Source organism: Blastomyces gilchristii (genome assembly GCF_000003855.2).
Source record: "Blastomyces gilchristii SLH14081 genomic scaffold supercont1.3, whole genome shotgun sequence".
Lineage (NCBI taxonomy): Eukaryota > Fungi > Ascomycota > Eurotiomycetes > Onygenales > Ajellomycetaceae > Blastomyces > Blastomyces gilchristii.
In genome coordinates this window covers 73,135-127,849 of record NW_003101680.1, presented here as the reverse complement: position 1 = coordinate 127,849, position 54,715 = coordinate 73,135, and the positions used below count along the sequence as shown (strand labels likewise).

At 30.3% G+C, this 54,715-nt stretch overlaps 2 protein-coding genes across 2 annotated transcripts; one reads left to right on the top strand and one right to left on the bottom strand.

Annotated features, from left to right (window-relative positions):
- Positions 1 to 14,625: 14,625 nt before the first annotated feature.
- Positions 14,626 to 14,856, bottom strand: BDBG_16447 (uncharacterized protein; the record flags this gene model as incomplete). The annotated part of the gene is made up of 1 exon (XM_031724396.1): positions 14,626 to 14,856. One exon carries the CDS (start codon positions 14,854 to 14,856, stop codon positions 14,626 to 14,628), a length of 231 nt encoding a protein of 76 aa, XP_031576619.1.
- An 18,541-nt stretch (positions 14,857 to 33,397) lies between these two features.
- BDBG_16446 (uncharacterized protein) lies at positions 33,398 to 34,468 on the top strand (the record flags this gene model as incomplete). Its single annotated transcript, XM_031724395.1, has 2 exons — positions 33,398 to 33,668; positions 34,347 to 34,468. The coding sequence occupies exons 1-2, from the start codon at positions 33,401 to 33,403 to the stop codon at positions 34,466 to 34,468; spliced, it is 390 nt and encodes a 129-aa protein (XP_031576618.1). The 5' UTR covers positions 33,398 to 33,400.
- Positions 34,469 to 54,715: the final 20,247 nt, after the last annotated feature.

Sequence of the window (54,715 nt, the reverse complement as noted above, 5' to 3'; positions counted from 1 at the left end):
TCAGCTGTTTTTCTTACTGCTTTGAGTAAACTCTCTGAGAGATTCTGTATATCTTTCAGTTCAGATAGCAGAGAAGAGTGTTGTTTATATTGACTAGAAAAGATATTCATTTCAGTGATTTCTTATTAATCATATGATGTCTATTATTATATTGCTATATTGTTATATTACTATATCATTATATCACTATATTGTTATATAATTTCTGTTATCATTGTATGACTCTGATGATAATCACTTCTTCTTTTTATTCTTCTTTTAGATAGAGAGTGAACTTCTTTGAATCTTATTCACTGCTCTCATTTTCTTTCTCACATCTCATCTGTTCATGTATCATATGTGACATTTGTCTGAGCATGGAGTTTTCTCCTAACAAGTGAAGCAGTATCAATTGAATGCTCTTCTGCTCATCACTCTTCATACACTATCTTTTGAGATGTTCTAGAATCACACTGACATGATATCTACAAATTGCTTTGTAGATAGAATTATTACATTCTGAAGAAGCCTATGCTTCTCATCAGTTTTTAGACATGCTATCAGATGTGATTCAAAGGTTGCTTGAGTCAGTGTACAATTACAGGTGTACACTGGCTTCTTATATACTGTATGCTAAATTAATTGGTGGCCGCTATGGCCCCTTTACATTCGTAAGCAAGTTCGGAAGCGGCCGCGTTATTATCCGACGGTTGTACGTTCTTCCGAACCACAAGTTGAATAGAGTTGTATTCTTCTAATTCATTGTTGAGAAGTAGCATTCCTTCTTCACAGTCAAAAATTTCAACTGGAATATTATGAAGAATGAATTTGTCTCACTTTTCATCTCTCTCAGATGAAATTATTGTGTTTAACAAAGATTCTACTGCTCATTTTCAGAGATTCTCATTCTGAATAAGAAATTCTGCACTGAATTCAGGCATTGTAGTCAGAATGATGAAGTTTTCAAAGAAGAATGACTCAATTGAAGCTATAACTGATTTTTGAACTTTAATATCAGTTATCAACTGAGAAAAGAACTGCTGATTAATTTTATTTCTGATTCTGAAAATGAGATTTGAGTTTAGCTTGTTTCTTTGCAAGATGTTCTGATTTGAGACTTTGAGAATAAGTCTTCTATTTCTGAAGATTTGGAAGTTTTTCTCTTTTTGTATTTTTTTCTTCACTTTTCTATAAATAGAAGTATGAGCAGCATTCTTCTCAGTTTTCTCAGAATTTTAAGCATATTTTGAGGCAGCAGATTTAGAGACAGCAGATTCAGCTGCTTGAGCATATGTTTTCTTCTGATTTAAAGAAGAAGAAGAAGTAGAAAAAGAAGAAGAGTAAAATAAAGAGTCAGTGATTATACTAGGAATTTTCAATGTTTTTTGAACTATGTTTGAAATTCCAAGTTTGAACTTAATCATCTCCTATAGTTATCTAGCCTGAGCATGAAGAATTAACAGAACTTCTTCATTCATCTCACTCAGACACTGCTTTTCAAGAATCTTGCTTACTTTTTCAAGTTTCTGTATTTCAAGAACTTGTTATTTCTCTATTTCTTCTTTCTTTCTTCTCTTCAGAATTTCAATCTCAGAAATAGCATTTGAGAAAGCATCTTTTTCCACATCAACTGAGTGTATTTTTGAACTCATTATTCTCACTCAATGAAAAGTTGGTCAGACTGTTTCAATTAAGATATGTATTAAACTCTTTTGAAAAGTTAGTCAGACGGTTTCAATTAAGAGGTTTCTAAGTCTGTTTTCAATTGAAAAGTTGATCAGACTGTTTCAAAAGAAGAATAAAAGACTTTTATGTATAAAATATCTGATTTTTTTCACACTAGTTCAGTAACTAGATTTGATTTTTAAAGAGAATCTAATAAACTAAAATTGATTTTTAAGATAAATCAATAAAATCTTTACAATCTCTTTCTTGAGATACAGTGAGGAAAAGTATGATATCAATTGATAATAAATCAGATAATATGACAGTTTTTGAGAGAAAAACTGACAAAAAATAAATCAATTTTTTGCAGAGAAATTGATTAAAACTATTCAATTTTATTTTAAATCATTCAATTCTTCTCACATAACAGGTGTGCAACTCAAATCAGTTAATAGAGAGTGTAAAAAAGAATTAAGTATTAATGAAAGCTCTTCAGTCACTGAAAAAGTAATTCTTATTTAAAAGAATATGAATTATGATAGAAAATAGCTCTGTTTTTAATTCTTTGTAAGAATATTATATAAAACTCAGAGAAAAACATCTTACTTTTTCAAGAGAAGTAAAAAACTATTTCTAAGATCTTTTTTTTTTTGCATTAACTGCTGCAGAAGAATGAGATAGAAACTGCTAAGATATGCACTACTATATACTCTCTATCAAGACTTTCCCTCTTCAGAGTCTTGATATTATAGAGAATATAAGTCTGCTTCTATATAATAATATAAATATTGTCAGCAGAATGTAGAGGAACTGGTTATTTATATCTCAAAATAGAAGACTTTGTCAATAATTATATTAATATAGAGTTAATTCTTAAATTCAATAGAAATCTAGTGTTGCTGTTCTCAATCTCTTGCAGAATCTATTGAATATTGAGATATTAAAACTAGATTTAATATATCTCACTGTGCAGGGATCAAAGGCTCAGTCAGACCTTGAAATATACTGATTTTATAGTTGTTGTATCTGTCAATTATGTATTGAATACAGTTGCTGAGGTATGTTTTTGTACTTTTCTGCCAGGGATGGGCCAGATTGGAAGGGGCGGTACAAGGGTGAGACTTGGTGTAAAGACAGAGAGAGTTTTTCATGAGAGATGCACTTCAGATGTGTCTGTTGATTATGTGCTTGATACTATTGCCAAGGTATCTTTTTGTATTTTTCTGCCGGACATGGGCCAGATTGGGAAGGGCGGTATGTGGGTGAGACTTGATGTTGATGTTTTGGAACATCAAAGATAGACAGGGTTTTTGTGGAAGTTGCTTCTCAGATATCTTCACAATTACAGATCAGGGATCTTCCAAAATCAAGAAGATTGGTGCATATGACTAGATCTCTTTGCCTTACAATTTGTATGGCAATTTGGCCCGGGGTTGTGGTGTGATAGGGGTGAACAGGGGATAATCCCACACAGGAGTTTCAAACAACGTCTGGTTCATGTTTGGCTGGGTAACTCCACCACCACACGGGGTATGCGGTCGGCGATGTGGTCAAAATGCTTGTATGATCGAGGGTTTTTCGATGAATCTATCGGCGGGTTCTTATTCGAAAAATTGAGCGAGTTCGTGGTGGAGCGCTTGAATGAAATAAGATAAGACTGAGATAAAAATAGAAGTACTGTAAGAATCTTCAATCTCACTCATTTTATTTGTAATATACACTGTATATCTATTCAAGAATAGAGATATGAAAATAATGCAATCTTTAAGTTATATGAATGATATTAATCTACTCTACAGCTCAAAAACAATCAAAGTAAATTTAGAAGTAATTGAAAAAGTAGTAAAGAAAATCTTTGTTAGAGCAGATATTAATTAAATTCAATTTAATATGAATAAAACTGAGTTAATACATTTCTTTTCTAGATTTAATGAGAAAAAACTGTACTAACTCTTTTAAATACAGAGATTAAACTCAGTTTAAATATCAAATAATTAGAAGTATGATTAAACTTCAAGTGGAATTTTAAATATTATATTCAATAAAGAACTATTAAGACAGAAAGACTATTAAATAGTATAATCAGACTATTAAATACAGAGAGAGATCTATTCTTCCAGACTATGAGACAGTTATATATAGTCTGTATCACCTTAGTAGCTGATTATGAAGTTTAAGTTGAATGAAATAATTAAGAGAATTTCACAGAACTCTTTCAAAGTCTGTGAAACAGAGCTTTGAGAAGAATTCTGAGAGTATTCAAATCATCTTCTATTAAAGTAATGAAAATTGAAGCTTCAATTTCTTCTTCTGCTATTAGATTTGAAAAGACCTGTATGAACTATGCTCTGAGAGTTATAAAGATGAGCTTAAATTATATAATCAGGGAAAGAGTCTCTTCTTCATTTTCATCAATTAACACTGAAAATGAACTGAATTAGAATAGATTTGTTAATTGAAATGAAAGTAATTCTTCAAAGAAAATGCTCTCTTAACTATATAGACTATACTAACTAATTAAAAATCAATTTTCTTCATTAAATGTTGAAAAAGTTGATCATGCAAAGATATCTCTCTAAAGAGAAAACCTTGAATCTCTCATAGACTTATAAATAAGTGAACTATCTAAAGAGAGAGAATATGAACAGCATTTGAAGAGAATTTCTATAATTAATATAAAAGACTCTATTCTGATTTATTCATATGACTCAAAAAATGAGAATTTGAATAGATTAAATGCAGACATTGCTTATACTGAAGATAATATTACTTTTATCTCAGATTTCTGAAATTTAAGCTGTGAATCTGAAGTCTTTGATGCTGAACTATTTTTAATAGTAAAAGCTTTCAAACTCATTGAAATAAAATCTCATAAAAGAGAAAATAGTTTGAAAGAGATATAAATATTCTCTGATAGTCAAGCTACTTTAAAAACACTTAGAAATAGTCAGATTCATAATGATCAAATGAATCTTGAACTGATTTTAAACTCTGTTTTAAAAATTCAAAAGAGAAGAACATCAAAACTGATAATTCATCTACACTGAGTTCCTGCTCATATGAATATTCATGACAATGAATTGCCTGATTCAGCTGCAAAAAAGAGTTCAGAATTAAGCAGATCTATTTAAAAAACAGTGTTCTGATCTTTCATAAAGAGAAAGATAAAAGAATCTTGTTTCAATAAGTGAAATAAAAGCTGGCAGAAATAAAAGAAGAGCATACATTATTCAAGATTTGAGATAAAATCAAAGTGAAAATCTTGTTCAATTAAATGTAAAAAGAAAACATTCTCATCTATAATTCAGCTGAAACTAGAACATAGCTATTTCAAATCTTATATACAAAGATTTGATGATAGATTTAATTCAATAGAATACTCATTCTGCAATGTAAATGAAAATTATAAATATATTGTAATACACTGTGCATTATACAATAGTCTCAGCGTTAGATTGAAAGAGAAGTATGATGTAAATCAATTAAATATAAGATTCTTATTCTCAACTGAGACAGGAATTAAATACTTAATGAACTTTCTATCAGAACCTCAAGCAGCTACAAGAAAATGACTCAATTCAGAAATATCTGAATATGAAGAGGAGAAAATTGATCAGATATAGTCTGTTAAAACAGCTATACACTATCTTTTAATAATTTGTTTTATTATAGTCTTGACTCTCTTTTTACTTTACTTTTTCATTTCTATTCTTTTCTATCTATTTGTTTAATGTGTCTATCTTTAAGACTATGTTATCTTTTCTTTTGTCATGATATTGTCAAATAATTTCAAAGTATCAGAAGATGTTAAAATACCACAATTTGTAAACAGTTTTTATATTCTGAGCTGGAATTTTCTGATGTTGCATATCTGAAATTGATAAATGTATAATAGTTGACTTTATAGATATAGAATAAACCCTGAGAACTAAAAGTTCTCAGGTAGATGTCATAGTCTCTGACTGTATACATCTATAATTGAAGAATAATAATAATAATAATAATAATAATAATAATTAATCAGATCTCAAAGAATATGATATCTTATCTCAATATGATATAATCAATGTGATAGAGATTCTTCTTTTACTAGATTGATTGCACTCTTATTATCAACTCATAGTCTTGAACAGATCTTTGGTTTTTGATTCACTAATTCAGAATTATATAATATATAACTCAGTCAGACAATCTCACAAGCTGCTTCACTAGCTGTAATATATTCAGTCACTGTGATTGATTTAATAATAGATGTTTATCTCTGCAATTATTATAATATTGATGATTCATTTATCAATATAATATAGTCAGTAGTTGATTAGTATTAAGAATTCACCTCTGCTCAATTTGTATTATAATACACAATAGAACTCAAGTTATCACTCTCTTTCTTATATAATATATCATAGTTCTTGATCTTCTTGACATATTATAGAATATGTTTCAATGCTGATTAACATTCTTTATATAACTGTAAGTTGTATCTTGAAAGATAGTTAACTGTAAATACCATGTTCAATCTGCTGCTCAAGATCAGATATTGTAAGAATCTCAATCCTTGTCAATATTATATAACTGTAAAATCATTATCTAGACTACTGCTCTTATCAGGCAAGAATTCAATGCATATTTCAGCAGTCATTGATATACTGACTGAGTTTATCTTATTCAGTTCAAAATCTTCAAGAATCTTCTCTATGTAACAGCTCTGTATCACTTCTATATTCTCATTTTTCAGATGATTGCCTTTCATTCTCAGATATAACTTATTCTCATCAACATTCTTTGTCTCAAATCACTTAGCTATCTCTGTTAATATTCAATTCAGTTACTACACTTGAGAGCCTGTTACCTAGCAGTTATTGACATGTAGTGTCAAATATATCTTTCAAATAGAGTGATATAGAAAGCTGTCATCATAATGTAATATCTTAAATCTCAATATGAGAAGATGTTCTGTTGTAAGAAAGTACTATACTCTTATCACTTATTTCATTTCATATAAGCTCTGTCAAAGTAGTCTCACTAAATTGTCTCTATTGTATCTCACATCTGTTGACAGTTGTATATAGACAATCTCATTTGATGAAAGAGTTTCATTCATTGACAGTCAATATAGTAAATAAGCTATATAATGCAAATTCTGATATTATCACAGTATATGATTTTATATAATGAATATCTTACTTCTGTAGAAACTCTCTAATCACTCAACAGATCTGAAATTAGATAGTGTGTTCTTTATTATTTAGTTTCTGATGAAACACTTATTTCTCTGATAGAATATTCATATCTGATATTTTCTCAATAATAATATATGTTTTCTACTGTTCAAATATCTTGACTTCTCTCTGTATTGTCATATATCAATAATTTCAGTCTGGGCTTCTTTTGACTTCTGTAAGTGAAATTGAACAGTTAGTCAGAGTACTAAGAATAGAATCATCTTTATTAACTGAATCTTCTATCTTCTCATCATTGACAAGCTGTGTATTATTATTCAAGAGATAGACTGAATCAATGGCATTTTTCAGGTTCTCATTGACAATTATCTTCAAAATATCTGACTTCTTCTTAGCTAGATATCTTAATAAGCAGTGTTATCACTTGTTATTAATGTTCAGAATATCAAGTTCTTCTGATAAGTTAATAGACTTCTTGACTATATTGACAGATTCAGTTGATTTTATGTTAAAATTCTCATCAAAGACTACATCTCATACAATTTTCAGACACTGTCTTACAGAATTTTATAGATGATATTGATATAGTCGCTGATAACTGACTAACTATTATTCTCTACTATCTGTTCTATTTCTGAGTTTACTGAACACTTTTAAATTCTTCTTGTAGATCTTACATTCTTATCTATATATTCAGTGAACTGAGAGTTGTATCTCAGTTCATGCTTTAAAAGGCATAAGTGAAGACTCATTAGTATATCTGAATATCTTGATTGATGTTGAAAATGTGTTAATCATTATAATTACAGCTTATATTATCTCTTCTCAAAGATCTCTTTTTACATTACTATTAAGTAGTAGACTTCTTGTCTTTTCAGTAATAATACAATTGATGTGTTTCACAGAATCATTGAATTATGATGTGTTAAAAGTAAATATCTTATATATGATTTCTTTGATCTGATAATAGATCTTAAGATTCTGACTTGTAAATTCTCTTTCTTCATTTCAATGAAGAGTCTTAATTCTTCATTGTGTAGTTATCTCTATATCTATTATAAAATTAATCAGCTTTGCTGTTAATTCCTCTTTTAATATCCTTAAAATTACTCATCAGTAGCATGTAGTATTATTAGTAATTCTCAATCAGTAGCTTACACTCTCTCTAGAGAATATGTCTTTCTTATCAAAGACTGTTTTCTCTTCTTCTACTAGATCAATGAAGAATCTCATTACTAGCTTGATAGCTCTCATTATAGATTGAAAGATTAAATATGTTATCTTGACTTGCAGACAGATCTTGTAAAATGATAGAGCTCATTGTTCAAGAATTCTCATTTCTACATGTGAATTTGCTGTCATTTTGATAATATCAGTTGAATTGAGATGTCTGAGTTTCTGATGTCATTTCATTATTGTATGTTTCACAATCTTTATATTATTTCTCTCTGATAATGCTAATATTGCATCATTATTCATTATTTGTATCAAGTTTACAGATGTGAAACTATCATCAGATGCAGAAAAATGAATCAGATCTCTATATATAACTGACTTCTTCGACTTATAGATATCTCTATCATTTAATCTCACAGGAAAAGAGAACATTCTGTCAGAAGACATAAGTAATATAATATGATTTTTTTCATATATTAATTGCTTAAACATGTAGTCTTGTCATACAAGCTTGTCTAGCCTGATAAGATTCACTTTTAAATTCAGAGTATAGCAGACATTATTTAATATTATATTTATTTCTTCAACTGATATACTTGTGTTCTTAAGTATTACGACAGAGACTTTAGTTTCATTCATTATTATCAATAATAACTTAACATTCTTCTTTTTTCTCATAATAAGATCTTTATAAGATGTGATATGAGCATCTGATTCAGAGTTTAATATCTAAGTATTCTTTATTGAGTTATTACTTGAATAAATCTCATCTCTTAAGTAGAATATTTATTTCACACTACTGTGAATAGAATCAGTTTCAGTACTAATATCATTCTTATCTTTACCTTTTCTGAAAGTATTGAAATTGATAGAATGTTTCTCAGAATATTTCTTTCAACAGTTATTCTGAATATAATTAACTCTGTTACAGTAATAGCAGATTCTTATTATACTCTCTTTATATTCTGATTGGAAGTCTGTACTCTCATTATTGCTTTTTTATTGTCTGAGCTCTTTATATTATCAGCTATATTTATTATCACATTCTTCAGAACTTCTCTTATCATAGAAAGATGTAGTAGAATATCTTAATAAAGACGTATAAAGTCAGCTTTAAGAGATTGACTATCATTGTTATCAATCTGATTCATTCAGTTTCTAGTGAATAATACTCATATCTAACTCACTTCAGTGAGTAAGCAGTTAAAAAACATGTAGTTCTTGTCACGCTCCCGGCCCCGTCAAGGCCCTGTTGCGGTTCCACACGGCTCATCACTTCCATGCGGATGACTTCATCCTGTCTGAACCGGTTTCCAACCACTCTATGATATCATTCAGATATATTATAGAAAGATCTGATTGATGAATATGAGAATCTCACTTCTATACAAGGTTAGCAGATTACTCTTCCTTGACAGTAAGATGCTGCTGAGATATTGCTCCAGCTATTCTTACTCATGAAATGAGAGAAGAGTATTCACTCATTGTCTATATAGAATAGCTAGATGCTGACTTCTTATTAAAGAAGTCAGTAATTCATTTTTCTTCTACTGAAATATATATAAGAGTTACTGCATTTCTCATACAATCTTCTTAGTATACTAAGTATTATATCTGTGATATTCTTACAATAATCCTGTAGCCTATAAGCTTGCTATTTAAGCAAGATAGTTAAGCTTACTCATATAGCTTCTTAAATAACTATCTCTATATAATGCTGCTGACTAGTTACTGTTTCAGTTTCATTATATTATAATTTGAATCACTGATCTAATTACAAGTTTGAATCAGTCAAGCTCTATTAACAGACTGATATAGTGTTATACACTCATGCTAAGACTGATCTGATCTCACTCTCTGAGAGAAACTTCACATTATTTTCTAGAGTGTGTATATCTCTATTCTGACAGAAATCTGAGATTTCTGAATCTGCTGTATATTTTAGTATGAGCTCTTAAATTACTCTGCTATTACTGCAGTCTCTACACACCTACATCTATTATAGAGATAGAGAGATTAAGATTGAAGATTCTCTGAGTTATAAGAAAAATACATTATCTGAATTTCACAGCTTTATCTATATTCTTGAATGAAAAATCCACCTTAACTCAAGTCAGTTTAATACTCATAAGATATAAGCAATATACACTGTCAACCTTCTTGAAGACATCTCTGCAACTACTTGAGCTATTAAGAAGAGAGAGCTTAAGTATATTAATACTGCTATGACTTAGAAAGAATTCAAAGACTTTCTACTGAATCAAATCAAAGATCACTGTAATTACAGCTTCACAGCAGTACAGCAGTTTAACTCATTATATTAACAAGATAATGAGAATTCTTCTGATTTCAATATACAATTTGAAGAATATTGAGAGGATTTAATTGATAATTTAAATCAATTAAAAACACAGCTTTATCTCATGAAACTGACTTATAAGATGCAGATAATGATATCATAGTATCAGAGTTTATCAATCAATTACACTGAGCTTGTCAACTTAGCTTTTCAGATCTATTTGAATAATCAATACTCTGAGAAAAAGATCAATAAGATCTCTTCTAAGTAATTAATAACAGAATTTAAACAGCACTGTGACAGCTTCAGTGTAAAGAAAGTAAAGAAGAATTTCAAGTATTCTGATTCTTCACTCACTGTGAAGAAATATTAAAAGAGATTTGATAAAAATCTCTGTTTTAACTGCAGAGCTGATGATCACTATACTAGTAATTATAAGAAGCTGAAGAAGAGAAGAAATCAAAGAGATATCTTTTCAAAGTCAACTTCTCTTCTAACAAATGTATCTGTGCAAGATAAAGAAGAGACAGAAATAAAGAATTAATAATTCTCATATTTTCAAGTTTATGTTACAATCACAATGAATACTCTGAATGAGAAGATATCAGTGAGATGCCTACTCAACTTCAGAGTAGATACTAACTTCATCTTCTATTTCTTTTCTTTAATGAAGAATTGAAAGAAGATAGATCTATCAGATCATATGAAATTTACTGATGAAATAAAATATCACGGTTTTAACATAATTCAAGTAAAGTATATAGTCACAAACTCAGAAGAAATCTTCAAGAAAAGCAGTCTGCTTCTTCACACAGTTAATATTATAGATGAAAACATCATTCTAGATCTTCTGTAATTGAGAGAAAACAATTCTCTCATTAACTGAGTCACTTAAATATGACAGTATCATCTCACTGATGAAGACACAGTGATAGAGAAATCTGAAGAGTTTCATTGAAAGAATCTTGAGAAAAAGATAGAGTTGATATACTGTATAGCAGGTGACTGAGACTTGAGAATAGATGAAGAAGTCATCACTCTCACTGCAAGATTAGCAGTAGTATCTAGACTGGCCGGCGGGACCATGAATTTCACATTTGATTTCATTTGATCTGGTCTCATACATTTCTTGATGTGAGTCTCACCAGGACCAAGCATTAAAAAAATCTGAAAATGAATCATTTCTGAGAGAAATGGCATGAAAAATGACCAGATTTAATGCAAGAACAGTGAAATGAGAGTAATTTCTCAGAATAAACTGTGAAAGATGATCATTCTTTCAAAATCAGAATAAGACTGAGACTGAAGATTAAATTCAGTCTCATTCAGTTCATTCAGTGATTGCTTATATAATCAGAATTTGATAATAATTATTGATAATACTCATGAAATAACTAAATACATTCTTATACAAGTTTATTCTTCACTTTCTCATGAAAACTACACTTCTCTGATATACTGTGATCAGAGATATTAAACTGTCTGATAATTTCATGTTTTATAATCATGAGTTTTTTAATTATTTCTTCTTGTAATTGTCTCTGATAATAGTGATAAATATCTCAGCTTGAGTTGAACTTTTGCTTCATTCTCATCTCTGTCAATGAAATTATCAGAATATCATATGTCATCAGTGCAACAGTTGAATATATACTCTCAACAATTTTTTATAACTCTAGAATTGATTTGATGTGTAAATTCATCAGATCATCTTGAAGATAGCAGTCAAATTCAGTTTTATAAGTATGTAGTTTTGCCTGATTTTCAGTTGTAATCAATGTTTGTAAGTTCTGTTTCAAAGTTAGTATTATAGTTCTATGTGATATGAAGTGTTATCAAAGATTGTTACTTATTAGAGAATTGTATTTCACTGTCTTCACATCTCTAATATCTACTCATTTAAATCTCTGATAGTTGACATTGTAGTAGTCTCAGACTAATTTAATATATAAGTCTTATTTCTTCTTTGTTCAATCTTGAGAAGTGTAGATATTAACTTGATAGAAGAGATCTAGTAGAGCTGCTACAGTATAGTACTCTGTAAAAGATTGTTCAGTTTTGCTGTAATAATATACTAGTTTATTTCTTACAGTAATAATAGTCTGTACTATAGTATTATCTCAGACTGAATTTCTTTTTAAGTGATTCAACTACTTCATAAGATGAGTAAATAAACTATTATACACTCATTATACTGACTGCAGTATTGATGTATACATGATTGAGACTGTCTTCATTATCTTATAAAACTGAAACAGTAAATCAATCACATATTTCAACTGAGTTCACTTCATATCAGAAAGTTTCAATGTCTGAATCTTTTTCTAATCAGAGTGTTACACTCAATGATCAATTATCTGACATAATTGAAGAGTCTGAACAGTTATCTTATATATTGAACTTCACTGTGTTCTAACATTCTGTATCATATTCAGTGATGTAACTGATTTATTTATTTATTGAATATCATAAAATCATTATTATTGTTTAGAAGAGATACAAATCACATTAACAATGTTTTGAATCTATGATATTTAAATTATTAGTCAATCTATTCAAAATTAATAGTAGTGTTATTAAAAAGCATTATTAAAAAGTAATATTAAAAAGTGTTATCAAAAAACATTATCTTTTGCAAAGTGAATATAAAAGTTACTTAAGTAATCACTTTCATCTCATTCTCATCTCAAGAATCAGTTATCTTATTATTTATTATCTTGATATTAAGATTCTATATCAGTCTTTATATCACAAGTTGAATCATATGAGCAATGCAGAAGATATGACCTTATTTATCATTTCAGAAATGCAAAGTCAATTTTTGCTTCAAGCTCTTCATTATAGTGTAGTTATTCACAGCATTATCAGTTATAATTATAAGAAGACTGAGACTAATATTTTAATAGTTATTTTTAATCACTGTCATTAATATCTCTTTTATATAATTCTCAGTATGACTACTAATCAATGATTTAAATTCAATTAATGTCTCTTAATAAGTTCAGTTCTCATTAATATAATAATATATAACTCTTATAAATATAAGATTGTTTGTACTAGTTCATGCATTTACTGTGAGAGACACTCTTCAATGATTCTTCAACTCTGATTCTAGATATTGCATATTGACTTTGTAGTATGTCTCAAGATTGAACTGAAGACATGATTGATATAGAATATGAAGATTTGAATTAAGTATTTAAAGAAGTGTTTGAAATTCAGAGTTTTCAATTGATTGAAGAGAAAAATTCAGAGATATATATATGTGAAGTAATTATTCACAGAAGTTATTAGATAAGAGTTATGAAATCAGAGTACTGATATATGATCATTTTCATATGATTTTCTTCAAATTAGAAAGTTAGTATTATCAAAAATTATTATCTGATAGAGCAACTTATCAGCTCAGTAGTAATTTTCTGATTATTTTTCTTTTATTATCTGCATTCTAATGACTTCAGATGTTGAGAAATTTTATCAGAGCTATGATCAGTTTATAATAAATGTTTCTAAATAAAGTTGCAGTGATTACAGTAGAGAGATGACTCTTCAGTAATCTATAATATAATCTGTTAATAATTATTTCATAGTTCATCTCAATATTTGTGTTAAGTTTTTCATAAATTTCATGACCTGGAATCAGATGTGAAGAATGAAGTGATTATTTATTATAATTGAAAGAGAGTATTCTGTGTTGAATTATAAACAACATAGACTTTGTGATTCACAGTGATTTCTTAAAGAGTTTATGAATATTCAATAGAAGTAAAAGAAGTGAAAGAAGTGAATTCAGAAAATATGATAAAGATTTAAGAAAGATGATAATTTATTTTTAATAAAGATAATAACTGATCACTGATATGTGTAAGAAGAATTATTATAAGAGAAAATAATCTTCTTTCTTAGCTTAGTTATAATTTTAGTACTAACTCAGGTTGAATATTATCAATATATAAAAGTAAATAAATAATCTTAATTAATCTCTGTTATATTTCTTGAAATATATTAATATTATAAAAGAGAGTGTTATCAAATTGCATTATCAGTTGATATTATTAAAAATATATTAATATTGTGAATATCAATGTTGAAAAAATATTGATTGTTTTATATTATAGTGATTTGTGAATCATAATAGTTAAATATATATATATATATTATTTCTGACATTGATTACAACTTGTACAATAATTTTTGAAAACTCAAAATTAATTTCAATTATTAATAATTATGAACTTATAACTAATTAATATAAAAAGAAAAAAACTTTTTCTACTTATCATCTTTCTTCTCTTTCTCATTCTTCTTATCATTCTTCATAATTTATTTTTTATTCTTATTCTTCTTCTTCTTCTTCTTATTTAAGATAATAATCATCTCAAAATCTCTCTTCACTGTCTTCTTAGAGAAGGGTTTCTGCTGCTTTCTCTCAGTCAGATTAATCTGCATCTTAAAATCCTGCATTTTCTGATTTACTGTCTCAGGTTTTATCTCAGTGATAAGCAGATTGACATACTCAGAGATCAGAGCTGTCTTCTCAATGTTCTGAATCATAGTGTGTATTTGAGATCTGAACAAGGTCTCAATTCTCTCCTTCTCTATCAGCTTCTGCTAATCAATTAGAGAATAGAAGTGTTATTAAAAATCATTATCTCTTAATAAATAAAAAACTTATCAGTTTTGACTTCTTTGTCTTCTACTCTAACACTCTCTTAATCTTCTTCTACTATTACTTATTTACAGTAACACTCTTCTTCTCTCTCTCTCTCTTTATCTTGATCTCAAATCATTCTCAGAACTTCTTCTGATCTTATTACTACTGTATAAGACTCTTCACTATCTTCTTTTTCAATCTCTCACAGACAGTGTCATTCACATTATTTCTATACTTAGTTCAGTCTAAATCTATTAGAAGTATTACTTAAAATTGTTATTATTCTACTTTCTTACAGAGTCTTTTCAAGGCATTATAATATATCTTATAATCTGTCTTCTCTTACTTAAATGCCTTCTTCTTCTCTCTCTTCAATCTGTGATAATGCTTCTATGTCTTGATGGTCTGCAGAACTGCAGAATATTTGAAGAGGAATGACATGATTGATTTCAGTAAGTGTTGAAGAGAGGTGAAGACAGAAGAGATGATCAGAAATAATATAATAATAGTGATAATAATGATAATAATGATGATGATGATAATCATAATAGTGATAGTGATAATAGTAATAATGATAATAATGATAATAATGATGATGATAATAATGATGATGAAAGAAGAAGTGTATTAAAATATATTACTCACTTATCAAATATAGAGAGACTTAAAGAAAATATTAACAGCTTTCAGAGATGTACAGAAACAGTTACAGTGTTGTATAGTAATATTATCTTCATTCAATATATACACTGTTGATATTCTTTACATGTAGTTATCATATAATCTGTATTAGAGATATATGCAGAAAACAGATCTTTATTACTACAGTGAATAATTGCAGCAATTCTCTGTTTTCATATTATAAAGATAAGTTATTCTCATTTCTTTCTTCTCTCTTTTCTCTTCTTCAATCAATCATTAATTCCAAGCTGATATGAAAACTTTTAAAACACTCTCAGAAACTCTCAAATTAAAGAGTATAGACTAATCAAATTTTAAATGTAGAAGAAATCAAATTATCTTCTACAGATTCAATTACTCACTTCTCTCTTAAATAAAACAGCAGTCATATTCCTCTTCCCTCTTCTCAATCAAACAAAACATGGCCTGTGAAAAGTGAGTATCATGCCAGATTATAATGACCAACACAGTCATAGTACACAGAGCTGCATACATGCAGTATATGCTGGACTGAGAGACTGTATGAGTTGCAAACTGACAGCAGCATTTCAGAGAGAGCTGTGCAGTGTGAGAAAGCTATAACTCTCAGTTACATGCATAGAGAGTGAATTATCACAGTAAGTGCATCTGCATTGCATGAAAGTAACACTTTTTGATAACACTCAGTCTCTGATATCATGAAAATAGAGTCTCTTCATGAGATTCATTTTTATCAGAAGTCAGAGAATCTTATATTTCTCAAGATTATCTTCACACATCTTGTCTGTGAAATCAATGAGAAGAATCATTGCTTTTAGTGTTCTATTCTTGATATCATTCAAGTGATAGCAGAGTTCACCCTGACCACACTTTTTAAGTGTATATTTTCTAATTATTCACATTTATACAGATATATACTGATTATTTATTAGATGATGTTAAGACAATGACTCATTGCAGTCATATTACTCTCACTGTGAGAAATACACAGTTGATAATGAACATTGTGAAGACTCTGAAGAGTGAGTATTTTAAGAATACTGTGACTCTGCAATCTTGATTTTTTTTTGTTTTTATTTTTTATTTTTTTCTTTTTCTTTTCTTTTTTTTTTTCTTTCTCTTTTTTTTTTCATTGTGATTTTTTCTTGTTTTTATTTTGTTTTTTGTATTTTATATTTTTTTTATAATTAAAATTATATGAATTATAATCTGTGTTCAGAAAAGTAATGATATTTGATAATACTCTCTATTGAATTTTCAACAAATGAGTACTATGTTATGATATTATGTAAGTGAGAAATGATTTCATGATCTCATTTAATGTCATTCTCAATAATGAGATCAGAATGAAAATGTGACTAAGAATTCAAATATATTCTTTATCTGAGACTAGATTTTTATTTGAAAAGTGAATCTGAGACCTTTAATATTTGAAATAATGTGATTTGAGATCAATGTGATGAACATAAATCATGATCAGAAGTAATGCTTTTAGACAATGTGACAACTGTAAAGTGTGATTCTGGTCTCAGACACGGTCACACGGTCAGTCTAGTAGTATCTGTTATTGAAGATGAACATATATAATGTCTTTTCACACATTATAAGAATGTCTTTTCAGAAAGAGAAGCAGTGAAGTTTTCTGACATCAAGATGTGATATAAGATCTGTCTTGAAGATGATACAACAGTACTGTACAGACCTCTTTACAACTTATCTGTAAAGAAATTGAATATTCTATGCAAATATCTTGAGAAAGTGCAATTGAAGAACTGAATATACTCATCAAAGAGTTCAACAGAGACATCTATACTCTTTATACTCAAGAAGAACAGTAGACTACATCTATGTAAAGACTACAGAGGTCTCAATAAGATGACACTTAAGAATTACTATTTATTACTATTAATTAATGAGATGATTAATTGATTATCTGAAGCAAAGATATTCTCAAAGATTGATATACAGAATATCTATCATAGAATCAGACTTAATGAAGATAATGTTTGAAAAACAGCTTTTTGTACTAAGTACAGTAATTTTGAATATCTTGTTTTATCTTTTAATCTTTATAACACTTCAGCCATCTTTCAGATCTATATAAATGAGGTGCTGCAGGGCCTTGTTGACATCTCCTGCATAGTATACTTGAATGACATTCTAATCTCCTCAAAAACAGAGAAAGAACATGATACTCATGCTTAAGAAGTGTTAAGTTGCTTGAGATAGTATCAACTCTATACAAACACTGAAAAATGCTCATTCTACATGCAGAAGATTGATTTCTTAAGTTATATTATTGAGATGAATGATATTTCAATGAACAGAAGCTGAGTCTTCATCATTGAGAACTGACTGATGCTGTGAATGAATTATAAGATGCAGATGTTTCTAGAATTTGCAAATTTCTACAGATAATTCATCTATGTATATTCACAGATTACTGTCTCTCTTACAGATCTGTTAAAGAGAAGTGTGAAAGACAGAAAAACAGAATCATTTATTCTTACTCAAGACACTGTGCAGGTGTTTACAGAATTAAAACAAGCTTTTATAGATGTCACAATACTGAATCACTTTAATCTCAACTTACACAGTCAGTGTGAGACTGATACATTCAGAAATGAAGTCTGTGAAATCTTTTCACAGTTGACATCAGCGACCTTTCAACATTGAAAGAAGCAGAGAATAATAATCTCTGAGAATACAGACAATGAAATGTCTGTGAGAGAAGGCTTTTTCACAGAGTCTATAAGATACTGTGAATAAAGATCAGTGATCTTCTTCTTCAAGAAATTATCACTCATACAGAGAAGATATGATACTCATAATCAAGAGATATTAGCAATTGTCAAATTCTTTAAGATCTGGTGATATTATCTTCAGAGTAGTAAGTATTCAGTGTAAGTTCTCACTGATTATACAAATCTCTGTTACTTCTTAATAATAAAGAGCTTGACAGAATATCAAGTCAGATGAGTGAAGCTGCTTTTAAAGTATGATTTCTATATCTGATACTGTTCAGATCAGCTTAATCTCACTGATACACTGTCTAAACAGCCTGATTATAATATTATTAATGCAGAGAAGAATTCTATAAAAGAATCTCTGTCATTACTGCAGAAGAAGCTGACTGCAGAGAATTGAGATTCTCTGAAGCTTGAAAACAGTGCTGGTAAGACAGCTGTGTAACTCAGTATAGAAGATGAAAGAAAATTCAGATCTTCACAGAGAACTGACACTGAAGATTATGAGCTTCTTATATTATATCTTACTATCATTGAATTGATAAAGAATAAAATGATCTACAATCTTTTAACTCAACTACTTTTGAAATTCATTAATAAGTTACAGAAGAGAGACATCACTACTGCAGCTTAAATGCAGAAGTTAAAGAAGAAAGAATTCAGTTTAAACTTGAAAGAGACAGACTCTGAGTGAGACAGTATCACTAAGAAATCAAGTCACTGATAACTAGAGAAATGTGAACTTCTACTACTGAATGATTCAGTCTTCATCTCTCATAGCAGAGCAGTGTGTCAGAAGTTATTGAGAATTCATCATAATAATTCTCATATAAAGCACTTCAGATTAGAGAAGACTAAGAAGCTTCTAAAATATAAATATCTTTAAGACAAGCTCTGAACAGATGTCAAAGAGTATATTAAGACTTATAATATCTATCAAAGAATAAAGATTCTGCAGTATAAGTAATACAGTGAGTTGATATCACTGTCTATTTTAAGAAGCTTATGACAGAATCTATCAATGAATTTTATAATTGATCTGCTGAAGTCAATAAGAGTCAAAGAATATAACTTAATTTTGATTATTATCAACTATTTGACAAAGATAGTAAAATATATTTCTATTTATAAAAAGATTAAAGCTGTTGAATTAACTGACCTGTTTTTAGATATTATTATTCATGATCACAGTGCTCTGAAATTGTTGATAATAGATTAAGAATTTCTCTTCATCAGTAAATACTGATCAGCTTTTTACTATTATCTTATAATAAGATGTCTTCTCAGCATTATATTTCATTCACAGACAGATGATCAGACTGAATATTAGAATCAGACATTAGAATAGCATCTTTAAGTATTCTATTTATATTATCAGAATAATTGACTTAAACATCTTCTGATCACTGAATTCATATATAATAATGCAAAACAATGTAATCTTAAAAGTATTTTCTTTCTATACTTATTATGAATATAATTTTTCATTACTCAGTGATATCACAGACAATATTTCAAAGAGAGAAATAGACAGTCAGAATGTTAAACAGATACAGAGAATAGAGTACTTCTCAGTATTAGAAGTAAAAGCAAGATTAGAACTTTTGAATAAAATTCATGAGAAGATGATGAAAAGTATTTGCTGCACTCAGAAATAGCAGATAGAATACTATAATTAAAAATATCTTTCAATAAAGTTCTTGATAGAGAATCAAGTACTACTTTCAGCAAAGAATATTAAGACAATGAGATTATATAAGAAGTACAGTGAGCAGTGACTAGGATCTTTCTCAGTAATAAGAGTGATAAATAAGCAGATATATAAGTTGAAATTAGTCTCAGAATTAAAATCAATTCATTCTATTTTTTACATTTTCTATTTAAAGCTCTATAAGCAATATCTCAGAGCAGAGCTGTCTTAGCTGAATTATATTAAGATTAAGAGTGATACTGAATATCTTATGAAGAAAATATTGAATAAATGAATATATTATAGCAAGCTTTAATATCTTATTAAATAAGAAGATTATTAATTATTAGAGAATTTGTGAGAACTGCTTAAGCATTTGAAAAATACTGAGAAAGAGATTATAAGCTATGAGATAGCTAGTAGAGATCACTCTATTACACATCAGAGACATTAAGTAAGAAATACTGCTTAAGACTTTTTATTTTTCTCAAAGGATTTTTTAAAGATAATCTTGCAGTGATGAGTCAGTGTCTTATGAACTCTGTAACACTCTTCTTCTATTTTCTCTCAAAGGGTTTTTAGAAGTTTAATGAGTCTACATAAGTGTAAAATTCCTGAAGCAGTTAATAAGAAAGAAAGAAATATTTGAAATTAATAAAGATTAATATTATCAATCTACAGACTGCTGCTATTCTAATAAGGCTGCAGCTCACTGAAAAAGTAAAAAGAGAAATCAGAGCCTACTCATTAATAATTATATCTTCATTAAACTTATTCTTCACTGTTGAAGTCTTCAGTATCAGTAGCTTTATCTGCTGAGAAGTTAGTACTGTAATGTCACAGAAGAGTATAAGAGATATATGAAGTTATTAACTTATTAATTTATAAAGTATGTCAGTCATCTACTTCAATTGAAGTGAGATTCTCTTTAATCAGTGATTTATCTCTACAGTGCTTTTAACAGCAGTACTGACTGATCTCTTCTTAGAATCAGCTATTCTGAGATGTTTTTTCATCTCAGAGACTTACACTTTCATCTTCTTTTACAGATAAGCAAGAGAAATCTTCTCAGTCTTGATAAAATCTGTCAATACTTGAAGCTCTGACATTCTTGCTCTGTACTGCTTGAGTATCTGAACTTCTTGTCAGAACTGATATAATGTCTTCTTATAGAATAGATAATACTTACAGAGAGATAGAAGTCATTATTACAGATACAATGAAAATAATGAAAGTAAGAGAAGAGATAAGTACATAAGATTTCTTCTTTCTTCAGCTGCTTAGCACAGTATAGATAAGTGACAGTGCTGATCAGAGACTGCACTGAAGCCTTCTCACAGAGAGAAGATAAAGAAACTGCAGAACTCTGTAAACTCCACTCAGCAGCATTTCAAGTAGAGCTCAGATATGTCACAGAAGAGAAACTACAGATTGAGCTTCTCAGAGCTGCTATTTCTGAAATCAAGCTCTCTCTAAGATTCTCTTCAAATAATCACACAGGATCATACATCACTGTGTTGACTGAGAAAGAGAACAGCATTGCAACAGCAGCAGAGAGGGCAGAAAAAGAACTGAATGCAGACAAACTAATCAGCAGAAGAGACAACATCTCACTGTAAGTCACAGTAACTATCATCACAGCTGTAAGAGAAGCAGGAGAAGAAGAAGAAGAAGATGTGACAACGAGAGCAGTACTCTCACAGCTCATTAATGCTGTTATCTTCATCTTCAATCTGGCTTTCTTGACAGTTACAAAGGCTGCAGCTGCATTATGAAGACATTAGATCACTAGAAAATATCAGCATAAGCTCTTTATTATCTTTCAAGATTGATACTTTCATACACTCACTATTGAAGAAGAGAAGAGGGGGAAAAAATGTGTCACAGAAGAGAAGAATCTTTTCAAAAAAATTCTATTATTACTGTTAGCTTGTCTCTAAAACATATCACTTTTGCAGAGAATTTTATACACAGAACAGAATATAATGAGTGATCTGTAAGTTACTTATTAACTACATTTTTCACATTTTAAATTAATATATAAGAAACTTACTTATTACACAGTTAATTTGAACAGAGATGAGAAAGAAAGATTTATACAGTCAGTAGAAAACTCATCTATTTCTTTATATTATATATGCATGCACTATCAAATCAGTTAATAACTGTTATTATACAACAAAGATAACTTCTAATTTAGTAATCTTGAGAATATCAGAACTATGCTCTTAAAGAGAAGAGTATTGTCACACTCTCAGTTATATCAAGACTCTGTTATAATTTCACACATAGACTGACCGTGTGACTGTGTCTGAGACCAGGATCAAACTTTACAGTTGTCATGTTGCCTAAAAGCATTACTTCTGATCATGGTTTATGTTCATTACATTGATTTCAAATCACATTATTTCAAATATTAAAGGTCTCAGATTCACTTTTCAAATAAAAATCTAGTCTCAGGTAAAGAATATGTTTGAATTCTTAGTCACATTTTCATTCTGATCTCATTATTAAAAATGACATTAAATGAGACTATAAAATCATTTCTCACTTACATAATATCATAACATAGTGCTCATTTGTTGAAAATTCAATAGAGAGTGTTATCAAATATCATTACTTTTCTGAACACAGATCATAATTAATATCATTTTAATTAAAAAAAAAATATAAAACATAAAAAATAATAAAAAAATAAAAAATAAAACAACAAGAAAAAATCACAACAAAAAAAAAAAAAAGAGAAAGAAAAAAAGAAGAGAAAGAAAAAAAGAGAAAGAAAGAGAAAGAAAAAAAAAAAAAAGAAAAGAAAAAGAAAAAAACAAAAAATAAAAATACAAAAAAATCAAGATCACAGAGCTGCAGTATCTTCAAAATACTTACTTTTCAGAGTCTTTATAATATTCATCATCAACTGTGTATCTCTCACAGTGAGAGTAACACAGCTGCAATGAGCTATTGTCTTAACATCATTTAACAAATAATCAGTATATATCTATATAAATGTGAATAATTAGAAAATATACACTTAAAAAGTGTGGTCAGAGTGAACTCTGCTATCACTTGAATGACATTAAGAGCAGAACACTGAAATTGATGATTCTCTTCATCAATTTCATAAATAAGATATGTGAAGATGATCTTGAAAAATATAAGATTCTCTGACTTCTGATAAAAATCAATCTCATGAAGAGACTCTATTTTCATTATATCAGAGACTGAGTATTATTAAAAAGTGTTACTTCAATGCATATGTACTTACTGCAGTGATTCATTCTCTGCACATGTGATCAAGAGTTATGACTTTCTCATACTGCATGACTCTCTCTGAAATACTGCTGCTGATTTGCAACTCATGCAGTCTTTCAGTTCAGTACACACTGCATATATACAGCCCTGTGTGCTGAGGCTGTGTTAATCATTATGGTCTGGCATGATACTCACTTTTCACAGGCCATGTTTTGTTTGATTGAGAAGAAGAGGAAACACAACTGCTGTTTTATTTAAGAGAGAGTGAGTAATTGAATCTGTAGAAGATAATTTGATTTCTTCTGCATTTGAAATTTGATTAGTCTATACTCTTCAATTTGAGAGTTTCTGAGAGTGTTTTAATAGTTTTCATATCAGCTTGAAATTAGTGATTGATTGAAGAAGAGAAAAGAGAGAAGAAAGAAATGAGAATAACTTATCTTTATAATATAAAAATAGAGAATTGCTGCAATCATTTGTTCTAGTAATAAAGATCTGTTTTCTGTATGTATCTCTGATACAGATTATATGATAACTGTATACAAAGAATATCAACAGTGTATATATTGAATGAAGATGATATTGCTATGCAACACTGTAGCTGTTTCTGTACATTGCTGAAAGCTGTTAATATTTTCTTTAAGTCTCTTTATATTTGATAAGTCAGTAATATATTTCAATGCACTCTCTCTTTCATTATTATCATCATCATCATCATTATCATCATCATTATCATCACTATCATCATCATCATTATCATCATTATCATCATTATTATCATTATTATCATATTATTTCTGACTGTCTCTTCTGCGTTCATCTCTCTTCAATACTCATTAAAATCAATCATGTCATTTCTCTTCAAATATTCTGCAGTTCTGTGAATCATCAAGGTGTGTGAGTACTGTCATAGATTGAAGAGAGAGAAGAAGAAGATATTCAAGTAAGAGAAGACAGATTGTAAGACATGTTATGATATCTTGAAGAGACTCTGTAAGAGAGTAGAATGATAACAATTTTAAGTAACACTTCTGATAGATTTAGACTGAACTAAGTATAGAAATAATGTGAATGACATCATCTGTGAAAGATTGAAGAAGAAGACAGTGAAGAGTCTCATGCAGTAGTGATGAGATCAGAAGAAGTTCTGAGAATGATTTAAGATTAAGATAAAGAGAGAGAGAGAGAAGAAGAGTGTTACTATAAATAAGTAATAGCAGAAGAAGATTGAGAGAGTATTAAAATGAGAGATAAAGAAGTTAAAACTGATAAGTTTTTTATTTATTAAGAGATAATAATTTTTAATAATACTTCTGTTCTCTAATTGATTAGCAGGAGCTGATAGAGAAGAAGGAAATTAGAGCCTTATTCAGGTCTTGAATGCACTTCATGATTCAGAATATTGAGAAGACAGCTCTGCTCTCTGAGCATGTTAATCTGCTTACTACTGAGATGGAATCTGAGACAGCAAATCAGAAAATGCAGGATTTTGAGATGCAGATTGACCTGACTGAGAGAAAGCAGTGAGAATCCTCTTCTGAGAAGATAGTGAAGAGAGATTTTAAGATGATTATCATCTCAGATGAGAAGAAGAAGAAGAAGAAGAAGAATAAGAAGTGAATTATAAAGAATGATAAGAAGAATGAGAAAGAGCAGAAAGATGATAAGTAGAAAAAGTTTTTTTCTTTTTATATTAGTTAGTTATAAGTTCATAATTATTAATAATTGAAATTAATTTTGAGTTTTTAAAAACTATTGTACAAGTTGTAATCAAGTCAGGAATAATATATATATATATATATATATTTAACTATCATGATTCACAAATCACTATAATATATAAGTATCAACATTTTTTCAACAATGATATTCACAATATTAATATATTTTTAATGATATTATCTGATAATATAATTTGATAATACTCTCTTTCACAATATTAATATATTTCAAGAAATATGACAGAGATTAATCAAGATTGTTTATTTACTTTTATACATTAATGATATTCAATCTGAGTTAGTACTAAAATTATAACTAAGCTAAGAAATAAGATTATTTTCTCTTATATTAATTCTTCTTACACACATCAGTGATCAGTTATTGAAAATAAATTATCATCTTTCTTAAATTATTATTATATCTTCTGAATTCACTTCTTTCACTTCTTTTACTTCTATTGAAGATCTATAAACTTTTCAAGAAATCACTGTGAATCATAAAGTCTATATTGTTTATAATTCAATACAGAATGCTCTCTTTCAATTATAATGAATGATCACTTCATTCTTCACATCTGATTTCAGGTCATGAAATTTATGAAAAACTCAACACAAACACTGAGATGAACTATGAAATAATTATCAACAGATTGTATTATAGATTACTGAAGAGTTATCTCTCTGTTATAATTACTACAACTTTATTCAGAAATATTCATCATGAACTGATCATGACTCTGGAGAAATTTTCTGACATCTGAAGTCATCAGAATGCAGACAATAAAAGAAAAATAATCAGAAAATTACTACTGAGCTGATAAGTTACTCTGTCAGATAATGATTTTTGATAACACTAACTTTCTAATTTGAAGGAAATCATGTGAAAATGACTATGTATCAGTACTCTGATTTCACAACTCTTATCTGATAACTTCTGTGAATAATTACTTCACATATGTATATCTCTGAATCTTTCTCTTTAATCAATTGAAAATTCTGAATTTCAAACACTTCTTTAAATGCTTAATTCAAATCTTCATATTCCACATTGATTCTGTCTTCAGTTCAATCTTAAGACACACTACAAAGTCAATATATAATATCTAGAATCAGAGTTGAAGAATTATTGAAGAGTGTCTCTCACAGTGAATGCATGAACTAGTACAAACAATCTTTCATTTATAAGAGTTATATGTTATTACATTGATGAGAACTGAACTTATTAAGAGACATTAATTGAATTTGAATCTTTGATCAGTAGTCATACTGAGAATTATATAACAGAGATATTAATAACTGTGATTAAAAATGACTATTGAGATATTAGTCTCAGTCTTCTTACAATTACAACTGATAATACTGTGAATAACTACACTATGATGAAGAGCTTGAAGCAAAAATTGACTTTGCATTTCTGAAATAATAAACAAGGTCATATTCTCTGCATTGCTTATATGATTTAACTTGTGATGCAAACACTGATAAAGAATCTTAACATTAAGATGAAGAATAATGAGATGACTGATTCTTGAGATGAGAATGAGATGAAAGTGATTACTCAAGTAACTTTTACATTTACTTTACAAAAGATAATGTTTTTTGACAACACTTTTTAATATTGCTTTTTAATAATGCTTTTTGATAATACTACTGTTAATTTTGAATAAATTGACTAATAATTTAAATATCACAGATTTAAAACATTGCTAATGTGATTTATACCTTCTCTAAACAATAATAACAATTCTATGATATTCAATAAATAAACAAATCAATCACATCACTGAATATGATACAGAATGTTAGAATATAATGAAGTTCAATATATAAGATGACTGTTCAGACTCTTTGATTGCATCAGATAATTGATCATTGAGTGTAACACTCTGATCAGAAAAAGATTCAGATATTGAAACTTTCTAATATGAAGTGAACTCAGTTGAAATATATAATTGATTTACTATTTCAGTTTTATAAGACAATAAAGACAGTCTTAATTACTTGTACATCAATGCTGCAGTTAGTCTGATGAGTGTATAACAGTTTATTTACTTATCTTAAGAAGTAGTTGAATCACTTAAAAAGAAATTCAGTCTGAGATGATGCTATAGTGCAGGCTATTATTACTGTAAGAAATAAACTGGCATATTACTACAGTAAAACTGAACAATCTTTTACAGAGTACTATACTGTAGCAGCTCTACTAGATCTCTTTCATTGAGTTAATATCTACACTTCTTAAGATTGAACAGAGAAGAAATGAGACTTATATATTAAATTAGTCTGAGACTACTACAATGTCAACTATCAGAGATTTAAATAAGCAGATGTTTAAGATATGAAGACAGTGAAATACAATTCTCTAGTAAGTAACAATCTTTGATAACACTTTATATTACATAGAACTATAATACTAACTTTGAAACAGAACTTACATACATTGATTATAACTGAAAATCAGTCATAACTACATACTTATAAAACTGAATTTAACTGCTATCTTCAAGATGATCTGACAAATTTACATGTCAAATCAATTCTAAAGTTATGAAAAATTGTTAAGAGTATATATTCAACTATTACACTGATGATGTGTGATATTCTGACAATTTCATTGACAGGGATGAGAATGAAGTGAAAGTTCAACTCAAGTTAAGATATTTATCACTATCACTGAGAACAATTACAAGAAGAAACAATCAAGAAACTCATGATTGTAAAACATGAAATTATCAGACAGTTTAATATCTCTAATCACAGTATATCAGAGAAGTGTAGTTTTCATGAGAAAGTGAAGAATAAACTTGCACAAGAATGTATTTAGTTGTTTCATGAGTGTTATCAATAATTGTTATCAAATTCTGATTATATAAGCAATCACTGAATGAACTGAATAAGACTGATTTTGATCTTCAGTCTCAGTCTCATTCTGATTTTGAAAGAATGATCATCTTTCACAGTTTATTCTGAGAAATTACTCTCATTTCACTGTTCTTGAATTAAATCTGGTCATTTTTCATGTTATTTCTCTCAGAAATGGTCCATTTTCAGATTTTTTTGAGACTTGGTCCTGGTGGGACTCACGCCAAGAAATGTATGAGACCAGATCAAATGAGATCAAATGTGAAATTCATGGTCCCGCCGGCCAGTCTATTCACACAGTTTATTACTTTCATATAGATGACTTCATCTCATCTGAACTGATTTTCAATCACTCTATGACATTATTCAGATATATTATAGAAAGATCTAATTAATGAATATAAGAACTCTGCTTCTATACAAGATCAGCAGATTACTCTTTCTTAGTAGTAAGACACTGCTGAGGTATTACTTCAGCTATTCTCACTCATGAAATAAGAGAAGAGTATCTGCTCATTGTCTATATAGAATAGCTAGATGCTGACTTCTCATTAAAGAAGTCAGTGATTTGTTTTTCTTCTAATGAAATATATACAAGAGTTACTGTGTTTCTTATACAATCTTCTTAGTATACTAAGTATCATATCTGTGATATTCTCACAATAACCCTGTAGTCTACAAGCTCACTATTTAAGCAAGACAGTCAAGCTTACTTATACAGCTTCTCAAACAACTATCTCTATATGACATCACTGACTAGTCACTGTTTCGGTTCCGCCATGTTACAGTTCTCAGTCTTAAACTCTAGATATATATATTCAGTTTAAATGATAATTAAATATTTAATAAAGATCTGATCAGAGCTCTTAGTCTTAACAGATAGAGTTATAATTTCTCTATATAGTCTCATTCTTTTAACAGCAGGTCTTTCAGTGAAATTGTTCTCTATAATCTTTTATAAAGTATAGACAGATAGCTTGAATTTATTTAATACTGTAAAATGAGATTTTATCTGTGAAGCAATTATGAATCACATATAATTATACAGTTATATGTTAAATTCTTTTCAAAATCATTGTATATTATTACTTATATTCTTCATAGAACTGATTTACTTGATATTAATAATATTAACTGTGTAGAATTGCTTCACAGTCAGTAAGATCTCTTTCTTTTATATTGAATAGTTCTCAGAGTCTGTAAGAGTAACTGATTTTCTGATATACTTAATCTGATCTTGAAGTTCTCTCAGAATCTTCATCAGGGTAGATATTCTTTCTTATTTCTATAGAAACTGTATCAGATCTGTACTGACAGTGTTATCAGTATCAGTCAGAGTCTCACTCACTCTGCTAGTTTTTATCTGTTTAATTTTCTGTTGAAGTTTTATTATTTTCAACTTCATACAAGTTATCTCACTTACAGAACTTGAATTATATAGATTATTCTTGTAAGAAGCCTACGCCGAATAGATCAGTGTAATATATAGGTCTTATAATCCAAAGTGAACAACATTAGAAAAGGAAAGAAAGAGAAGATGCAGAAATCAGCAATTAAAGTGAATATTTATATGCATATGCAGTGAAGCTTTGAGGCGGAAGAATAGAAATTCCATGACTTTTTAACTGAGAATCAGTGACTGAGAATTGAAGCTTTTTAACTGAGAATTGATGACTGAGAATCAGAGCTTTCAGTGAAATCTGTGAAGTATAATGAAATAGTGTATGTAATTGATTGAGTGCAGCCTGTCACATTAGCCCTCTCTTTTCAGAAGTGATATAGAGTTGTGAGTATGTAGTTCTCATCAGGCCAGAGCTGCTGTCTCAGATAATACAGAGCTCAGAGTTCAGATCAGATGATTATAGCTGACTCATTTCACAAGATATTATCAGCTGCAGTCATAGAATCTCTTATCAAGAATATCTTCAATCTCTCATTCAAGTTCATTATCTTCTTCTATGATCTCTGACAGCTGTCAGTTGAAAGTTAGTTGAGAAGAAAACAGATTGATAATAGTGTGACAGAGTAAGCTTATATAAAAGACATTATAAATCTCTGATAATGTGTTAAGACAGTAGTTATAACTATCTAGAACTTCTATCACTTTATACTTAACATAGTAATAATCTAGTATATGAGATGAGTATATAATCTGTATATTCTTGAGATTTAATCATATCAGATCTTCTATCTTATATTACTCAGTAGAATCTCAGTGAACATTAATTCAATCTTCTTAATCTTATTTAATACTTATTATGAAGGCTTCTGCTTAGTTACAGATATCTTAAAGCGTTATTACTATATTATTAGTGCTCTGAATTGAACTGTGAGAGTTCAGTGTGAACTGTGTTATCTCTAGAAGATTTAACACTTTTATATGATAAATGTGTATAAGAAAGAACAGGTTTATATCTGTTGAAACAGTATCTTGATTATTGATAGTGATCTCTGTGTGTAGAAGAAGATTATATCAATCATTCTATAAATAATTATAGAACTTATATAGATAGATCTTTACAGTCTGAATTATTTATTCTGATGTAATATCAGTCTCAGAGTGATAGACAGTTGATAAACAGTATATAATCTTGAGAACTTGACAGATTCTTGTTCAGAGAGTACTTACAAATTGACACTTCTGATCTAAGACTATAGATGTTGATAATTTATGCATCTGATAGAACAGACTCTGTAGAAAGACTTCAGTAACTTATTCAGTATTCATCTTATTATAAGATTTTAATATTATATCTTTACTTAATCAGTTCACAATGATCAGAATATTTCTACAATTCTTGCTCTCAGAGAGATTAATAGTGAAGTTAATTACTACATCTTATCAGATTCTATCAGAGATATTAAGTGATTTCAGTAGATCTTTTCTACAGTTCTTTCACAAGATGATGAAAGAATAATAGTTACAGTTTCAAATGAAATGTCTGATACTATTTAATAACTCAGATTAGTAGAACTGTTGAGAGATTATATCATATAATTATTCATACCTGAGTAATCAGTTATATGTGAATCATGCATCTCTTGCATTATTCAGATGTGTAAGAATTTAGAGTGAGAAACTCAATGTTATTTATAAAATCACAGAGTATTATTATCATTAATTGAGTATTCTGAGATGTTAGTTCTTACACATAGTTCTGAGAGAAATCAGAGTGCTTCTTAATATACTGCTTCAGTGAGTACTTGAAGAAGTTCATCAGTTTAAACTGTTATATATTATAATTCATTCAGTGTAGATTCAGAAGAAGTTGAGATATCAGTGTCAGTATCAGTGTCAGTATCAGTATCAGTGTCAGTGACAGTTTAGAGAGAGAGTGTTCTAATCAGAGAAGTATGTATAGTGCTATAACTTGTTTTATTTTCATCAATGAATATCTTCAGATCTAGAAGTGAGTGTTCTCAGTTCATTCAATAAGTAGCTGTTATATCAGAAGGTATATCTTACTCTCACTATAAGTGAGCATCTGTTATTAAGTTCTGACTGCTGAGATGATAGTGTATAGTGAATTGAAAATAACTTAATAGCTTGAATTATCATATCTGACATTCAGTAAGCTTGTAGATAATTGTAAAATACTTGAGATTCTTATAATCTATGATTATCTCTAATTTAAAGACATTTCAGAGTTCAGAATCTCATTCTTCTAGACAGTATACAATTGTAAGAAGTTTCTTATCATAGATCTTATAATTGTATTCAGTGACACTCAGATTCTTAGATATGAAGCTATATAATTATAAGATTTCTTTATTATTATATTACAATATAGCTTCTTCTAGAATGTAGTCAGAGAAGTCAACTTTGATAACTGTCTTATAATCAGAATTAAATGTGATCAATAGAGAGATATTAATAAATATTCTCTTTATCTGTATAAATACAGCTTCAGCATCTACTAATTACTGAAATACTGAGTTCTTTTTAATAAGTTCTGTAAGTGATCTTATAATATCTGAGAAGTTTTGTATAAATGACTAATAGAAGTTAGTAAATCTAATGAAGCTTTATACATCTTTCACAGTATGTGAAGCTTCTCATTCAAGAATAATAAAGATCTTCTCAGAATTCATTCAAATTCTCTTATCAGCTTCTATGATAAAACCTAGGTATTTTATACTCATGACTTTAAAATCATACTTGTTAATATCTATTAATAGTTCTGCTTCTTATACTTATTATAATACTCTCTGTATATATTTCTGATGTTTCTTTCTGAATTCATCAGTGAAGATGAGAATGTTATCTATATATACAGATTCAAACTTATTAAGAAAATCTCAGAGTGCTCAGTTGATATACTTCTGAAATATACTGAGAGTATTAACCAGTTTAAAGAGTGTGACTACTCATTCAAAAAGACTATAATATGTTCATAATACTGTAACTCATTCCTCTTCTTCAGTGATATAAATCTTATAAAACATGATAATAATATCTAGCTTTGTAAATTATTAATCTCATCTAATATATGCTAGAGTTTTATTGATAAGAGATAGAGAATAATAATCTTTCTTTATCAATCAGTTCACATCTTAATAGTTCACACAGAATCAGAGTTCTTTATCTGATTTCTTTGTAAAGAGAATAGAAGCTGCAGTGAAAGAGTTACTAATATATATAAATTTCTTATTTAATAGATTAGTAAGTATCTTCTGAAGAAGAAGAAGTTTATCTTGAGACATATTATAAAGAGAGTCTTATGATGACTCAGAGATCTTATTATTCTTCTTTTCTAACTTGATACTGTGATTCACTTCTGAATCTCATAAGAAAGATATATTCATAATATTATCTTGTCAGAAGATATCTAGATATTCATGATATTATTAAGAGAATTTTGTATGAGAATCTGTTATTGTAGCATGAAATAACTTTTCTAGAGCTTTCTTGATATCAGTCAGACTGATGAAATAGATTGTCAGGAAAAAGAGGTTATACACTACTGAACGCCATCAACATCATATTACTACAATATTTCTCATCATCATCAGCTTACTACAACGCTCATCTAATACTCGCTTATGCTAGCTCTCTTGGCTCACACATATATTTTACTATAAATAGCTCTATCTTTTGTATGAAATAGATATATTAGATAGTGTATGAATAATATAACAAGCAGATCTTGATACACATAAGATTCATATGTCATCAACATATTCATCCGTGACACTCATTTCAACAGTTATGAGCCTGGTAAGCAGTATCTGAAGAGAAGCGCGAAACACTGATCCCAATCCTCATTCAAATTTGACAACAATCATTTGAACTGAGACGATTGATCCTCATTTGTATACAGTATGATCTACTCAACCGTTATACCTGATTCATGATCTCAATTCCCATTCAAACTGATAACTATCATTCGAACTGAGACAATAGATCCTCACTCATATACATTTCAATATACTTGACTGTTATACACTCTGAATTCTGACCATATCTATTCTCAAATACTTGAACTGATTCCTCAATTCATTCAATATAACTGATATGACAGACAAGACAATGTCTAGTGCAACTGTACACCTTAGCATTCCTGGAGATTGGAAACTTTGGTACAAGCATATGCTAGAATATGCAAAGGACAAGAAGGTATCAGACTTCATCAATCTTGACAAACCTGATATCTTCTCTGAACTAGAAGAACCTCTGGAACCCGAGTGTCCAGAAGAGGCCACCGCGGAGGCCAAGATAGCATATGACATCAAGGTCACTGCGTGGAAAATCAAATATATGAAATATGAGAAATTGAATGAAGGTATGACAAAGATATGAGATGTCATATGAAGAACAGTGAATGCCACAGAGCTATGACATGTACACAGTGAGAATGATGATGTAAAGAACATTATCTGTTCATTAAGAGATTGTCTCTCCCCCACAACCGCGGACTATCAAGATGATGTGAGAACTCAATATCATGATCTCTGCAAAGCACTGAAAAACAGAGGTATAGAGAAGTGATTAAATGACTGATCACTCATCAAAGATGATATCAAAGAGGCAGATATAGCTGGACAGTTCAACTTGAAGAAAGACTTCTTAAATGTGAATCTAGCTATTGATGCAGGTTATGTACAAGCATGGACTAAGAATGTCTGACATGATAAAGATGTCATATCTTTGATAGAGTTAGTTAAGGACTTCAAGAAATGATATAGGGAAATGAGTATTCTTAAAGAAGATAAACCTATGAACTTCACTACTCTTAATGAAAGATCTCAGCAATCATCACCAGCAACATTTGGAAACTGCATCTGTGGAGCCTGTCACTGATACACCCAGTGCTACTATCTCAATCCATCAAGGAAGCTACCTGGATGGAAGAAAAATGAGGAGAAGAGAACTCAGATTGATCAAGCTCTTAAAAATCAAGAATTGAAGAGACATATTGATCGTGCAATATCTAGAGAATCATCCACAAATACAGATATAGTAGATGTCAATGAAGCAGTTCTAGAAGGAATGATTCTGAAGCAATCAGTTTCTCAATCTATCAATTATCAATCTATTGATCATCAATCTATTGATCATCAATCTATTAATCAGCAGATCTGAAAAATATCAATGAACTCTTCAAATTCACACTTCTACCTCTGAAACTCCTGGATCTTTGATACTGGCATGAAACAGCATATATGCAATAATCAAACACATTTCCTATTCTTTACACCTGCGAATGAGAATGCGGAAGTCTATACAGACAATTCCAGCACTAAAGTTGAAGATTATGAAACTGTTAGAACTATCATGATAAATGAAGCAGGAAAGCAGTTCAATGTCAATCTCATCAACACAGCTTACATACTGAATTTTCATACAAATATCATCACATGGAAACTGTGTTTCCATATAGAAGGCATCTATTATGATGGAAAAGACTTCAGATTGTGAAAACACACAGATAATACAATCTTTGCACGCGTTGAAGTATTTGAGAGGTTGCTAGTTACAGAATATAATAGTGAAACAGCTGTTTATTCAACTATCTTGGAAAAATCAACTACTGAAGCTGCAGCAGCTATCACATCACACACTTCTAATATCACTATATCTGAAAAAATGATATCTTCAAATTCTTCTTCTAATCTGTCAAAACACACTTCAACAAATCATTCTTTCAACCTGTCAATACACACAAAACCTTCTCAAAAATCTAAGATCTCTATAGCTACTCAGTTTACATGGTATAAGAGATTAGAACATTCATCAAAAATCGCCATTCAAAAGCTTGTAAATGATGCAACTGGCATTCAAATCACCAATCTAGAAGACACTGCAGATGAGCTTACCACTGAGCTTTGCAAACCCTGTCATCTATCTAATACAAAAAATCAAATATCTAGATGTCCCCATGTTAGATCTCAAATACCATTCGAATGCCTACACGCGGATATCACACATGACTCTACACAGTGCTATAATGGTGAGTGTTATCTCATACATTTCATGTGTGATTATCTATGTTTCCATATAGCTATAACAGCTATCTGAAAATCAGAAATCTGAAAAGCTCTTAGGCAAGCTATCAATTGAATTAAATGTCAATTCAACTGTACTATAAAGATCATTTGTATTGACAATGATACTGCAGTCAAGGAAGCAGATGACTTCACAAATTGAGTGAATGATGAAGGCCTAGAGATGGAGTATTCTTCAGAGTATATTCATGAGCAAAATGATGCAGTAGAGTGAGCAGAAGCAATATTAATAACAAAGACTAGAACTCTACAGATAGAATCTCTTCTGTCATAATCACTTTTCTCTGAGATCACACTTACTGTCACCTATCTAGTGAATCAAACCTCTATTAGAATTCTAGATTGAAAGTCATCTCTACAAGTATTGAAAGAATTTCTACAAATTAAACCTTACTTCTGTGCTCATCTTCAAATCTACAGATGTCACACCTATGCAAAGATACCGGATGAAGTCCTCAATAGAAACCACTCTCAGAAGCTAGATCTCTGAGCATATATTGAATATCTAGTTGAATATGATTCTACAAACATCTATCAAATTTGAATTCCACACTTAGAACAGGTGATAAGAGCAAGAGATGTGATGTTTGATGAGAATAGAAAATTCAATCCAGAAGATCCCTACATTGAAAGACAACTAAGAGATTGAGTATCTAAGAAGGTGAAGCTTCTATATATGAAAGTTTGAGAACCATCAATGACTTCTATCAATCAATTGAAAGAGATTGTAGATGCAGATATTGATGTTTTCCACTCTGAAGAAAATACTCAAAGCTCTGAAAAAATAGAGAAGGAAAATAATGAGCATCTTTCTACACCAGATTCAACGTCAGAGCCAACAGGTCTCAATGTTGATATTAATACTCATTCAGCTGTGATAGATAATTGAACACAGAACACTGCACCTAGAGCTCATGATATCAGTGCTGATTTTGATGAAGCTAATATCATTGAAGGCTGCAGAACATGAAAATGCAGAGCTGCTCATCTTGTAACAGTTGAAAATGTCAAAGACAATTCTTATTAAATGATCAATGATGCATTCTCTCATTCACATTCACACACAGACTTTAACAAGTCTCAAAATTTATTTCCTAATACTGTTTTTACTGTTATCAACAATACAGCTACATCAACAGTATTCATACTGACTTCAAGAATCCATAGATCTCAACTGCCAGATTCACTGAATCACTGAACAGATGTTGAAAAATATCCACATTATGAAGAATTTGAGAATGCTGTCAAGTGAGAATGAAATAGTATATCTCTGCAGAATACATATGAAATTACTAGCAGATCACAGAGAGACATCTCAGTTATTTCTCTATAATGAGTATTCATCTACAAATTCAATGATGAAGGTTTTCTTTTGAAATACAAAGCTCGCATCTGCATACACAGAGATCTTCAACCAATCACAGATCTCACTACAAAAGCTCACACACTAGCTGCCAGAGATCTCTGAATCTTGTTAGCTTTAACAGCAGCATTTGATCTAGATGCAGAACAGCTAGATGAAATCAATGTCTTCATTAATAGTGATATTGATGAGCTAGTATATGTGAAACTATCTGATGAATGATAAAAGTTGAAGAGAATGCAAAATTTGAAGTATACAAATCATGTAGTAAAACTTCTATGAGCACTATATAGATTATACAGATCATCTCTTCTCTGGTTAAATGAACTATCTTCAACATTGAGAACACTAGGCTTCATCTCTATGTCAGAGGATTGATGTCTCTTCTCTAATGATTGATTAATCATCTTCTTCTATATGAATGATATCATCATCCTATTGTGATGAGAAGATTCAAAAGAAAGAGATCAACTAATCAAAGATCTTAAAAATGCCTACAAGATCTGACAGATGAGAGATTTGAAATGATTTCTCAACATGCAAATAATACGCGATTGCCTCAACTTGAAGCTCTGATTATGTCAGAATGCCTATATTGATAAGATAGTTGATACATATCATCTCACACACACTCACAAGGCATATACCTCACTAACTGATGCTCTGTTAGAGCCTTTTAATGAGTCAGCTATATCCACAAAAATTCATCATTATCAACAATGTATCAGCTTCTGCATCTACTCAGCAGTGATGACTCACTCTGATATTGCATATGCAGTGAGTAAACTAGCTATGTTCATGATGAATTCATCAGAACATCACTCATCAGAGATGAATAGAATGATATCTTATCTATACAATATGAAGAATCTTGCTATTCAATATAATGGTAACATTGACAGATCTCTACAACTTAATCTCAAACCTGATATTATCAAAGCCGTCAGTGATGCCTCTTTCACAGATAATCTGAATCACTGCTCTATACAAGAATATATCTTCAAACTATTCAGTGAGGCTGTTGATTGAAAATCAAATAGACAGACAATCATAACTACATCTATCACAGAAGCTGAGCTTGTTGCTATCTCATGAGCTGACAAGAAGTCTATCTGATGAGATAGGTTCTTTCAATATATTCAATTTGAACCTGGTCACAAGATTCATATTCAATGTGATAATCATCAAACTGTTGACATTCTTACAAAGAAAGACCCCTCTATAATCACAAAGCTTCACCATGTTGATATATATGGAAGCTGGCTCTGAGAATGTGTTCAATCCAGCGATATTACAGTTGATTGGGTGCCTACAGCTCAGATACCAGCGGATGGCCTCACTAAGGCTCTGCCACACCAGAAACATACAGAATTTGTCAAGATACTAGGCCTAGTTGATATATCAGATATCATTGAGGCGCAAGCAGAATAAATAATCTATCTTGATGTAATCTCTATAGATTCATCTACACTCTTTTTATTGCAGCTTCATTTACACTTTCATTTATACTTTCATTTACATGTTACATTTGCTGAAGAGAGTGTGTCAGGAAAAAGAGGTTATACACTACTGAATATCACCAACATCATATTACTACAATATTTCTCATCATCATCAGCTTACTACAACACTCATCTAATACTCACTTATGCTAGCTCTCTTGGCTCACACATATATTTTACTATAAATAGCTCTATCTTTTGTATGAAATAGATATATTAGATAGTGTACAGATAATATAACAAGCAGATCTTGATACACATAAGATTCATATGTCATCAACATATTCATCCGTGACACTCATTCCGACATAGATTACTATATAATTATACTGTTAATAACTTTGTCAGCAGTCTTATTAATGACTTCTTTTTCAAAGTATTTTATAAGTGTTGACAGAGATCTGTGTAAGATTCATAGTCTTATGAATATCATCTTCATGAATTCTATCATTGTTAGAGAATATGAAGCTTCTGTTTTAAGCATTCAATAAGATGTCTTATTAAGATAGTCAGATAAGTTCTAGTATAAGATTATAATTAAGATTATTAACTTTATACATGTAAGTATCTTTACATTGATATTCTTCAATATCTATGTTTAGTTTCATTATGTAATGAGTGTGAATGTCTTTTAAATCATCAAATTCTGTAAGAAGTCAGAGTTTTGATAAGAGAATACACTAAAGATTATAATATCTTACAACTGAAGATTTAATCATTGTATAATAATATAGACTGCTATCTATCATGAGTTTCATATTATATATATTATTAATGACAGTAGATACAAGAATTTCATTCATTGCTATTTTCTCTTAAATCATTATCATTCAATCTCTTCAAGCTTCTGTTTATAACTTTGAACAGAAGTTAATCTTTTCTCTGTTTCATTGAGATATCTTATAGTTATCTTTCAAATCTTTCTTCAGTGTAATATAATTGATATGAAATGTCAGTGTTAATCATTCTTTTAAATAAGAAGATATATAGACTGATCAGCAGTTGAAAGTAATATATTCTAATCAGTTATAATTAATATATATCTCTTATCAATATTAATCAGTGACTTCTTTAGAAGCAATTCTGAGAATGTAGAACTTTATTCAGATAATTGTGGTTCGGAAGAACGTACGACCGCCGGATAATAACGCGGCCGCTTCCGAACACGCTTCCGAACATGCTTATGAATGTAAAGGGGCCATAGTGGCCATCAATTAATTTAGCGTACAGTATATAAGAAGCCGGCGTACGCCTGTAATCATACACTGGCTCAAGAAACCTTTGAATCACATCTGATAGCATGTCTAAAAACTGATAAGAAGTACAGGCTTCTTCAGAGTGTGATAATTCCATCTATGAAGCAATTCATAGTTATCATACCAGTGTGGTTCTAGAACATCTCAAAAGATAGTGTATAAAGAGCAGTGAGTGAAAGAGCATCTGATTAATACTGCTTCACTTGTTGAGAGAAAACTTCATACTCAGATGAATGCCATGTATGATGTGTGAACAGATGAGATGTGAGAAAGAAGATAAGAGTGATGAATGAGATTCAAAGAAGTCTGCTCTCTATCTAAAAGAAGAATAAAAAGAGAAGATGAGCATCACTGAAGTCATACAATGATAACAGGAATCATATAATGAGATAGTGATATAACAATATAGTGATATAATAATAGACATTGTACAATCAACAAGAAATCACTGAAATGAATATCTTCTCTAGTTAATATAAACAACATTCTTCTCTGCTACCTGAACTGAAAGATATGCAGAACCTCTCACAGAGTGTACTTAAAGCAGTAAGAAAGACAGCTGAAATCACTGAACTGAAATTAAAGCTCTGTATATATACAAGAATTCTAAATGAAATTGAGGCCTTGTGTACACAATGACAGACTGAGATGAAGATCAAATAATAATTAATATTCACTGTGAATCAAGCATTCACTATAAAGAGCTTGACTGATGCAATTATCATTATTAATAAGAATAGAGAAAATCAGATCTTAGATCTGCAGTGAAAAATTGAATATTTACATAAACAGATAACTGCACTGAATCTGAAGATCTCATCATAATTATTCATAATCTCTTCAGAAGTATACACATTATCTGAGACTACTGCATAGAATGAGAATTCAAGCATGAAATATATCAAGTCAGAAGATCTATCAGAGTCATCAAGCTTTAATAATAACTGAAAAGATAATGCTGCAATCAGCTGACTAAGTCAGATATAATTATGTTATCAGATTGAATATAAACTTACAGACAGACAGTTAACAGAATTTTAACAAGTCTTAAGATCTGCTGTATTTCTATGCAGAAAAGTGAAGTCATTATAAATAACTGATAAAAAGATGAATCTCACAGATATGAAATGATATTCATTTTCATAAATATGAAATGAGTTTTTCAAATGAATTTTGCATAACTTTGAGAAAGTGAATATATAAGATAAGTGTTACAAACACTTCACTGAGTGTAGATAAGTGAGTGATCTTACATCATACTTCACACACTTCAGCTTACACTATCTTATATTGAATGAAGAGCTTTCAACATCTTTCTATTTACAGATCTTCATTCATGATCTTACACTTAAGTTAAGAGTGAAATGAAAATGCTTAATCTTATAATCAGATATAATGAAAGAAGTATACAATATTCTCATTGTACAGAAACAAGTGAGTCAATTGTAATAGAAAATACTATAATTAAGTATATCTCAGTGAAGAATGAGTAATCAGACTTCTATAACACAAGTTACACATCTGAATGCAATAAATCTAGATCTGAATACTATCACTAAAGCACTGAATTCTGTGAAAAAGAGATTCTCTGAGTGAAAATCTTGATATCATGAGTATTGAGCTTGCTTCAACTGCAGATGTCAGAATCATGATGCAAAGAATTGCACACAGCATACACAGTCAAGAAAAGCAAGAGAGTGAAAGAACTAGCAGAATCAGTGAGCTCAGAGACACTTACTAATATTCTGTGAAAAGTCTTCAAAGTGAAAGAGATGTCTGTGTTAGATGACTCTCTGAATCCTGTGAATATCAAGAGAAAGCAGGCTTCTGAATGAGGTGCAGGTAAGAATAATGAAGTGAAAACTTATCTCAATACCTTGAGACCTGAAATGTTAATGTATAAGAGACACTTGAATAAGAATCAGAAAATGGCTGTAAAAGTATTAGTGAACACAGAAGCTTCTATATAATATATTAATGATTATATAATCTGAAGACTGAAAGAAGTCTGCTGAGTGAAGAATTCTCAATGCATAAGATTATCTGATAATTAATATTTGATATCATCTGCAAGAGTAAGAGTTCTCTTGCACTTCAGAGAATGATCTTGCTATATTTGAGCATGAGAGCTGCAGAACATGAAATATGACCTTATTCTCAGACTTGATTGATTTCACAGATTCAATGATGTACATGTTATATACAGTTGACTGATAAGAAGAAAATGATTCATATAATTCTATTAACTGATATGAGAAGAACATTTCACATCTCTGATATAGAAGAATTAAATCTGCTTATATATTAATAAGTAAAGAGAATGATTTGCAAGACCTTATCTGAAAGCATTCTGTATATCATACAGAATCTGAAAGTGAAGAAAACCAAGATAAAGAATATATGAGAGAACAAGTGTATGAAGAAGCTTCTGAAGAAGCATAGAAAGGTCTTTCAAACAGATCTTTCACTGACATTACTACTGAAATGAGGATTTATACATGAGATTAACATGAGAAATGTGAAATCAGTCAATCAGAATGCATATCCCCTGTCATAAACACATCTCAAAGAACAGAAGTATCAGATCACAGATCTTCTAGAATGTAGTCTTATACAACTCTCATCAAGCACATAGAACTTCTCAGTTCTATTCATGAAAAAGATGAATGAGAAGTGATCAATGTATATCAATTATTGAGTACTCAATAAACTTACAATCAAGAATGAATATTCATCATCACAGATTCAATAACAGTTGAATACAGTTAGAAATACTTAATATCTATCAAAGATTAATCTTCTCTCAGAATACTGACAGATCTGTGTGAGTGAACTGTCAGTTCTGTGAACCATGTTTAATATACAATGAGAGAAGTTCAAATTCCTGATAATATCATTCAGTCTGATAAATGTATTCATTATCTTTTAAATAATGATGAATACAATTCTTCATAAACAGAATGAAACCTCATATCTTATATATCTTAATGATATTCTAGTCTTTTCAAACTCATACAATGAATATCTGAAGTATCTTGATGAAGTGCTTATAACTCTGACAGAGTATAAGCTCTATATCAAATCAATAAAGTGTGTATTTGAAATGAAAGAGTTGAAGTTTATAGAATATGTAGTAAGTGATAACTGTATATATCTCATCTCAGAGAAATTGAATGTTATAGTGAATTGACTGTGACTGAGAAATGTACATTATATACAACAGTTTCTTGAGTTAATCTTATATTACTGCAGATTTATCAAGGATTTCATATGAATATCTACATCACTCTCAGATCTCTTAAGAGAAACAGATGCAAATCTGTGAAAGAAGAAGTTTTATTCAATTATCTGAAATACTGTATGTGAAGAGACTTTTCTCATACTGAGAGAACATGTAATAATATTCTCAGTGCTTATTCAATCAGATTATAATAAATCTTTCTATATTAAGACAGATGTATCTGAATGAGCTATCAGAGACACTCTTCTACAGATGAGTAAGAACAGCAAGCTGCACTCAGTGATGTATAATGCTAGAAAACTATCAGACACTGAGCTCAATTATTCAGTGTATAAAAAGAAATTGCTAGTAATCAAGTATATACTGATATTATGAAATAGATATATTAACAACAGATATACAATAACAGTGATTATGAATTATGAAAGTCTCATCTATTTACAATCAATAATAAAACCTTTCAAATGCTTAGTATGTTGAATCTCAGAGTTTCAAGTATACAATTTTCATATCAAATACTGAAAGAGATCAGATACTGTGATACCTGATACAATCAGTTATAGATCTGATTTTATCAGTGAGAATTCTGTGAATCAGATATAAGAAAAGTTCACATTAAACACACTGAAAGAGTGTAAGAAATCAGAATAAGTGAATACAATAATCTCTCACTTGAAGAACAGTAAGATATTGAATGATAAGTATCTTGTAAAAGTAGTAGAAGAGATACTTCTGAACTTTAAGCTGAGGAAATTGAAAAATGATGTTATGCTTTACTATGATCTAGAATATGCAGAAGCTCTCTATTCAGAACATTCATTTAGACATAACTTAATGACTCACATGCACAAGGAATTCAGTCACTTAGAAAGCCCTCAACTCATGAGTGTACTTGAATCAAGAGTATACTAGTCAAGCATAGCTGAGAACATTCAGATGTATGCTCACAAGTGCCTGAATTACCAGGTTATGAAAGAATCTAAGAAAGGATTAGAATGTGAGAAAATGCAACATCAGATAAAGTGTATAATATAATTATTTAAACAATGAGAGATGAATCTCATAGATATATTACTGTGAATACTAAATGAAAATTGATGAATAATCACTGGTATTGATTACACTACTGACTGGCCAGTTATAAAAGCAGTTTCAGAGATGATAGAGAAGATGATAATGAAGTTTCTACATGATGAGATCTATATTAACTATGAAATACTGCATGAGATTCTAACTGATAACAGTGTGAATCTTGTAGAAGAAGCAGTGAAGCATTTCATGAACCAGTTACAGATAAGATATTGTAGAACAATGCTATATCATCTGCAGATGAATGAAAAGATAAAACACTTGAATGAAATCTTGAGCAATATGCTGATGAAATATCTAGTGAGTAAGTCTACAAGACTATGAAATGAATATCTCAGACAGGCACTATTAGTCACATGAATTTGATAGCATGCAGTCTCCAAGTATTCATCATTCTACCTGTTGTATGAATTGCATCCGCGCATTCTGAGAGATGCTTCAGAAAAGGTGAGAGAGAGAACAGCAGTTGTGAACACATCAGTTGCAGATGCATCAGTTGTGAATGCAGCAGGAACAGCTGTTGCAGATACAACAGTTGCAGATGCAGAATCAAGATTGCAAGAGATCAGTCATACACATGCAAAAGATAATGAGTTACTCCTGAATCAAGCAATTTAATTGAAAAGAATATAAGACTCACTAGTTAAGAAATCAAGTCTCAAGATGAAAATGTGAGTTCTCATATACAATGAGAGTTCTGAGAAGTTTCAATCTAGGTGATTTAAGCTCTATAAAATACTTAAATCACATTCTCTGAGAACTTACACATTGAAGAAATCAGAGAGACAGATCTTACATAACTTAATAAATGATTCATGACTTATAAAAGCAAAGATGTAAGACCTGAGCAGATTATAATCATTCACAGCACTATCATCAGTGTTGAAAAAGAAGAGACTTATAATTGAAAAGTCTCATAAAGTAAGAGAAATCATAGATGCTTACAAATTAGATAATCTCACTTATTCTGATCTTTTCATAATTACAAGAAAAGAATGAGAAGAAATGAAGAAATCAGATGAATATCATACTTTAATAAGTGATGAGACTGTAGTCAGTTATATAATAACACACTGCAGACAGTGAATGCAACACAGCAAAGAGCAGTCTCAAAGTGACAGACTTGTATATGAGTCAGATCATAGAAGAAAAAGAAATTCAGAGTTGAATTTAACTGTTTACATCAGTTCAATTTCAGAGACAACAGAGAATGAATTATATGAAATATTCACAGACATGTGAAATCAAGTCATCTCAATCTCTGAGAATGCTCAGAGATCAGATGAGATTAGTTTTAATGAACTATTCACTGTAGTAATCTGAGCAGGTGAAGAGAGACAGTATAATATATAAGACAGAATTACAAAAGATAGAAGCTGCTGAACCTAGTCACTGAATACTGTATCATATAGAGATCACATAAGAGTAGTGATTAGCAGACAAAGAAAAAGTGTAAGAAAAGAGAAATGAATTGATTATTAACTATAAAAATCAGCTGTAAAAGACAAATATTATCATACACATCTCATTCATTTTCATACACTATACATTTAATCTATTTCCAACATCACATCACCTGAAAAATGCTAAAAACAAAGAAAATCTCAAAACTTGAGATCTGTAAGAGATTCAAGAGCTGTAAGCTGCTCTTATAATAACACTGTACACATCTCTGATTTCTCTATCACTCTGTGTATAACATTAATGTCATTTATCACAAGATTGGCTGAAATGTCAATATAGAAATGTGTACATGTATGCATAGAAAAATTGAAGAAGAGCATGAGACCTGCAGAACTAGTGTGATTCAAAGGTTGCTTAAGCCAGCGTACGATTACAGGCGTACGCCGGCTTCTTATATACTGTACACTAAATTAATTGGTGGCTGCTATGGCCCTTTTACATTTATAAGTGTGTTCAGAAGCATGTTCAGAAGCAGCTGTGTTATTATTCAGTGATTGTACATTCTTCTGAACTACATTCTTTCTCACCAGATTCAGTCACACTCACATGATCATGATATACACTCTAGCTTCATGCGGATTAGCGCGTCACTAGCATTCATGATCATGTAGTCTATCTCTGATTCAGCTAGTATTATGTGTACACTCTTATAAAGAAACTTTCACTATATTATATTACTCATTCACTAACTTTTTTCATTCTTCAATCATCTTCTTCATCATCATCATCATCTAATATCATTATCTTATTTAAGATTTCTATCTCTTCTTCTGTTCAACACTTTCTATCTGTTTATTTATCACATTATATACATTTCTGACAATGATCTCTCATTCTCACAACAAGCATTATCATAGTGCTCATATCAGGCAGTTTATTAGTAGTAAGTGTAACACATTATGAAACATGACTGAGACTTGTTTATCTTCTAACAATTACTAGAATATACTATCATGAATGATACATCTTCTTTATCTCTTTATATATCTCTGACTCTCTTTTTTTTCAGCAGACATCTGATTATGTTTTTCTGATCATGTTTTCTGATTGTTTTACATGACTGCAGATGCTGATATATTTGTTTTAATTTATATAGAATCTTCATACATTGACAGATTCATATTCATCAATAATTATAATCTCAATGTTGAATCATTGATTGAGAACTTGAAGAACATGATAATGAAGGAATTGCTTATATCATGTATAGCTGAGTCTTCTATATCTCTCTCTGTTCTCTCTGTTTCTTTCTCTGCTACTTCTTCTCAATCTTCTACATCTGTCTCTGTGTCTGATTCTTCTGCTTCTGCTACTTCTGTTCCTGTGACTCTCACTTCTGTTACTTCTGCTTTCTCTGATTCTGCTGTCTCTGCTTTCATTACTAGCTCTTCTCATTTCAAGAAGATGTTGCATAGACTTAATAAATCACATTTCTCAGTGCAGACACTTCTGCCCTTCTTGTCAATCTCTAGAATAATTTATTGTATGAAGACTGTGTATAACATAACTATCTGAAGCTCAGTTATGAACACTGATTATTACATTCATTTTAAATATTCATGATAAGATAATTATTCATTTATATCAGAGAATCACTTCTCTCTTCAACAGTGTTAAGATCATAAGTCTTTCTTTTTTTCTCTTCTCTTTCTGACACTGATTTTTCTATTCTTAGAGAAAATCATTATAAGTTTTATTGTGTATGAAGTCATAGCATTCACAGATATCAAGAAACTTTTTATAATTATCAAATTCAATATTGTGAGTACATCTGCTCTGATGAATACTTTTGAAATAATTGACTCATATCAGTCTATTCTCTGATATTTATTATCTGACTTCATGATGCAGGTGAAGAATATCTGTGTTTTCAGAAACAGAAATGCAGATGTCATACTCTTTTACACTCACAGATATGAGGCTTGTACACCTTGTCTGAAATATCATTATAAGAATGAGCTATTCACACACTGCATTCTACTTTCTGCATTTCTCTCTATCTCTCTCTCTCTTTCTGAGAAGTCTTGTGTGTGTTGTAATTGTATATATAATTCTAAGGTCAGTGAGTGTTCATTCAGTAATTGTTATATCTGCTTTTACAGTTTCATACACTAATAATAGTTCTTAGTTGCTTCAGTGTCAGAGGTCATTTTAATTGAAGATGATAACACTGTCAAGACTACTCTCTTTCATTCTCAAGCTTCTCTTATCACTTTCTCTCCCTCTTCTGCAGGGAAGGTGATGTACACACTGAGTCATAAGTGTTCAGCTCTGAGTGACTTTCATCATTGTTCATCTGGTTCTGTGTCTTCTCCTTCTTTCATTTCTTTTATCTTCATTCTCTCTGCTCTGACTTCTGGTCCTGTGAGTCTCACACTCTTCTCCAATTTTTCTATGTGTACATATACACATTTCTATATTAGCATTTCAGCCAATCTTGCAATAAATGACATTAATATTGTACATAGAGCAGTAGAGGAATCAGAGACATACACAGTGTTATTACAAGAGCAGCTTGCAGCTCTCAAATTTCTTACAGATCTTCAGTTTTGAGATTTTCTTTGTTTTTGATGTTTTTCAGATGATATGATGTTGGAAATAGATTAAATATGTGATGTATGAAAATGAATGAGATATGTATAATAATATTTGTCTTTTATAACTAACTCTTACAGTTGATGATCAATTCATTTCTCTTTTCTTACACTTTTTCTTTGTCTGCTAGTCACTACTCTTACACAATCTCTATATAATACAGCATTCAGTGACTAGATTCAGCAGCTTTCATCTTTTATAATTCTGTCTCATATATTATACTGTCTCTCTTCACTCACTCAGATCACTACAGTAAACAGCTTATTAAAACTAATCTCACTCAATCTCTGAGTGTCTTCAGAGATTGAGATGACTTGATCTCACATATTCACAGATGTTTCAGATGATTCATCCTCTGTTATCTTCATGATTAAACTGATATAAACAGTCAAATTCAACTCTGAATTTCTTTTTCTTCTACAATCTGACTCACATGCAAGTCTGCTGCTTTGAGACTGCTCTTTATCACATTGTGTTCACTGTCTGCAGTGCATTATCATACAATCAGCTACAGTCTCATCACTTATTGAAGTGTGACATTTATCTGATTTCTTCATTTGTTCCCATTCTTTCCTTATAATCATGGAAAGATCAGAATAAGTGAGATTATCTGATTCATAAGTGTCTATGATTTCTCTTACTTCACAAGACTTTTCAATTATAAGTCTCTTCTTTTTCAATGCTGATAATAGTGCTGTGAATAATTATAATCTGCTCAGGTCTTGCATCTTTGCTTTTATAAGTCATGAATCATTTATTAAGTTGTATAAGATCTGTCCCTCTGATTCCTTCAATGTATAAGTTCTTAGAGAATGTGATTTGAGTATTTTATAGAGCTCAAATCATCTAGGTTGAAACTTCTCAGAACTCTCATTGTATACAAGAACTCATATTTCTATCTTGAGACTTGATTTCTTAACTAGTGAGTCTCATATTCCTTTCAATTGAATTGCTCAGTTCAGGAGTAACTTGTTAGCTTTTGCATGTGCGTGGCTGATCTCTTTCAATCTTGATTTCATATCTGTGACTGTTGCATCTGTAACAGCTGTTTCTGCTGCATCTGCAACTGGTGCATTCATAACTGATGCATTCGCAATCACTGTTCCCTCTCTCACCTTTTCTGAAGCATCCCCCGGGATGCACAGATGCAATCCATACAACAGGTAGAATGGTGAATACTTGAAGACTGCATGCTGTTAAATCTGTGTGACTAATAGCATCTGTCTGAGATATTCATTTCATAGTCTCATAGACTTGCTCACTAGATATTTCATCAGCATGTTACTCAAGATTCTATTCAAGTGTTTCATCTTCTCATTTATTCATGAATGATATGATGTTGTTCTACAATGTCTTGTCTATAACTGGCTTATAAAATGCTTCATCACTTCTTCTACAAGATTCACACTGTTATCAGTTAGAATCTCACACAGTATTTCATAGTTGATATAGATTTCATTATATAGGAACTTCATCATCACCTTCTCTGTCATCTCTGAAACTGCTTTCATGACTGGTCAGTCAGTAGCATAATCAATAGCAGTGATTATTCATCAATTTTCATTTGATGTTTGTGATAGTATGTCTATGAGATTCATCTCTCATCATTTAAACAGTTGTATCATACACTTCATCTAATGTTGCACTTTCTTGCATTCTAACTCTTTCTTAGATTCTTTCACAATCTGGCAATTCAGACACTCATGAGCATACATCTGAATGTCCTCAGCCATGCTTGATCAGTATGCTCTTGATTCAAGTACACTCATGAGTTCATAGCTTTCTAAGTGACTGAATTCCTTGTGCATGTGAGTCATCAAGTTGTATTTAAATGAATGTTCTAGGTAGAGAGCTTCTGTGTATTCTAGATTACAGTAAAGCATAACATCATTTTTCAATTTTCTCAGCTTGAAGTTCAGAAGCATCTCTTCTACTACTTTTACAAGACACTTGTCATCTGATATCTTGTCATTCTTCAAGCAAGAGATCATTGCATTCACTCATTTCAATTCCTTGCATTCTCTCAGCACATTTAACACAAACTTCTCTTATATCTGATTCACAGAACTCTCACTCATGAAATCAGGTCTGTGACTGATTGTATCAGGTATTACAGTGTTCAATCTCTTTCAGTGTTTAATATGAAGATTATACACTTGAAACTCTGAGATTCAATATGCTAAGTATTTGAAAGGTTTTATTATTGATTATAGATAGATAAGACTTTTATGATTCATGATTATCATTATTATATACTCATTGTTAATATATTTATCTCACAATATCAGCATGTACTTGATTACTAGCAATTTCTTTTTATACACTGAGAAATTGAGCTTAGTGTCTGATAGTTTTCTACCATCATACATCACTGAGTGCAGCTTGCTGTGCTTACTTATCTGTAGAAGAGTGTTTTTGATAGCTCATTCAGATGTATCTGTCTCAATGTAGAAAGATTTATTACAATCTGATTGAATAAGCACTGAGAATATTATTATACATTTTCTCAGTGTGAGAAAAGCCTCTTCACACACAGTATTTCAGATAATTGAATAAAACTTCTTCTTTCACAGATTTGTATTCATTTCTCTTAAGAGATCTGAGAGTGATGCAGATATTCATGTGAAATTCTTGATAAATCTGCAGTAATATGAGATCAACTTAAGAAACTGTTGTACATAGTGTACATTTCTTAGCTACAGTTAATTCACTATGATATTCAATTTCTTCAGAATGAGATGTATACAGTCATCACTCACTACATATTCTACAAACTTCAACTCTTTCATTTCAAACACATACTTTGTTAATTTGATATAGAGCTTATACTCTGTCAGAGTTGTAAGCACTTCATTGAGATGCTTCAGATATTCATCATATGAGTTTGAAAAGACTAGAATATCATCAAGATATATAAGATATGAGATTTCATTCTGTTTATAAAGAATCATATTCATCATTGTTTGAAAGATAATAGGTGCATTTATCAGACTGAATAACATTGTCAGAAATTCAAACTTCTCTCATTGTATATTAAACATGGTTCACAGAACTGACAGTTCATTCACATGAATCTGTCAGTATTCTGAGAGAAGATCAATCTTTGATAGATATCAGGTGTTTTCAACTATATTCAACTGTTGTTGAATTCATGACAGTGAATATTCATTCTTGATCATAAGTTTGTTGAGTGCTCAATAATTGATACATATTCATCACTTCTCATCTGTCTTTTTCACAAATAGAACTGAGAAGCCTCACATGCTTGATGAGAATTATATAAGACTATGTTCTAGAAGATCTGTGATCTGACACTTCTGTTCTTCAAGATGTGTTTGTGATAGAGAATATGCATTCTGATTGACTGGTTTTGCATTCTCTATATCAATCTCATGTATGAATCCTTGTTTCAGCAGCAATTTCAGTGAAAGATCTGTTTGAAAGATCTTCTTATACTTCTTCAGAAGCTTCTTCATATGCTTGTCCTTCTGCATATTCTTTATCTTAGTTTTCTTCACTTTCAGATTCTGTATGACATACAGAATGCTTTCAGATGAGATCTTACAAATCATTCTCTTTGCTTATTAGTGTGTAAGCAGATTTAACTCTTCTATATCAGAGGTGTGAAATGTCCTTCTCATATCAGTTGATAGAATCATATGAATCATTTTCTTCTTATCAGTCAACTGCATATGATATGTACATCATTGAATCTGTGAATTGAACCTTTAAAATCAATCAAGTTTAAGAATAAGGTCATATTTCACATTCTGCAGCTCTCATGCTTAAATAGAGTAAGATCATTCTCTGAAGTGTAAGGAAACTCTTACTCTTGCAGATAATATTAAATATCAGTTATCAGATAATCTTATGTATCAGAGATTCTTCACTCAGTGAATCTCTTTCAGTCTTCAGATTATATAATTATTAATATATTATGTAGAAGCTTCTGTGTCTGCTAACACTTTTACAGCCATCTTCTGATTCTTATTCAAGTGTCTCTTATACATTAACATTTCAGGTCTCAAGACATTGAGATAAGTGTCTGCTTTATCATTCTTGTCTGCATTTCATTCAGAAGTCTGCTTTCTCTTAATGTTTACAGAATTCAGAGAGTCATCTAACATGAGCATCTCTTTCACTTTGAAGACTTTTCACAGAATATCAGCAAGTGTCTCTGAGCTCACTGATTCTGCTAGTTTTTTAACTCTCTTACTTCTCTTGACTGTATACACTGTGTGTAATTCTTTGCATCATGATTTTGACATCTGCAGTTAAAGCAAGCTTGATACTCATAATATCAAGATTTTCACTCAGAAGATCTCTTTTTCAGAGAATTCAGTGCTTTAGCAATGATATTCAGATCTAGATTTATTATATCTGAGTGTATAACTTGTGATGTAGAAGTCTGATTACTCATTCTCTGCTGAGACATACTCAATTACAGTATTTTCTGTCATAATTAACTCACTTATTTCTGTACAATGAGAATGTTGTATGCTTTCTTCACTATGACTGACTGTGAGATTAAGCATTTTCATTCTACTCTCAACTCAGGTATAAGACTATGAATGAAGATCTGTAAACAGAAATGTAAGGGGCCTATACCGAATAGATCGGTGTAATATTGATAGGTCTTATATAACAAAGAGAAAAACATTAGAGAAGGAAAGAAAGAGAAAGTGCGAGAATCAGCAATTGAAGTGGATATTTATACGTGTATGTGGTGGTGTACGTGGTGGTGCTTCGGGGTGGAAGAATATACGCGTGTTCGTAGCGGCCGAGGATCGGCGATCGGAACATACACGTTCGTGGTGGCCGAGGATCGGCGATTGGGAATGGGGCGGTAGGAATCTATGAAGTGTTCGGAATAGTCTATATGATTGATCGGGCGCAGCCCGCTACAAGAAAGATGTTAAAAGCTCTTCATTTAATATAAGATAGTATAAGCTGAAGTGTGTGAAGTATGATGTAAGATTACTTACTTGTCTACACTCAGTGAAGCATTAATAATGCTTATCTCATATATTCACTTTCTCAAATTTATATAAGATTCATTTGAAAAACTCATTTCATATTCATGAGAATGAATATTATTTCAAGTCTGTTAGATTCATCTTTTCATCAGTTATTTATAATGACTTCACTTTTTCACATAGAAACATAGCAGATCTTAAGATTTGTTGAAATTTTATTAACTGTCTGTCTGTAAGTTCATATTCAATCTGATAATATGATTACATCTGACTTAGCCAGCTGATTGCAGCATCATTTTTTCAGTCATCATTGAAGCTTGATGACTCTGACAGATCTTTCAGTTTGATATATTTCATGCTTGAATTCTCATTCTGCACAGTGATCTCAGATGATGTGTACACTTCTGAAGAGATTGTGAATAATTATGATGAAATCTTCAGATTCAGTGCAGTTACCTGTCTGTGTAAATATTCAATCTCTCACTACAGATCTAAGATCTGATTTTCTCTATTCTTATTGATAATAATAATTGCATCAGTGAAGCTCTTCATAGTGAATGCTTGATCTGCAGTAAATGTCAATTGTTATTTGACTTTCACCTCAGTCTGTCATTGCATACACAAGGCCACAATTTCATTTAGAATCCTTGTACATGTACAGAGCTTCAATTTCAGTTCAGTGATCTCAGCTGTCTTTCTTACTGCTTTAAGTAAACTCTGTAAGAGGTTCTGCATATCTTTCAGTTCAGATAGCAGAGAAGAATGTTATTTGTATTAACTAGAAAAGATATTCATTTCAGTGATTTCTCATTGATTATAGAATGTCTATCATTATATTACTATATTATTATATTGCTATCTTATTATATAATTCCTATTATCATTATATGACTTCAGTGATGATCATCTCTTCTTTTTATTCTTCTTTTAGATAGAGAGTGAACTTCTTTAAATCTCATTCATCACTCTTATCTTCTTTGTCACATCTCATCTATTCATGCATCATACATGACATTCATCTGAGTGTGAAGTTTTTCCTCAACAAGTAAAGCAGTATCAATTAAATGCTCTTTCACTCACTACTCTTCATACACTATCTTTTGAGACATTCTAGAACCACACTGACATGATAACTATAAATTACTTCATAGATGAAATTATCATGCTCTGAAGAAGCCTGCACTTCTCACTGATTTTTAGACATGCTATCAGATGTGATTCAAAGATTGCTTGAGTCAGCATACAATTACAGGTGTACACTGGCTTCTTATATACTGTACACTAAATTAATTGGTGGCTGCTATAGCCCTTTTACATTCATAAGCGTGTTCAGAAGCGTGTTCGGAAGCGGCCGCGTTATTATCCGGCAGTCGTACGTTCTTCCGAACCACACTAGAAGCCAGAGCAGGAGGAACAGAGATGAAAGAAATAAAAGAAGAAGAAGATGCAGAACTGAACAAATAACAGCAGAAGTCACCTGAAGCTGAACACTTATAATCTGATATATGCATCACCTTCTCTGCAGAGAAGGAAGAGAAAGTGATAAAAGAAGCTTGAGAGTAGAAGAGAATAGTCTCAGTAGTGTTATCATCATCAATTAAAATGATCTCTGATGCTGAAGCAACTAAGAACTATTATTAGTGTATAAAACTGTAAAAGCAGAGATAACAATTACTGAATAAACATTTACTGATCTTAGAATTGTATATATAATTACAATATATATAAGACTTCTCAGAAAGAGAGAGAGAAACACAGAAAAATACAGAAAGTAGAATACAGTATGTAAACAGCTTATTCTCACAATGACATCTTAGATAAGATGTATAAGTCTTAGA